Source organism: Lactuca sativa, chromosome 1 (genome assembly GCF_002870075.4).
Source record: "Lactuca sativa cultivar Salinas chromosome 1, Lsat_Salinas_v11, whole genome shotgun sequence".
Lineage (NCBI taxonomy): Eukaryota > Viridiplantae > Streptophyta > Magnoliopsida > Asterales > Asteraceae > Lactuca > Lactuca sativa.
The window spans coordinates 40,234,507-40,306,595 of NC_056623.2; the positions used below are offsets into that span (position 1 = coordinate 40,234,507).

At 35.2% G+C, this 72,089-nt stretch overlaps 1 protein-coding gene, 3 long non-coding RNA genes and 2 pseudogenes across 4 annotated transcripts; 1 reads left to right on the forward strand and 5 right to left on the reverse strand.

Moving 5' to 3' along the window:
- Window positions 1-11,368: 11,368 nt before the first annotated feature.
- On the reverse strand, window positions 11,369-14,093 carry LOC111910642 (receptor-like protein 1; annotated as a pseudogene).
- A 1,585-nt stretch (window positions 14,094-15,678) lies between these two features.
- On the reverse strand, window positions 15,679-20,867 carry LOC111910632 (receptor-like protein 56). Its single transcript, XM_052765467.1, has 9 exons — window positions 20,383-20,867; window positions 19,982-20,144; window positions 19,816-19,922; window positions 19,334-19,489; window positions 18,996-19,070; window positions 18,710-18,868; window positions 18,515-18,610; window positions 18,141-18,284; window positions 15,679-18,004 (listed from the first exon to the last, which is right to left on the reverse strand). Exons 1-9 carry the CDS (start codon window positions 20,822-20,824, stop codon window positions 15,786-15,788), a joined length of 3,561 nt encoding a protein of 1,186 aa, XP_052621427.1. The 5' UTR covers window positions 20,825-20,867; the 3' UTR covers window positions 15,679-15,785.
- A 1,368-nt stretch (window positions 20,868-22,235) lies between these two features.
- On the reverse strand, window positions 22,236-25,742 carry LOC111909839 (uncharacterized). The gene is made up of 4 exons (XR_002856357.3): window positions 25,370-25,742; window positions 22,721-23,071; window positions 22,472-22,627; window positions 22,236-22,399 (listed from the first exon to the last, which is right to left on the reverse strand). It is a non-coding gene; the product is annotated as an uncharacterized LOC111909839 (long non-coding RNA).
- A 4,225-nt stretch (window positions 25,743-29,967) lies between these two features.
- Window positions 29,968-32,456, reverse strand: LOC111910850 (uncharacterized). The gene is made up of 3 exons (XR_002856654.3): window positions 32,138-32,456; window positions 31,553-31,623; window positions 29,968-31,452 (listed from the first exon to the last, which is right to left on the reverse strand). It is a non-coding gene; the product is annotated as an uncharacterized LOC111910850 (long non-coding RNA).
- A 1,914-nt stretch (window positions 32,457-34,370) lies between these two features.
- On the reverse strand, window positions 34,371-39,428 carry LOC111909821 (receptor-like protein 56; annotated as a pseudogene).
- A 22,118-nt stretch (window positions 39,429-61,546) lies between these two features.
- Window positions 61,547-63,184, forward strand: LOC122196878 (uncharacterized). The gene is made up of 2 exons (XR_006189260.2): window positions 61,547-62,537; window positions 62,855-63,184. It is a non-coding gene; the product is annotated as an uncharacterized LOC122196878 (long non-coding RNA).
- The last annotated feature ends 8,905 nt before the right edge of the window (window positions 63,185-72,089 follow it).

Genomic DNA, 72,089 nt, shown 5'->3' on the forward strand with positions numbered 1-72,089 from the left:
CGGATGCACCTTCGGGTAAATCTGGACTCAAACTGAGGAAGTAAGAAAAGTTTTCTAAGAAATAATTTTCTAAAGCGAATAAGAGTTCAAAAGGAAAGCGAGAAAGAGCAGTGTGTACAATCAGCCAGAGCCCGAACGGTGATTTCCCAAAATACCATTACTTTTGTGTAATGAGATATTTATGATGCACTTTATGAGATATTATTGCATGCTAGAGACAGGACTAGAGTGGCCTGATTTGTGATGCCTTAGCCTAGGAATTGCCGTTATACGCGATGTGCTTTTGAGTATGTGATGAGTGAGAATATTTAGTTGGAATCCTTTATGGGATTTGAGTAGAGGAGTAATCTAGGGGAGATACCTAGATGAGTACCGTGGTACTTAGCGAAAGAATAGTTAGAACCTGCGAGGGAAAGAGTTGTAGAGTTCGGTGGTACTTTCGAGGATGAGCAGAGCAAGTGGAGTTATCACCCAGAGTGAGTCCTATGTATTCTTCGATGCTCGAATGTTGCTTGCTTCGTGCTTTGTGGAACTCTCGATGATGGGAGTCAGCTACCAAGCGAATATGACGATATTCAGGAGGTAGATGGCTGACATCATTAGGAGCTCTTCAGCAGTTGATGGCAGAGAAGTGTGGGAATCTAGGAAGAGCCTAGGGAGTAACCTTAGCCAGATGAGTGCGCTGGCAGAATAGAGAATTTCGCTGGGGAGCGAGCACGCGCGACGGAATTGGTAAACGAGAAGGTCAAGCAGCTACTTAGGAGCTCCGGGATAGTCCGTGTGGAAAGTATGGGTAGATGTGGCAGGTAGTATGGGTCCGTACTACTGAAAGCAGAGGACTCATACTTGATACATGGAGTATTCTGAAGGTTCTAATGAGCAGATGGAGGAGTGATGTTATGGTTCAAGTACCATGCATCGGAGCGGATTGAGGAGTGATGTTATGGTTCGAGTACCATACGTCGGAGCAAAGTGAAGAGTGATGTTATGGTTCGAGTACCATGCATCAGAGCGGATTGAGGAGTGATGTTATAGTTCGAGTACCATACGTCGGAGCGAAGTGAGGAGAGATGTTATGGTTCGAGTACCATGCATCGGAGCGGATTGAGGAGTGATGTTATGGTTTGAGTACCATACGTCGGAGTGAAGTGAGGAGTGATGTTATGGTTCGAGTACCATACATCGGAGGAGATGGAGGAGTGATGCTATGGTTCGTGTACCATACACCGGAGCATATTGAGAAGAGATGTCATGGGATGAGTACCAGGGTTCGTAGTGAATGATGCTCGTGGTTCTTCAGCCATGATTGATGAGGTATAGATTGGATGCTATGGGTTTTAGGCCAGTGGGCCATGATTGAGTTCGAAGAGGCATCCCTTGAGAGGGAGGTCGAGAGTCTTTCAGAGTATTTTGGTAAGGAGTCAGAGGGAGGGGAGAATTTCGGTCAGAGTTGAGCAATCAGAGGATGTGTCACCTTCTATGACCTGGGTGGCGCTGTTTATGTTCGTGTGTAAAACTTGAGAAGCATGATGTTTAAGTTTTGGGTTTGGGGGTAAACCCTGCAGGTTATCATTGAGGATGATTTTCCGTCAGAGTATCAGGTAGCATGTGTGCCGCGAAGCAGTAACTTTCCATGAGCGGATAGTCAGTTGCGACTGAGATAGTCGAGGACCACGTTACACATATTTGAGTATAGTAGGGCGTATTGTAGAAGTATCAGTGGGGAGTCCAGTCGAATTTATCAGTGCAGTGGTTTTTCTATCTATATTGGGTATTGAATATGGGAGTGGGTCCCTGTTCTTGGGAAGATGCATGTGATGGAACGTCAGTTGATGAGTTGTGGTGGGGGAGTATGATGATTTCGTGGTCCTGTCTATGAGTCAGTGATATTATTGGTCAGTTGAGTTGTTTGGTTTTGGTTTGGTACGAGACTTGGAACGACTAGAGGCAGTCGTGACGAGAAGTTCTTGAGGATCTCATCTGAGGTTCAGAGTATATGAGATCGATTGATTTCCTTAAAGGGGATTATCGGGTGTTGCGTAGCACTTTCCAAGGGCAGGTGCGTTATTGCTGGTGAAAATAGTTTGTGAGATTGTTGATGTGTCAGATAGTGTTGGTTCGAACCCTAAGTGGGGGAGAACCGGGTGGTTTATTGAGAGAACCAGAGATTTGTGCAAGAGCGGTTAGGGGTTGGATACAGAAACCTGCGACTTGAATTCATGAGATCAGGGTTATTGGTGATCCAGGAAAGGTGCAGGGCGAGATAATGCATGTGGTATATGTCTGAGAGAAGGGTGGGTGTCTCCACGGCGGGTGGTCAGTTGTCAGGAATCTGGTGGTGGCCAGAGTCGTTTCAAGTGGAAGACTCGTAATGATGGTATGGGCAGTTGAGAACTTCTTGGTTGAAATATGGGTGGAGGATTGTTGAGTAACCAACTCCCGGGATGGGATGTGTATTCTTGCTTGGATTTTGAGCAGTAGTGGAAAGGTTTTCGGAGGATCATCAGTGTGTTCTGAAGGGTTAGCACCTTCCTTGTATTCCAATTGAGTGTTTGGATGCACTAAATTGCGCATTAAGTAAAATAGGAAATTATTATGGGATTCAGATGAAATGTATTGTTGTATGTGTATGGTGCTGGGAGTGCGGGAATTAGTGGTAGGGGCATGACATTGTGATGCTCTGTTATGGTGTTCCGTGATTTCTACGTATAGCGTCTCGATTTCGGAGTTATTTAGAGTCTTGGGTTTAAGTCGACGAGTGATGTATCATGTACCTACGGTTCCAATGGGAGCCCTTCGTGTATTGTCATCAAGAGGGACTATTTAAGGAAGTGGATCTCCGCAGAGGTAGGTTCTGTGTTATGGCGGTTGCCGCCAGAGTCTGTAATGCATATCAGGGCAAGTGTGTGTGTAACTATCTATGATTGTCTTCGGTGCAGGAGTAGTGAGCTTAGTGTGGCATTGTAATGAGAATGAGAGTATATGGTAAAGCTACGGGGAGTCGTAATATTCACCAGTCAGAGGGAGTTATGATGCTACGGGGAGCCATAGTACTCACACGTCAGAGAGAGAGAGAGAGTAGTGATGTTACGAGGAGCCGTAGTATTCACCCGTCAGAGCGTGTTGTGATGCTACGGGGAGCCGTAGTACTCACAAGTCAGAGGGAGGGAGTCGTGGTACTACGGGGAGCCGTAGTACTCACTAGTTAGTTGGCGATGTGATACTACGGGGAGCCGTATTATCACTAGTCAGAGGTTGTCGTAATGTTGCAGGAAGCCATAGTGCCCACTAGTTGGCTAGAGATTATGATGATGGAGTGTTCTCCGATGAGTGCATGATGTAGAAAAGTTTTAGGCTTGAGTAGCCCTAGTGTTGAGTTTATGGAGCCAGTGGTTAAACCAGGGCGAGACTGGGGTCTCCGTCTCTGTCAGGAAGGGTCAGCAAGGCGCGCGGGAGAATATGCGCAACAGACGCCAGAGGTTAGAGCTGAGTCGATCTTCGGTTGGATTGTACTTTTATGAGAAAAAGGGAATTTCGTGACTTGCGTGTTTCTGGGCCGTGATAGTAGTCACGGGGAGGAAGTTAGTGAGATATTTTGGATCATGTTATGTGTGACCCTTGGGGGTTCAGCTGTGGGGCCAACAGCTGACCTGGTGATCAGTATCGAAGATGAATATGAGAAATGAGCTAGAGTTTGCCTTAGGTGATGTCTGTGGACACTTCGGAACGAGCGAACGATTCAGACGCTCGAGGATATGCTTCAGGCATGTGTATTAGATTTCGGGGGGGGGGGGGGGGGGGGGGGGAATTGTGGCCTGTAATTGCTCTTGGCAGAGTTTTCCTACAACAACAGCCATCATTAGTGCATCGGTATGCCACCCTTTGTGCTGTTGTAGGGAAGGAGGTATCAGACCCCATTTGCTGGGGAGAGGTAGGGCAACGTGTGATGGGAAGTACAGAGATCGTGCTTCAGACGTCAGAGCAGATATAGCAGGTCATGCAGAGGTTGTTGACCGCTCAGAGTCGCTAGAAGAGTTATGCGAACAGGCGTCGATCCTAGCTTGAGTTCCAAGTTGGCGGCTTTGTGCTCCTGAAGGTCTCTCCTTGGAAAGGAGTGATTCGATTCAGGAAGAGGGGCAAGTTGGGGCCCCGATATATTGGTCAATTCCGGGTGGTCGCGAGGGTAGGCAGGGTAGCCTATCGTTTGGAATTGCCAGTAGAGTTGGGGCAGATTCACGACACTTTCCATGTGTCGCAATTGCGGAAGTGTATAGCTAACGAGTCGGTGGTAGTGCCATTAGAGGACATTCAGGTGGATGCAAGCTTGAACTACGCAGAGAGACCAGTCGCAATTGTGGACCGGAAGGTCAAGGTTCTGAGGAGCAAGGAGGTACCCTTGGTTTTGGCTTAGTGGCAACATCGGAAGGGGTCCAAGATGACTTGGGAACCAGAGCGTGAGATGCGTGAGCAGCATCCGAAGTTATTTGCAGAGCGAGACTTCGAGGGTGAAGTCTAGTTCTAGTGGGGGAGAATTATAACAGCCCTGATTCCCAGGTATTAGTTATTTTGTATCTTGTTGGTGATTTGTGAGGAGACTCGGTGAGTTGGAGCCCAGACTCGCCGAGTATGATCGCGGTTATGGGTGCGGGTTCGCGTCCGGACTCGGCGAGTCCAAAAGTGGACTCAGCGAGTCCACGTTGTTTAATGAAACCCTAATTTCCAGGGTATGAGACTTATTTAAAGCGGCTTATGGCCGTCATTTGCGGCCACCAACCCCAGAAAGAACCCTAAAGAGTCTTTGAGCGTTTTGTGAGAGAGAAGAAGAAGATCCTTGATTATTTGTGGGTGTTTTGCTTATAGAAGAGGACTAAGGCAAGAGGAGACCAAAGAAGGTGCTAATCCAGTGATTTCTGAGCTCAGAGACTTCATTTGAGGTAATCATTCGTTCCTTTCTCAGTCCTTGGTGTAAATCTTAGAGATAGGGTTTCTTTGTGGCCTTTTTGGAATGATCCATGGAGTAAATGCCTCTTCTCGTGTTGATGCTTTAGATCTGGACCCGAAGAGGTCCAGAGACCCTTTTCCCTTAAGCTTTATGAGTGTTAATGGAGGCCATGAGCTTAGAATAGCATTCTAGAGACCATATCTTCAAATAAGGCCTTTGAACCTTTGCATGAGCATCAAGATAGTAACTTTACGTGATGTATGAGCTTGGAAGGACTGGATCTATGAGTTATTGGAACGGATCTGACCTCAGGAGTGAGTTTGAGTTGATGCATGGCATAGACTCGCCGAGTCTGAAGAACAGACTCAACGAGTAGCATGAAGATTATCCATAACCACTCAGCGAGTGGTCTTGCCGAGTTAAGGGGTTGACTCAGTGAGTCAGGGAGAGTCAGAGAGGGTTGACGGGTGGACTGAGTCAAGCTGGAACTCGCCGAGTTGTTCTTGAGACTCGGCGAGTTAAGTTGTGGTGGCCCCGCGACTCATGCTAGGTGGAACCCATCGAGTTAGGAAAACACTCGACGTGTCGAGAGAGGATCCCAGGGAATCAGTGGACACGTGTAGACTCGCCGAGTCACCCTAGTGTACTCGCCGAGTCCGGTTAAAGTTGACTGTTGACCATGTTGACCTTTAGGGTTGAGTTCAGTTGTATTTATGGGTGTATTATCTTGTGTGATTAGGCGGAGGCTAGATCACATTTGTTACGAGGCAGATATTTACCGAGAGACGCGAGGTGAGTCTTCTCACTATACTTTACCTTGAGTAGGTAACTAGAGTTATGTGATAGAGTATTGGTATGCTATGTATGTTATGTGTTGCACTGCATTATTTCTATGTGATTTATGCTATGCATGCCATCAGAGTATAACCTGAGGGTTCACAGAGCTTGGGTGCACGGACCCACAGAGTTATAGCCTTGAGTGGCTAATATGTGTTATATGTGGTATTTTGGGGAACTCACTAAGCTTCGTGCTTACAGTGTTTTGTGTTATGTGTTTCAGGTTTCTCACAGGATCATGGGACGACACCGGCTTGATTGTACACACCAGCGAAAGAGTTATATTTCGAGGATCCTGGTTTATTATGCAAGTGAAAATGGAGTTATGTTTTGTAATTTGATCATGAATGAGATTTTAAGAAAAGTGTTTTTTAAGAATTAAACCATTATATTTAAATGAAAAATTGTTTTGAAATTTACGGCATTACAGAAATATATCAATTGCAATTTAATATCATATTTATGATATTTAATACTTTACATATATAAATATATGAATATTATGTGGTTTTTTAATTTTAAAATTTGAAAAACCTAAGAATTTGACATGTAAATATTATTTATTTCAAAAATATCACAAAATGATAAGTGTTAAAACTCATGAGAGATTGATATGTGGGAAAATGGATCTTCATTTATTATAGATAATGATGATGATGGTGGTAGTTTTTTTTTGTCATGTGTCATCATTTTATGTCTTGTAATTAATATCATGTCACTAGTCAATCTATTGATTTTCATTTTAAATTTTAAAATTTCTCATTTTAATTACATTAAATTAATAACATTAGAATAAAACATAAAAAAAATTATACAAATTACAATAAAATAAATTTTATACAAATTATAGGATGATATAATTTTACGTATTTATTTGAATCAACGATTATAATTTTATATATAACTAATAAAATATATCTTAATTAATAAGTTATTTAAAATAATTAATTAATAGTTTTGAGATTTTATTTGTAATCGTGGTTCTCACGGGTTATAAACTAGTTTATTATATACAAATGCAATAAACTTTGTTTTTTAATTTTGAAAAAATTGTAAAGTTAAATTATATGGTTTTGATCTAATAATATTTTACGATGCAAAAATGGTCCAATTTTAGATATCTTGTGTAATTTTTATCCAAAAATGTAAACTTTAACATTTTGTCTGTTAACTTTTTTAAATCAAAATTTTAATATGCTAGATAATCGATGTATCAAACACAAGTAAAAACCAAGCAAAATAATCCACTAATATCGAAATCCACACATAGTATCAAGGATCATCTATGCTAAACAAAAGTCTGAGGTTATTAACCTATAACAAGAACAAAAAAACAGCTAAAAGCGATATAAACTTTACTAAACATGTTTAGTGAAGTACAACAATTCCTACACTTCAAGTCTCAAATATGTATGACTGCCTTTTATGGAACAACGTTAAACCATGTCAAAGCACAACAATTCCTACACTTCAAGTCTCAAATATGTATCTCGGGTCTAAGAATACAATGATACAACCTTGATCAAAACATCACTCATGAATATGATCCATAAAGTGATTTTGATGAAGGTCTGGTTAAATACTTATTTTACTAATCAAGTACCTACGAAGTTGGTAGCAACTCTTGCTATTCTCATCTCCATGATAATCAACCAGTCCACTCATATTAGTCTTACCTCATAGATGCTCTGTAATGCCCGCAGATTCGGGCTAGTCAATTTAAATATAATAAGCGTAAAAATGATTATAATAGAAGATTATTTAGGATAAATAATATTAACCAAGTTAAATTATATGTCATAAGGATTATGTCCATATAAAGAACGCTAAAATCTGACTTTGTATGAAGAAGTTATGCTTCTTCGAAGTTTCATGATTAAACCGATACGACTCTGCGTATCGTAAAAAGTAAGATTTTAATAAATTACTGTTTAGCCTTAGTGATCTAAATGAAAGTCGTAGTAGTCGTTAAACCGAGAGCATGCAGATAGAGAACGTCTAAATCTGACTTCAATAGAGGAAGTTATGATTTTTCTAAGATTTAACATAACAGTATACAACTCAGAAATCGAATTTTAGATTGATCGATTTTTAGCCGAAACAATCTAAACGAAAATTAAAGATATCACTAATAGGAGTTCAATGATATAAAGACAGTCGAAAACGGACGCCGGATGAGAGAGCTACTCATTTTATACAGGCTTTAACAATCTAAGCCTGTGTGAAATAAATAAAGTCAAAATTAGTTGATGAAGTCTAAATAAAAGTTGTAGATCCCATCGATAGCTGCACATGGATATAAAGAACGTCAAAAACAAAGTCCATATGAAGAAGTTATAAAAATTTGAAGTTTTTAAATTCGTTGCGCGCATGTACGCCTCGTACACATTGTTCTAGAAGCCAGTCATGCCGCCCCAATAGAAAGCCGCCACGTGCTAAGCCCTTAGAGGAGGAGTAGGGACTAAGCCAGTGTGCGGCATGCATGAACCTTTGCACGGTACGCAAGGTCGTTTCTCATCCTATAAACAGTGGCGTAGCCAAGATTTTGTTTTAGGGTATGCCAAATATTATACAAAATATGAACGAGTGGAAAAATTCTTCAAACAATAACCAAATGTAAGCATATATGAATTTTTAACTAAATTGTTTATTTTAAGTTTCACATGATGTCGTCTTACATCATTAAAATAATCTAAAATGGAGTCTAATAAACGTAGACAACAATGTATTCTCTTCTACTAATTTAAAGTTTTGAATGGAATAGGCTATATCACAATCCTAATTCCTTTTATTTAACAAAAATATATATTGTACATACCATATATATGTGACCTTAATTTCGTATGGGTGGACCAAGGTCCACTCTTGCCCTATATTAGCTATACCTCTGCCTATAAATAGCTGATCTGAGTTCATTCATTCCACACACCAATCTTATTCTCTCCCTCCCTCTCTCCCTCCCTCTCTCTCTCTTTCTTTCTCTCTCTCTCTCTCTCTCTCTCTCTATATATATATATATATATATATCACTACATTTTGGTCAGAATTTTCTTAGATTTAGGGTATTTTGGCAAGTTCTGAGGTCCCTAGGAGCCTGATGTCTAGTAGCTATCAGGTCGGAGCTCTACCAGTGCAATTTCCAGGTTTTCACTTAAAAGGTCTATAAGTTAAGCTACACTCCATCGTTTTTAGTGTAACTTATATTTATGGACACAAGTCGTTATTATGAACCTATAAATAAGATTTATCAATAATTCCAAGTTGTTATATTGATTGATCTACTTACGGGAGAGGTGTCTAGAATAGTCACGTTAGCTTGGTTGTTGGATTTCAGAAAAGCTATTATGTTGAAACGGTGCTGTCTCCCAACTATCCTGTCTGGCTGATCCTTACTTGATAGATCTTAATATAGACATTAGGATTAGTGAGTGATCTAGACTATAATTATTATGATCACCGGGATTACGAAACTAGACTAAAATTTAGTACTTTATGTATCTAGGTCTTTTCAAAGTACGAAGCGAAGCGTTGCCGAAACCGTCTGTCACTTTTATCAAGTGAGGGCATAGTCCATTTCATGAACATGATTTTAATACAAGTATTAATTAAAGTATTAAATATATGTTAAAGTGTTTATATGTGAGCTATATTCTTATTGTTTGGAATATGTGTTAAGAACATATTTGATAATATATGATATGTGAACCAAGTATGGTTCTATATACGTTAAGATAAACATATTATTGCATGATAATAATAATAATATAAGTATTAGGAGTAGAGCATCATACTCTTACCAAAGATAAAATAAGACTAACATAAACTACCTAAGTTAATATTAAGTAGTATCTCCTTAAGAATACGTGTGAGATATACACGAAGAGTAGAGCTCTGACATTCGTCCCTGGTCTGAGAGTATGGATTAGGTATAGTCATGTGTCACTGGTCCGAGAGTATGGATTAGGCATAATCATTTGTTCCTTGTCGAAGAGCATGGATTAGATATAGTCTCTCGTCCCTAGTTCTAGAGTATAGATTGGGCATAGTCATTTGCCACTGATCCGAGAGCATGGATTAAACATAGTCCTTCAATCCTGATCCAGGAATATGGATTAGTTGAAACCATTCATTTTTGAATTCGAGAGTATGGATTATGTTGTTGTATAGGACAAAATGTATGGATTGACATGATAAGGTAGATTGCTTATATGAGAGATATTTATATATTGCGAATTTGATATATATATATATATATATATATATATATATATATATATATATATATATCCCTATGTACTCACTAGGTTTCCCATCTGACATACTCAGTTTATTTGAATCACAGCTTATTAAATAAAGATACTCAGATAATGAGGTATGAGGGATTCAAGGAGATGTAGACCTTTAGTATATTGAGACATTGTAAGTCTCCGTTTATGATTATGTTTCTGTATTGACGATGACATCTCGAATTTTATAAGTAAAATACATTTCTTTGATAATATTATTATCATGTTTTGTGACAAATTCTGCATTATTAATCTTTTAAAAATAATACTCTGATTTAATAAGCGTTAGAAAATCAGTCTTTTCTGGCCGTAAAAATAAAGATGTGTGTCTATCATATTATAGGTAATACACCTGAATTGACACAAGTACTATTACATTTTAGGATAAGATGTCTAATTTGTTTTTTATGTGCTAAATGATTCATAACATGCTTTAAGTTGCCTAAATTGCAATTTTAGATTTAAGATCTGCTTTTGATCTAGGATTAGGAAATTTTATATGTCCAGGTTTCTAAACATTTAATTAAGGTATTAGAACGACATAACTTTTTGGAGTAATAAGAAGGATTACCCATCTAAACATTTCCTATCTATATTCTCGTCTCGATACACTGAACATTTGCTTTGGTATACAAGTCATCATGGGGAGAAGTCATAGTGGATTAGGAAATGGTAATGGAAATCAACAACCTAAGCCTCCTGTAATTTCAATTTTTAACCTGAAAATTTTTTAAATCCTAAAACTACAGCTAACAAATTTCATCAAAAGTAACTTAAGATTTATAAGTTGTCTTCATATTACAGCAACCTGTTGCAAAAAGTAGAATACTAATTTGTCGAAAGTTATTATAAACAAAAACTTGAATACAAATTACCAATCTTAACTTAATTTTATAGGCACTTGGTTTCTAATTGTTATAGTTATGTATATGTATCTTAAATATTTTCCGACTCATGGAAATAAAACCAAGTTAAAGCTATAAACCTATTGTAGAACTATGGATGGGCAGTGACATCTTCACTAATTCTCTCAAAGATAGTGGATTCAAAAAAATATAAGAGAAACCCGGTGTTTATGCAATTATATCTCAAGGTTGAGGGAGGATGTATCATCCAAAATGCAGAAAATATGTTGTCTAAGTTACTGGAAATTGGCAGACTATACAAAATGGAGCAGAAACATAACACAAAATCCATGTGCACAATGAAGCATAAATAAAACAGGAAAATCATATGCACAATAGAAACATAACTGAAAGTGAAGAAGGAACAGGTATGAAAGGAGATTTGCATAAAGGAGGTCCTACACGTACTTATGAATGGTCGGGGAAGGCTTCCTCACTAGAACAAAAAGGAAGTAATAACATGTAAACATACAGTCTTCAACCAAGTCTAGCCACCATTTGCGCCAATAAGGATTGACGTAAAGAAGCGCAACAAAGCCCAACAAAAACACAGCATACGTCGAACCAGAACTTCTATAGAAAAATGTCATGTCGATATCATACTATTTCTTATTGTCTTCTTCATCATCTGATGGATTGGTCACATGTGAATTAGTAGTTGTGCATTCCTTCCCCAGTGGAGGTCCACAAAGAAGTGGATTCCCTTCATAGCTTGCCAGTGTAAAAGTACCAAACTGTGCTTTCATATCTGGGAGTCTGCCTGAGAGATTGTTGTGAGAAACATTGAAAGTAGATAGAGATGTAAGCTTAATGAGGTGTGATGGAACTTTTCCGGTCAAACCATTAGAAGAAAGGTCCAAGCTCTCTATTTTTGCAAGATTTGAGAAGCTCACAGTCCAGTCAGCTGATTGTGAGACAGGTTTAAAGCACGAAGTTGGGTTAAGAATCCGAGTTCTTGTAGGATTTCACCTATAAGTTTGTTACAGGAAAAATCCAATCCTGCCATGTAATCAAGGATGTCACCCTTGTAGTTGAGAAAAAGCCTTTTTGTTGTGTATTGAACTTCATCTTCTGTTTCCAATGCCATGTAATCAATGCCGACCGTATATTGTGACAATAGATTACCCCCATAGCTGTAAGAGGAATCAAGGGAATACCAGCTTATCACACCTTTTAGGAAAGCAAGGTGAGTTGGGCTAGTAATATTTTGAAGGCAGCTAGGTACTGAACCAGAAAGTGAGTTACCAGATAAGTCTAACAAACTCACTTTACTTAATTGACACAACTGCTTCGGGATGGAATCACTCAAGTTGTTTTTTCTTAAAAGAAGAATCCTTAAAGTGGATAGTTCACCAAGAAATTCCGGAATCCTGCCTGACAAGGAGTTGTCGCCAATGTCCAAAGTCAAAACCCGAGTCAAATTACGAAAGGATTTGGGTATTGATCCAATGAATTCGTTGGAACCCAAAAGAAGATGCTCCATGTCTTGCAAATTCAAACAGGACGGGATGGGTCCGGAGAAAGAATTATGGGAGATATCAAGAAATGAAAATGGAGCTGCTCCACAAGGAAACCTGCCTTCAAAACTATTATTTCTCACAAGATGTTCAGACAACATACTCATGTTGCTTATCCAATCAGGGATCATACCTGTGAACAAGTTATTGCTAATATCCAGAACTCTCAGATATTCATGAGTTTCCTTGCTGCTATTAATTCCAATCTTCCCTGTGAAATGGTTGCTATCTAAGTAAACGGAATGGAGGTTACCCAGGTTTACTAAGTTTCCTGAGAGTACCTCGCCGTGCAATTTGTTGTTTGATAGTTTTAAGAAATCCAACTGAGAGACATTTGTAAACTACCCCTTTGGTACTTCTCCTGATAACTCATTGTCAGATAGACCCAATATCCATAATTGACTCAATTCACCAATTGAGGATGAGATAACACCACTTAAACTATTCATGGACAAATTCAAATACCGTATGTTAGGAAAGAACTTTGGTATATCATCAGGAATAGTACCTATCATTCCATTTCCATACATGTCCAACCACTTCATATTGGCATTCCTATACAGTGGCATACCGCCAAACAAGTTGTTCCTTAGAACAAGACGTTCCAGATACATGTTGTTTTTAACCAACCAATTTGGGAAGTGTCCTTCCAACGAGTTTCTAGACATGTCTACTTGCCGTAAATTGTGCTGTTGAAGTAGAAATCCGGGAGGCATTTTCATATTACAATTAGATAGCTCAAGAATTTCCAACTGGAACATTGGAATCCAGCCTACAGGCTCTTCTGTTTCCACCTCAAATTTGTCATTGTCACTTCTGAATCGAATGGATTGAAGCTTTATATGATTGGATAAGGAGCTGAAGGAGAATGAACCTTCAAACAAGTTATGACTAAAATCAATGTACTCAAGAGATGTAAGATTAGCAACGAGTGATAACGGAAGTATTCCCCTGAATCGATTTAAAGAAATATCCAAAAACTTAAGAGATGACAGATTTTTCAAACACTGAGGCAGAGTTCCATGGAGCATGTTGTTACTAAGGTCTAACTCATGGAGGTTCTTCAACTCACACAACCCTGTGAAACGAGAAAAAAAATGTTCTGCCTAAGCCATGAAACTGAAAAGGTAATTAAGTTACAAAAGATTAACCTTCAAGAAATATATAATATGGCTTGCATTTGCATGTTCATACGGCTTCAAAAAGACTAATCATCGAGGAAAGGTAAGGTTACAAAATAATCACAACAGTGCAATGTGCATCATGCTTTAGATAACTTACCATGATCTAATAATGAGCCATCAAGATTATTTTCAGAAAATGAGAGAGCTCTTAGGGAAGATAATGCCTGTATTGCTAATGGGATGCTGCCAACAAAACTGTTCCAACTCAAATCTAAGACCTCCAGATGCTGGAAAGATGCAAAAGCTGGATGACAACAAATTAAAAGAGGGTTACTAAATGAAAACCCTGAAGATGGATATGTTACAAGTCATTTATGATTGCAATAATAATTATGTTAATTAAGTAACAACGAAACAACTTTACCTTCAATTGGTATTGTTCCATTGAAACCATTACTGCTCAAGAGGAGGACTTCCAAATTAGACAAATTAAGAAATTATGAGAGAGAGAGAGAGAGAGAGAGAGAGAGAGAGTTTGATAAAAACAATTAGCATAAACTGAAATGAATAAATAATATTTGTATTTAATTTCTTTTAAGATAAACATGCCTTGGACAGGAAAGGAACTTTCCATTATTTAAGAAGATGAAAGATGAAGAATCTTGAGGGATGGGAGGACAGCTAGACATGATATGATGCTCTTGTTGAAACTGATACCAGAAAGATCTAAACTCTTTAGCCTTTTCAATCTCGATAGGGTCTTACAATTTCTTTGATAAATGTATATGTAGATACATGAAGTAAAGGAAATACCTACGTAATTATGAATTGTAGCTGCATTTCAAGAGGTTGGAGGCTTGACCTTGATACAGCCATGATAGGATTAGAATACACAACTTTATAGTAGTGTCAAGTTGTATTTTGCTAGAAAGTTCAATAAACTAGTATGTATTTTATCTTCAGGTATTCAGTTGGGTTGAAGGGTTCAATTCTTAGAACACCCTGATTCTCGAGTATTTGAAATGTGTAAGATACTAAGATGAGAACTTAGTCATTTCGAGATTTTCCTTTATGTACTGCTTTGATTTGTTTAGATTAATGTTATGTTACTTTGTGGGTTAAACTAAAATGAAAGAGGATTGTTGGTGATTTTAGTGTAACCATGCATATTGTATAGTTGGAACTAACATGTGAGTTAAAAAGTTTATAATTTTTACTCTATATTATATGTTTGGAGAGTGTGGAGTGCATACATATATAAGATTGTATTATAAGTTGGTACGACAAAATGGTAGGGGTCAAGGGGGTCGTAGCAGGTCCAAGGGGTAGAGCCTCTGTCTTTGGAAATTTGAATTAGTATCATAGTGAAATATCTGAATTCTAGTGGGTGATTATGGTAAAATTGGCAAATCTCGTCAGTTTTGAAAACCATTGATTATGTCATTAATTTTGGGATTTACTTAACTAATTTAGAAGACAGAAACTCTAATTGTCATGTACAAATACGACTCTTCTCTTTGAGCCGGACATACCCTTTTCTCAGCTCTTCTTCTTCTCTAACGAACTCATAAATCTTCTTGCAATTTGGCTTACATTGCCAAGATTCGTAAGTATCTTTTAGGATTATCCTAGACCTCATTTTTGATAACCCGAGCATATGGTAGAAATATCACTTCAGAAAGCGAACCTACGCTATGCATTGGGAATCCGGTTCTCCACTATAAACCCTAGCGTATTTCAGATTTAACATGCTTTTCTTTTATATCCATATCATTAAATACAGTGTACGTACCAACCAAAGTCCAAAAAGATAGGCATCTTTGGTTGGAGACCTTCGGACACAAATCTCAATTTATCTGAAATACAATACTTACTAGTGAGTTATTAAAACATTAGCCTATTCTATGTGTCATATGTGCGGACAATGTAGTAATAGATTGTGTAGAGTATCTTCTTTGTTACGTGTAGAGTCTCTTGTTTGTTGCACAAACACACAGAAACATATGTTATGTAGCAATAGATGGCTTGTAAGCAGAACCAACATTGCAATTTGCATATACTCTCAAAATTACTAGCCTATTTATACCATCATCCATATATCAAAACAAACACCAATAAATACATACAAAAGCAAGTTTGAGTATATTCTATTTGACATTAACGTTAAGGAGTACCTATTTGTGAAAGGGTGTGGCAAGCTTGCTTACTAATTTATGAAAGAAGTAATAACATGTGAACATACAATCTTCAACCCAGTCCAACCACCTTCTACGCCAGTGAGGATTGATGTAAAGAAGTGCAAAAAATCCAAATAATACCACAATACATGTGGAACTAGAACTTCCATAGAAAGATGTCATGTTGATATCATACCATTTGTCATTGTCTTCTTCAACTGATGGATGGGTCACCTGTGAATTAGTCGTGCATTTCTTCTCTAGTGGCGGTCCACAAAGAAGTGGATTCCCTTCATAGCTTGCCTCTGTGAATGTACCAAATTGTGATTTCATTTCTGGGAGTCTGCCTGATAGATTGTTGTGAGAAACATTGAAAATAGACAGAGAAGTCAGCTTAATAAGTTCTGATGGAAGTTTTCCAGTCAAACCATTTGAAGAAAGGTCCAAGCTCTCTATATTTGCAAGATTTGAAAAGTTTACTGGAATAGGTCCAATCAGCTGATTGTGAGACAGGTTCAAAGCACGAATCTGTGTTAACAACCCCAATTCTTCTGGAATTTCACTTGTAAGTTTGTTACATGATAGATCCAATCCCGACATGATATCAAGAATGTCACCTTTGTAGGGGAGAGAGAGACTTTTTGTTGTAAACCGAACTTCGTCTTGTGTTTCAAACATCCAATTGAGCCTTTGGGGATAAAACATCTTATTTAGAACACTACTGTGAGTATAAAATGACATAATACTGTAAGTCATAAGGCTTTTTTCTATGAAAGCGAGGTGGACAGGACCAGTAATATTTTGTAGGCAGCTAGGTATTGAACCAAAGAGTGAGTTATAAGATACATCTATCAAGCTTGCATTACTTAATTTGCACAACTGCTTCGGAATCACACCACTAAAGTTATTTTTTCTCAAAAGAAGAATCCTTAATTTGGATAGTTCTCCAAGAAATTCGGGAATCATGCCTGATAAGTTATTGTTGCCTATGTCCAAAGTCAAAACATTAGTCAAATTGCGGAAGGCATTAGGCACCGATCCTGTGAATCTATTAGAACCCAAATGAAGATGCTCCATATATTGCAAATCTAAGCAAGATGGGATGGGCCCAGAGAAAGAATTTTGTGAGATATCCAGAAACGAGAATTGAGCTGTTCCACATGGAAAGCTGCCTTCTAAACTATTATTTCTTGCCAGGAGTTCGCACCTGACATCAACTCCTCTCATGTTGCTAATCCAAGCAGGGATCATGCCAGTAAAAAAGTTATTGCTAATATCCAGAACACTCAGACCTTCATAAATTTCCGTGCTCTTAGTTCCAATTTCCCCTGTGAAATTATTGCTATCTAAGTGAATTCTACGGAAGTTACCCAAGCGTAAGTTTCCTGATAGTACCTGACCATGCAATTTGTTCCTTGATAATTTTAATATACTTATCTGAGAGTGGTTTGTAAGGAATTCCTTTGGGACTTCTCCTGATAACTCATTGTCAGATAAATCCATTATCAATAATTCACTCAAATTACATATTGAAGACGGGATAACACCACTTAAGGCATTCCTAGACAGATTTAAAACAGATATGTAAGGAAGGAACTTTTGCATTTCTTCCGGAATAGTACCATTCATGTGATTTTCAGAGATATCCAAACCGTTCATATTAGAATTCGTAAGTAATGGCATAAGAATAATACCACCAAAGGAGTTGTTCCTTAGATTAAGAATTTGTAGATTCACATTATTATCAATCAACCAATTTGGAAACTGTCCCTCCAAGGAGTTGTGAGATACGTCTACCAATATTAACTCTCGTTGGTGAAGTAGAAACCTAGGAACAACTTGTCCTTTACGCCTGTTCACATTGCAATTGGATAGCGCTAAAATTTTCAACTGGAACATTGGAATCCAACCAATAGGCTCTTCTGTTTCCACCTCAAATTTGTTGTTGTCGCTGCTAAATACAACTACCTCAAGCTTTGTATGATTGGAGAACGAGCTGAACGAGAATGAACCTTCAAATTTGTTATGACTAAAATCAACGTACTCAAGAGACGTGAGATTAGCAATGAGTGATGGCAGAAGTTTGCCTGTGAATTGATTTGAAGAAATATCCAACAACTTAAGAGATGATAGACTACTGAAACATTGAGGCAGACTTCCATCGAACATGTTGTCACTAAGATCCAACTCACGGAGGTTCTTCAATTCACAGAAGCCTGCCAAAAGGGAAAAAATGTGGTTCAAGTTGTCACTTACATTGTTAGAAAGATTAACTACGCAGGAAAGGTAATGTTGACCATTCCATTAAAACAGTGTATTTATACTTTTGTTTTAAACAATCCAAACACTTACCATCTGGTAATGAGCCGTTGAGCTTATTGTTAGCGAATGAGACAACTCTTAGGGAAGATAATGCCTGTATTGCTGATGGGATGATCCCAACAAAATTGTTCTCCCTCAAATCTAAGACCTCCAGATTGTGTAAAGATGTGAAAGCTAGATGAAAGCAAGAGAAGGTTACATATCTAGGTTACTAAACAAAATACCTGAAAAGAATTTGTTACAAATCATGTATCATTGACTATTGAAGCTAGATAAGCGGTTGGGGCCACCTGCCCATGTGTTTAAGCGTTCATCATTCTGATGAGTTTAATAAGTACTTCACCAATTTTCTTAAAGAAATTATAATGTTGAAAATTAAGGAATGATAAAAGAAAAGGCACAACCTTCCATTGGTAGTGTTCCACGGAAACCATTAGTTTTCAGGAACAGGGCTTCCAAAGTAGGCAACATATCGAATTCTGAATTAGCTGGATAAGAAAATGTGTCAAACAATTAAATAAAGTGATTTGAGAACAAATTGAAATTAAAAAGTACCAACTAATGAAGATAAAAAAACAATTATTTTAAGATAAACATGCCTTGGAAGGGAAAGGAACTTCCCCATAGGAAAGAAACTGAAAGATCAAGGATCTTCAGGGATGGGAGGGAACTTAGGCAGGATATGATGCTCTTGTTGAAATTGTTAGAGGGAAGAACTATACTCTCCAGCCTTTTCAATCTTGATAATTGCTTACAAGCTGTAAAAAAGGGGGAATTCGATCTTAGAGAAATCATGGTCTTATATAATTAAAGTTTGCAGTTGCCAAATAATTTTAGCATTGATCAACTTTCAAATAGGCTAGGAGAAGCTAATTCTTTGTTTACCTTCGATATTTGGTATTCCTTTCAGCCCAGTAAAACTCAAATCCAACTTCTCGAGGTTAGTCAGATGAGCTAGTTCTGTCATATTGAAAAAAAAAACATATATCATGTATTATGAAGACTATTTTTGGATACCCATTTTGATCGGAGCTAGTTTCATGCAATTTTGCATTAGTCTCTTTTCATCATCATCAGTAGGTAGCCTGTAGCCTTGTTTAAAGTGCAAAGATGTTTTAAGATTTCACATTACAATGAGGTGCAAATAAAATTAAGTCTATTATGTTCATCATTTTGCGAGGAACAAACTTATTTTAAGTAATCGGTTGTGAAAGCATGCATACCTTGAGCTGGAAATGATCGAGATAGTGCGATACCATGAAGATCTAGGGTTTTAAGTGATGGAATGAAACGTAAAGATGTAATAAGGCTGTCATTGAAGTTATTGCCCCCAAGGTTCAAAATCTCTAACTTATTCAATATTGAAACCCTCTCAGAACCTGCAATAACGATTCAATGATTCCATATTACATTGAGGTGTAGTTTGGTGGAAAAAAATTATTTAAATACATATCTATATCCATTCAATATTGTCAATAAACATAATTCATAAAGAATTCTTGGAAGTTGGCTTGTTAGTTGACTAATTCCACCATGGAGATGGAATACTCCACTTCACAAAAAATAATTATATAGCATACCAATTGATATTGATTGTATATATGGTATTTTGGTAGAGTACTATCTTTATCCTAAAAATAAATCTTCATTGCAATTTTCTTTGTCCTAAAAAAAGGGTAATATTTTCAACTCCTGTATTCATTACCTTGTATTTGGAATGTACCACTAAAGTGGCAGCCAGTTAGATCCAACATCTCCAAGTTTTCTAAAGCTGCAAATTCTGCAATATACGTAAAAAAAGGGTGCAAACTTCTTCAGAACTTTGTATCACGTATGATAAGTAAAATGAGCAAATGGTAACACTATAAAACTTTCCATTAGTAGGGAAGTATCCCCCCAAGTCGGTTGTGCTAAGATCCAAAATTTTGAGTGAAGTGAGTGCACCCAATGATGGAATGATGCCATTGTCAATATCAAAATTCCTGCTGAGGTCTAGTATCTCTAGCTTTTTCAAACTTTTCAACTTTCCAAGTTCTGCAATAGAGAAAAGTTTAATTTACCACTATCATATTCTTTCGATATTTATAAGGTAAATTTTGAGCATGTTTACAAAAGTAATTACCAACCACTCAGTAAGTATAACCATCTTTGGGTTCAAGAACTAATCGGATGATCGTGTGTGTTCATAAATTGAGCTGATTTACTTGGAATTGGTCAACTATTGAATATTAATTTCAAAATTATACTTAAAGATTAAAACATACAGTGATACCTGTTTTCATGATCGCACCATCAAGATAATTATTTGACAAATTGAGACTTGTTAGCTCTTCAAAATGAAGAAAGAGGGAAACATTCAATGGCCAATATCCCCTGAACCCATAGCTTACATGTTGGTTTGATATTTCATTCACGTTACACAAAGAAAGCTCTGTGACATGGCCTGTGGTTGTGTTGCACTTGACCCTCTCCCAATCACAACACTCGCTGCCATTGCCATAATCAATCCATGTGGGGAGAAGATGTTCTGGATTTGAATCATATGAGTTAATAAAAGAGGATTTGATGTCCAGCAAGGCTCTTCTCTCCTCTTCTATGCAACCTCCTTGTGTAGGTCGGAATATTAAAATAGCAATCATCATCATTAACAACCACCAAATACTCGAAGCCCAACGCTCAATTTTAGTAGCTACAGTGCTCATACTCAAATTCATGGCTTACTGAAGGTGTAAATAATGCTTAATTTCTGCTCTTTAATGATATTCGTCTCAGAAATTGCCAGCACTTCTCTATTCTTTTGTTGTCTTCAAAAGAATCATCATTTTATCTTTGATAATATTTTAATTTAATTTGACTTTTTTGCCAATTAGCAATTTACTAATTAACAGTGACAAGTGACAACTTTTTTTTTTATTATCAACAAATATCCTTTATTGTGTCACTTTTTTGGCATTTACATATTTAGTAACAAATAAAAAAAACAAAAAGCTATATATTAAATCAAACATTTCTTACTTACAAGACAAATGGAGCGATTATATGTTACGTACTTTGTCTTGTTTAAGGAAAAGATGCCTTGTGAAGAAACATTATTCAATGGTGTTAAAATTTTGTATTTATAGATATCTGCAGACGTTTGTAATCTTTTTTGGACTCATTTAGGTGTAGAGGTCTATTATGACTTGTTCTCCTTCGCTAGTTTCTTGTTGGTATTCAATAAAAGTCTCTTTTGTTCGGGTATTTAATTGAAAACCCATCCTGATGGTTAGGATTTATTGTGAATAACATATTGATGTTTGCATTTTTTTTTTTTTATTGTTTTATCATGCATTTTTACTCTTCATTTATTTTTACGGCTATTCTAATGGCTTTTATCACTTAACCACTAGCTTATACCACTTTAATAACAACAATTATCCAATATTAACCGGCTAAATTGAACAGTATGTATATGTGCTATGATGCGTACATTCCTACAAACTGTGTACGCTTTTGAGGACAAGAGCCAAAAACAAAAGACTCTTGGAACAACAATTGACCCAAAAGTCATTAACTGCTAATAATAAATGGGAAATGATAACAATCTCGTGAATTATGTATATCTAAATATTTAATATGATTATATAAATTGTGTCACGAGACAATTAGGCTTTTACGAAGAAATCATTATTTCAGAAAGACAAATATTCGATTAAACATTAATAAATAAATCGATTGACACTTCCGCAATTCACACTACTACAAAAAAGAGCATTACCGACTGCCAAAACCGTCGGTAATCCGTCACTAATGCTCTTTACAGACGGAATTGTAGCACACCAAAACTCGTCGGACTATTCTTGTTGCTAATTGTTTGTAACGGATTTCCAACGGCTATGGCTAATTTTTAGTAACGGATTTTTCCGTTGGAAATGGTAACGGATCACCAACAAAATTTATTTTGCAACGGATTACCGACGGAATTTGTTTGCAACGGATTACCGAAGGAAAAATTTACTAACGGATTACCAACAAAATCTGAAATAACTTACTAACGGATTACCAATGGAATCCCGAAATGACTACAATTTTTTTTGTAACAGATTAGCAACGGATTTTGGCATTACAAAAAAATTTACAAATTAATGAAGAAATTAAAATCTATATTTTAAAACAAACAAATATAAAAGTAAATCCATAAATTTCAATCATTTCACATACATTAAACCTATAAGTTTCAATCCATAGTCAAATATTGTCAACAACCGATAGAGACTTCCTTCTTGATTAGCAGCTCGTGGATTCCACACCTATCATTGAGAGATGTTAGCTAGAGAGATATTTGTATATTGTCAAATACCATATATGCCCTCAAATTTTACCTTTTATCTTCCGGTGAATTGCTTCAAAAGATCATTCATTTTTTCAAAAAGACAGCTTTCCATGTCCTCTCATAACTTCACCTCACTATCAAAATTGGCTTCTATTTCCTCCCGTTTCTTCACTTCTCGTTCCAACATGTTCTCTAATTCATTTATCTAAAATATGGTCCAACAAACATATAATTAGTATAAAATAGAGAAGGAAATAGCAACATACTTTACTATTTTTATCATAATATAGACACATACCTTCTTTTGAGATAAGGCATAATCATGGGATGATGAGCTCACACTCATAAGGTGTCCCCAACACGACGTTTCCCGGATCTGATGATCCTACCCCGTAAACTCGCCCCTTCTTTCTCCCGCCAACACAATGCTCCCATATTTCAACATCACCCAACGGATGTTGACTAGGGTCGGGGCCATATTTCTCACACATTGCCTTCTCATATTTGTCCTATAATTTACCAAAACATAAAAAGGATAAAGATAACTTACAAATATGGTCCAAGACTTCTCATTAACCCAGTGCTCAGGTTGGCTCCCAATCAACTCTCCAGATGCCAACTTCATCTTTGCACTCTTTTCTAGGTGAGTCTGCTTAAATTTTTTGAGTAATACAGGGTGAAGAAATTTATAATAAGAATCATTAAGAAACAACGAAATAGCGACGAAAAATGCTTATTTTTTTTTTCTTGGACTATATCCGAAAAAAACGATATTTTACAGGGACCAAAAGTGTAAATTAGGTCCTTTTGAGTAATACAGGGTGAAGAAATAACATCTTTGTTTCCTTATGTTCGTATTATACAACATATTGTTCTTTTTGAATTTTAACAAGACTAAATGCAGTCAAATACAATACTAACTGTTGGGACAACTAATTGCAATTAGTGTTTGTCCCACTTATACTAAGTCTAATATTATTATGTTTAAGAACACTGTTTAGAATCATAACAACACCAAATCAACAAGATTGCATTTTAAAAGTGAAACCAGAATCATACATGACTTCAACGTTCTTGAAGGAAAACATGAAGTGATAGGGGCAAAATGATCATCTTCATTATCTTAACAGATGAGATGATGACTTAAAGACTCTGAAGTTAAACTATTAATTAGACGATATCCATATGAATCAAAGGACAAAAACGTAATTTCCTTAAAAAATGAGTTGGATTATATTGTCAAGTGTCATCTGGATATTTATTTATAATAAAGGAAAGAAAGTTTGTAATTGGTTTTTGATTTCTTGAAGTATGTTACTATACAAATTCACACATTGATGATTTTTGGTTTCCTAATCTTATTCTATGCATTTGATTTTTTTTTCTTTTGAGTTGGTAATGACAAAAATTTAGTATAGTTTTTCTGGTTCAATGGTTATTTAGCCAATTGTATACTAGGAATTCATTTTTTTTTTCAAGTCAAAAGCAGCTTTCTTTACAGATTTTGTAAATGATCAGTAATTGTCTTCATGTTTTCAATTTCTAATATTGTCTAATAAAAAACAGTAACATTGCTACAGTTAAGTAGGATGTTATAATAAACAAATAAATGAAAGTAGATTACTATTTCCCGTATTTAGCAAAACAGGTGGACAGGATTTTATTATATATGGTATTTCAAGTATAAAACCATCTTATATCTGATTAGGTGATGGCTTCAAAGCCTTTAACTTCTAAAAATAGTTCAAAGTCAAGTCACTAGCATTGTCTCATTATGAAGGATTAAACTATTAGTATTTAGTAGAAACAAATACCAAATAAGGAGACCAACAAAGAGATGAAGGAACTTTTGGTACAGGAGAACCTACAACATGATGGTAAGATTCAACTACAGGTCTACAACAATAAATAGATAGATTTGTTGGTTATTTGCATCATGGAAATTATAGTAGAGGGCATTATCAACATTGACTTTCAGGTGCATATTAGTCAATATGTTAATGGCATATTTCCTCTCAGAATGTGAGACCAAAAGTGATCATGCTTAAGATGATCATATACAGGGCCGGTCCAGACGGTGGGCAACCCGGGCGACCGCCCAGGGCCCACGTCTCCAGGGGGCCCAAAAATTTTAGGCTATATAGTTTGTATATATAAAAAAAAATATTACCTAAATAACTTTTAGTGCTTAAAGTTGGTTCAAACTCAAATTAGCTTAAAAGATAAACAATTTGGCTTACTTGTTATTGCCAATTGAACGTTTTTATAGTGAAGAATAAATGACTGTTTTTTTTTTTGGAATATTTATTATATTTGCCGTTAAGGGGCCCCTTTTTTTCTTCTCGCTCTGGGCCCCATATACGTTTGGACCGGCCCTGATCATATAGTCATAACTCATAAGTCGTTTGCATTCCAAACCTCTTTCAAAGCTTTAGAAAACTAAACATGTTCTCATAATTGAACATTTAATTGAAACTAAATATTTATCCTATCTTTTTAAGGCACTTTTGTATGACCATTATACCCCCTCCAGCAGAAAGGAACACATGTCATCTAACTATGCAATCCCATTTTCACATTGTGAAAACAGGGGACCTACAAAGTTGAGAACACGAGTTTATTTTACTGCACTTAACTAAGCATCAGGTCCCTCACCTAATTTCCTTTGGGTATTAAGCCCCACAATTCTTAAGACTTAATAAGACTCCACTATCATAATTTTGGCCTCTGAAAGTTGGATGAAGAATTTATAGGTTTCTCATATAAGTTCACAACGTAACAATTTTGTTAGGTTTGTTTATCTTTAATTGAATAAACTAACATAAATGATCAAACAGTGACAAAAATACTAAGGGCATAACAATTTGTGATATATAAAATGTGAATCATCTTAATCATGTAATAGAAAAAATAAGTTAGGGTTTTTTTTTTTTTTTTTTTTTTTTACCAAAACTTGAGTGAAAAAAATATGAAATCGGATTCAATGGTAAGGTCCACTAGCTACAGCAACAACTTCGACGATGGTGGCGGCAAGAGACTGAGGCGATGCTGGTTGTCGTTGATGGGTTGTAGGTCGGACAGGCAGTAGGACGGAGAAGTATGTTGCGTCGATGACTTTGGAGGAGCTGGAGGGCTTTGCTTCCGACGGCGATGGCGGAGGCAGTCGCCGGTTGGTTGCAGATCGGAGATACTGGGAAGAGCTAGAAATCGCAGATTGGGGGAAGAGAAGAAGGAAAGTGAGACTAGGGCAACGCGTGTTCTTATTTTTAGTTCAGATAACATATTTACGAAAGTGCCCCAAGTATTTAAAAAATAAAAAAAAAAAAGAAAATCGAATTTCACTAACGGATTTCTGACGAAACTTCAAATTTGTTGATTTCCGTCGGTAAACCGTCATTACACTGTTACGGATTACAGACCAATTTCATTATGTCGCAAAAGTGTTGCTATATCCTAATAATTCATCTGACAGAAATCCGTTGCTTTTTCCGACATATTTTTCCGTCGCTAAAATTCCATTGCTATTACTCTGTTTTCTAGTAGTGTCACCGGTAATTCGCAAACTGGATTAAGAAAGTTCTCGATTTGATGTTGAATCGTTGCTCTTGGTGCTAGGATTCTCACCAAAGGTGAAGGTTTATTGGTCTACAATCTACGATGGTGTTTTTTTTCTGGAAAAAAGCTCTTCTTGAACTCTTTTGCCGGTGAGCGGAAAGATATTTGAGGAAAATATTGTTTGTTTTTTCAGAAGACTAAAGACAGAAAAATGTCTTTTTGATCTTTTTTTCAAAATACAAAAAAATAGTTTTTAATTTTGGAAGACGTTTTCTAAGTTCTAACCCTAATATAATATTATTTTTCCACCATAATCATTCTCATCGCTATCATTGTGACTGTTACCGTTGTCGTACCACCACCACCACCTCTACCAGCACCACCACCCCCATACCCACCATACTTTACTATCATCTAGGAATCAATATGATTAATGGGTGGTGTACATCTAGTTTGTTTGCTTAGTATCATTCACAATCAATGTGGTTTAGTAATATTTATGTAGATGTAAATTTTAAAAAACAAACAGTCTTTTTTTTACGAATACCAAAAACATGTAAAAAGACTTTTGGTCCACACATGGAAAAAGACCGAAGACACTTTACCTCCTCAAAAACAAATACCATCTAACTCTCTTAACCGTTTTTATTGAACTTGTATAACTTATTTGTAGATTTGGAATAGATTACGAATTGACGACAAATAAAGTGATTTATTAATAAAATTTAATGCTTTTGTTGATTAATAGTTTGTTTACATCGGTTTAGATCTGTTATATGTTTATGTATAGTCTAGTTTTAATGATGGAATTGATAATTTATACTATGTTTTATGTTTACAGAAAAGCATGGCATTTATGAAGGGAGAACTTAGCCACCATAACTTATGTGTTATAGATTCAACCATTGGAGTATGTACTTTTGTAAATCTCTGGATTCTTGATGTTTTAATAACTGTCCGTTTCTGTTTTTGCATCAACGCATCTTAGGATTGTAAATTGATGATTTATAAACAATGACTGATGTTCTCCAACTGGAAATTGGCAGATTATACAAAGGCAGATAATGAAGCAGAAACATAAAGTAAAAGCTACACACACAACACATAATGTTGCAGTTAATAGTTATAGTAGTTTGGGTAGTTGATTGACATAATTTATGTGAAACAATTGTCAAATTCACTTATAGAAAGAGAATACCTTTCATCTCAATTTTCAGAAGTTGCGCCTTCAATTTGTATTCTCCGGAAGACGTGTGGTCTAGAATTCCATTAGACTATTCTAAATGTCTCTTGCGTGTTGACAATGTAGCAATAGATGGTCTAGAATTTCTTCTTTGTTGTAGCACACCCACACATGACATCATAAATGTAGCATATATCACTTGTAAGTAGCGACACTTTCAACTTTGCAACCTATTGAAAATCAAATTCTTTTGCAAAAATGAGATATAGAAACTCACAAGGGTAATTGATATGATAGGTAATTTGATCTGGCCAGTATGCCCTAAGATTTTCTACTGGCGATCATTGAAAACACAAGGGCATATAACATACTGAAACAATCTCCTTTCCTGGTGCCATTTACAAGCAGAGTCAAATTATTCACAGTAATAATATATTAGAAGATGCTTTTAACAAGTTGAGCACATTACTAGACGAGGATCTTCGCTGATCAGTTGGTTGGGTCTCCTGTTGCAATTGTGTTAGGTAAATGGGTCTGAACATGTCTTAATTGGAGATAATGTTTTGTTAGGGGAATTGATATGATATGATGAAAAAGTTAATATATTAAATTTATTTAGCATTGGAATGATTATTTGTATCTGGCATACTATATATTCTGACTTCTTTTCTTTCCATTTTATAATTAAGGTTTGAGTTACTTTATATTAAGTTGTAGTGTGGTTTTTAGGTTATATGTTAAGATTTTGAAAAATTTTACTAACTATTTTTGCTAATATAAAGTGTGTGTGTGCGTGTGTTTGTGTTTGTGTTTGTGTGTGTGTGTATATATATATATATATATATATATATATATATATATATATATATATATATATATATATATCACTACTTTGTTTTAATTTTTAGTTTGAATTCTCATTATATTTTGGATTAATTAACCGATCATTTTGTAAAATTTGTATTTCTTTTGTACATGTTCTAGCTCCGGTCACCACAAGGCACTTGATATGCACAGAAGTGGACAGGAATACTACATAAATCAATCGGTAGTGTTCATTTTCTATGCAAAACCTATACTAAGAATTCCAGCCACACCATTTCCTATCTTGGAGAGAAGGTAACATGGGAACAACAATCACTCTGATGCTGATTGAATAAACTTCCAAATTCTTCACTTTTCAACAAATTGTAAAGTTTCTGTTTGCTTTTAGTAAACCAAATATATCAATTAATTTTTAAAGAATTTTATTAAAAATATTGTAGAAAGCTATTTAATGTTGTTCGGGAAAATGCTACTGTAGCACAACGAAGTTCGGCGAATTTACTCAAGTTTTTATGATATGGCGTACAGTTCACATCAATCTTAACAGTGGAACCTGGATTTGATCTCCTAATCTCTTTTGCATATAACCACAACTTTGCATAGAGGTCAACAAGGGTACAATTTATTAGTTGCAAAGCATATTTCTTAGTTCAACTACATTGACCAATACTTAAATGAATACCAAACTTCTGACACGGCTAATCTTAGATTTCTAACACTCATCTTTTGTCTAAGTAAAAACTCTCTTGTATAATAACTTTGTATCCAAGCATAAGTGACCATTGAGCCTGACTTGTAGTTCCTTGCAAAGTTGTAATATGGCTTTAAAAACTTGATTCAGAAGCTTTTTTCATCACTCATCCAAGATGCCCACAACTTGAATGTGCACTCACATTACAACACTTAATTAACAATCTTTTTCTATTATTTTTCTCAAAGCAAAGCTAGTACCCATTGGCAACAGCATAATTGCATAGCATAGATTTTAATTGAGCTGGATCTTGGAATCTCATACCAAGTATTGGGCACTGTTTGTTCCATGGCATTTACTCATTAAAACCTGAATGTTCTTGATTCACAACAACTGCTTCACCCTCATCATCTTCATCATCTCTATTGTTATCATTTGCCTCCTCTTCACTACATAATTTACTCAAAAACTCATCACCCTTTGTTTTGTTCATAGTGACTATATCCTCATTAAAGTCCACATCCATATCTCTAAGGTTATTAATTTCCTCTTCATTTTCCCCATCATCAATGCATAAATCATCATCTTCTTCTTTTATCTCAGAAACCACCTCTATTCCTTCACCCACATGGTTCCCATAGAGGGAAATTATACCATCGGTTCCATAATCATCAAAAATGAAACCAATATAGTCTCTATAATTAACAATACCAGTTATCCCGGACAATAAGGGCTTACCTAGTTCACAACCACAGTAGTATAACTTCTTTATACTTTCTTGCATTGCCCGTTAGAGAAAGATGACACACTCATAGTATATCATTCCAAAAAAAATTGTAATCATTGAATGTGAATTTGATACCATGATTATACAAGAAAAGATTTCAAAGAAAAACACCTCTACAATAAAGGATACAATCCATCAGGATTTGTTATCAAGGTTGACATTATCGAATGATTGGTTGCTCCCTGACTTCAATCGAAGAACACAAGTTTGAATCCTAGGTTTTTTTCATTGTTTGAACCCCTAGCTTTTTTTCGTTGTTTGAACCCTGGCTTTTTTTTTTTTTTTTGTTCTTGGTCACTTAGAGATGAGAAAAAATGAAGACGAGTGTAGTTTTGTGTGATTTAATGTGATGTGTTTGACTTCATTTACTTATGTGGATTTAACAAGGTTAATATCTAACTTATTGTAATGCCACATCAGGAATACAACTGGTTGTCGTGCATAACGGTTTAATTAGACGGTAATTGGTTACTTTAAGGACTAATTATGCAAAAAAAAAAAAAAAAAAAAAAAAAAAAAAAAACCTTGAGTAATCGTTAAGTTTCATCACCAAAATCTTCAATATTTCATAATCCTTGAGTTTCATCACCAAAATCTTCAATATTGCATAATCCTTGAGTTTCATCACCAAAATATTCAATATTGCATAATCCTTGAGTAACCAATCAGACAGTAAGTGGTTACTTTGATGAACACCCCCTACTTAGATAATCCTTTAGTTTCATCACCAAAATCTTCAATATTGTATTCATCGCAGAATTATCAATCTTTCTAGAGTGTTTAATGAGAGGAAACTATGTGCCGCCTTGAATTGATCATTACAATCACATATTCTTAAAATCCCTCAAGTTTTATTGTTTCGGCTTTTTGGGTTTAATGATTTCCATTACCAAATTAAGATATACTTTGGTTGTCCCTTCCTCAAATATAGTTTCCTCTTTCTTATCTCATCTAATCCTCTAGTCCGTCTACTTCTTGTAAGGAAAGGATGATACTCAATTCACGTTTGTTGCACCTATGACCCACTTGAGGCAAAGTACATGATAGAAACAGAAGTATGCAAAGAATGAAAGAATTATTTTGCAAAACTACAAATACTAGTTATAGAACAAATTCATATAATTACAAAAAGAGTTTTACAGAATATATACAGAGTAATTACATATTATATCAATAATCACCTTATTTTCTAATAAATTTCCAAGTATTTTGGTTTATTTTCTTCCTTTCATGGTTATAGTCATCAACTTTAGCAATAGAAGAAGTGTTGGATAATTGTATGCACTTGAAGCCAAAAACCAAAACAAAGAGTATTTGATTCTATCATTCTAACAATTAAGGCCATCTAGAAACAACACAATTGTTGAGCAAAAGAAAGAGAGTGCTTGTGTTCTTACACTTATGAAGAAGTAACAATACCCTGACAGTCAAATATAGAAGGCCTTCTAAACAATTTAATGAAAAAATATATAAATTAGAATTCAACAAGACTTGACCAGAACTAACAAGCAAAGTAAGATTATATATAATACTTCCTTGTCCTGGGACAAGATTAGACCGGATAAGTTTTCTAGGGCTATTTCTCATCATGAGCATGTGGAGGGTATTTTAAGGGGTAAATACAATAGAGTATACATAGTTATGTGTTAAATGAGGTTATGCACTTTCTTTGTTGCCACCATACGAACTACATATTATGCAATAACCAATGATGATGTCCACAAGATTCAAATGTTTATTGCATAAAACAATAGGAAACTGGATATTAGAAAAAGAAATTATAAGATAGAAGCTTTTGTTACCTGGGGACATACTCTGCGGACATTGTTGGAGGCAAAGGAGAGATTTCAGCAGTGGGACTTGATTCATCAGATGGAGGAGGAGAGGACTGGGAAGGGGGCGCCAGAAATGTGATGTTCTCCCCATATATCAGAACAATTTATTTACCAAAATCCAATCTTTTCATCTTCACGATCCTACACAACAAACCTATTGGAGACAATGATGAGTGCAGTGAATTTATCAAAACATTACTCACTGATAAATAACAATAAAGATGAATCAATGATGATGAAGAGTGTGAAAATACCTCCTAAAGAGTAGTCACATCCTTTCCATTCTGAAAATTTCCCAGGAATATGATCCAATACCCCTCAAGTGCTTCACATATCAAAAGAACAGACACAGGAAAAGCATAGCAATAAGTTTCAGTCAGAGCTATCTTGAACACGGTTATCAAATGACTAGGTGTATTAAATGCTATCCTGAACAAATAGTTCTCTGAGATTTTAGGTTTTACTGTAGTACCTACGATCATGACTCAACTAAAGTACCTACGATCAAAAGTTAACAACTGTTATCTACTCAGGTCAAGCCTAAAGTACTTCACTACCTCGACAACAATTGACAAGATATCTATGTGCACGATATACTTATTAAAACTCAAGTTTGTTCTTCTAGACTGAACAATGATTATCAGACATAACACATAAAATAAAAATGATAATATAATGTAAAGTACTGGTAAGAGAAAGCTTTTGGAAAAATCATATAAGAAGTTAAGGAAGCATCAGTTGTTAAAACCGTATCAACACCATACAAAAATGCTCCTCCTACCAACATACGTTCGAAAACAATAAGCAATGTCTAGAATCAAGTCGAATGTTTAACATACCGGTAACAGAAATTTCTGAGTTCCTCGACGGGGATTTCCTTCCCTGAATCCCGATTTTCCTCATTAGAAAACGGTAGGTCGCTTTATGAGTATAAATCCCTAATAGGTCTCTGTCGTAACACAAAGGAACTCGGGCGGTTGATAGTCGTGCAAGATAGTCGGCCCTAGGTGGTGACCCGGTGGTGGTGAGGTTCTGATGGCGTTGTATGAGAGGAATTTTCACGAAATGAAATTAGAGGTGGCGTACGTTATGGTGAGGTGGTTTCTGTTTCAAAAGACGGGCAGGGGAATATGACGCCCTATTTTTCATAACTTTTCAAACTCGAAAACCCCTGCTGATTTTGGGATCGTACACTTCTAGTTTTATTTTATTTCGAGTAAACTATAGTTTTGATCCTATGGTTTGATCAAATTCATATTTTGATCCTCATCGAAAAAAATTGATAGGTTGTATTATTGTGGTTTCAAATAAATTGAAATTTTAGTTTTTTTTTTCTATATAAAAAAGACTATTGTAAACTTTATGATTTATTTTTTCTTTTACTTTTTACTATTTACTTTTTAATAATATAAAAACAATAAGACTGATTCATCCTATTCCGCCCCAACTCCCAACTCCCATCCCCACCGCACCCAACCCCACTCACCCTCTTCTTGTCGTCCTCCCTTTCCCAACTCTCAGCGCGAGTTTAGCAAAAGAAAAGAAGAGAAGAGAAAAGAAAGCCATGAGAGAAAAAAAGAGAAATGAAAGGAAAACAAAATTTTCTTTTGTGTTCCCGAGTTGGAGAGAAGTAGAAGGAAAATAAATCATTTTGTTCTTTCTTTCCAAATCCTCCCAAATCAGAAGGAAAGTTAGGAAGGAAAATGATTCTCTCATTTCCTTCCACTTCTCTTCTTTAATGAAACTCGGGAACACCAATTTCTTGTATTTTCTTCTCATTTCCACTCATCTCCTTTCCTTTCTCTCGTTAAGTTGAACTGGGGAACGGGGTGTAGATGCACCCAACCCTTCCCCAAACCATTTCCATCTCCAACAAGACACCACCACCGCCCACTCCACCAACATAAACTACTCTTCTCTCCCCTCTATTCTCTACGCTACTCCTGGCGCCACTCCACATCATATAACGAGCTTAGATAACGATCTTTTTGTTTGGTGATAAAGAAACAACCTTATTTAGTTTGGTGGCTAACAAAAACTAGATGTTGGATTACAAAGGTTAATTAGGTCATGTAAGGGAATCAAATCACCCATTTCTCATTTCAAAGCGTTGAAAATGATCAAAGAATTGAATGAACCAGTTGGTATCATTTAACACCAGTGAAGTCACCCAATCTTTGTTTCAAAGGTACAAACATGGAACCTTAACCCCAGTGTGGATCAATTAGGGATTGCAATTGTCGCTACACATAAAAATGTTTGTTCATATGCCAATGTGGTTCTTTTTGTGATTGTCTTCATATATTGACTTTTGTTATCTATTAGAGAATTACTTGTAAGCAAATTGTATATAGATATAAAAGAAAACGGATAGTAAAGAGCTTATACGTAGGAAGGGTTATTCTTTAAGAATCATTGAATTTAATTTTTTAGCTAACTAACAACCGAGAGGTAGGACACCAATCGGTCATTGTCATTGTAATAGTTGAGAGTCTTTAGTAGGATATGTGATGGGAGACAAAATGTGGTGTGATATGGTGGGATGGAATGGGCAACAGTAAGCAGAGAGATGGTGGGAGAGTTGGTGGTAGCTGGTGATGGCTGTAGTGTCAGCAATGAGTAAATGATGGAAATGGTAAGAAGAAGAAAGACAAGGGAGAAATGGGGTGGTGTTGGGATTTTGTTATTTTCAAATTATTAAAATTTAAATTGATTAAAAGTTAGAAATGCCTAAAAGAAAAACAGAAAATATATTAAAATGGACCGCTGTATAATTTCTTTAAACCATAGGGTCCATTTCTTGTAGTGTCTAGGAACATTGACAACTTTAACCATCGCAAGTGACTGAAAGGCGTCTTATATACAATAACGAGATTCAAAATCTACCTGACTAGCTGTAAAGTAATGATAGGTGACTAGAACGACTCTGCAATGTTGAGTGATAATGGGGGAGTTTGATTGTCTCTAGACCTGATTGCTGCTGCTACTACTACTAAGCAATATATGGTCCCCGCTCCGAAGAGCGGGTGTGGGTCAATGGGACAGATATTCCCTTCTTATTGAATCATAAAGGAAGTAAAACTGACAATCTTCTTATACATTATCATTCATATATCAAAATAGAGCAAAGACAGACATAAATATATACGGAATGTATACAATCACACTTCTCAGGCAGGTCCTATTTATGGAAGGGTACAGAGAGCTTGTGTATTGAATCATAAAGGAGGTAATAACATGTTAACAAACAATCTTCAACCCAATCTAGCCACCTTCTACGCCATTGAGGATTGGTGTAAAGAAGTCCAGCAAATCCCAATAAGAACACAACACATGTTGAACTAGAACTTCCATAGAAGCATGACATATCGATATCATACCATTTCTCATTGTCTTCTTCTTCATCTGATTGATTGGTCACCTGTGAATTAGTAGTTGTGCATTTCTTCACGAGTGGTGGTCCACAAAGAAGTGGATTCCCTTCATAGCTTGCCTCTGTGAAGGTACCAAACTGTGATTTCATTTCTGGGAGTCTTCCTGATAGATTGTTTTGAGAAACATTGAAAACAGATAAAGAAGTAAGCTTAATCAGTTCTGATGGAACGCTGCCAGTTAAACCATTTGAAGAAAGGTCCAAGCTCTCTATCTTTGCAAGATTTGAGAAGGTCACTGGAATTGGTCCAGTCAGCTGATTGTGTGACAGGTTCAAAGCACGAATCTGTGTTAACAACCCCAATTCTTCTGGAATTTCACCTGTTAGTTTGTTACACGATAGATCCAATCCCGACATGATATCAAGGGCATCACCCTTGTATGGGAGAGAGAGGCTTTTTGTAGTAAACTGAACTTCATCTTGTATTTCAAACATATGATTGTGGTCCTCTGTATAAAATGTTTTATCTAGAACACTCCTATAATTATACAACATATGACTAGGGTATACCCTAACACTTTGTTTCATAAAAGCAAGGTCACTTGGGCCTGTAATATTTTGTAGGCAACTTGGTATTGAACCAGAAAGGGAGTTGTCGGATAAATCTATTAAACTCACATTGCTTAATTGGCACAGCTGCTTTGGAATAGAGCCACTAAAGTTGTTTTTTCTCAAAAGAAGAATCCTTAAATTGGTTAGTTCGCCAAGAAATTTAGGAATCCTCCCTGACAAGTTGTTGTCGCCTATGTCCAAAGTCAAAACGTTAGTCAAATTGCGAAAGTAATTGGGTATTGATCCTGTGAATCTGTTGGAACCCAAATGAAGATGCTCCATATGTTGTAAATCTAAGCAGGATGGGATGGGCCCAGAGAAAGAATTATGTGAAATATCAAGAAATGAGAATGGAGCTGCTCCACAAGGAAACTGGCCTTCAAATGTATTATTTCTCATCACAAGTTGAGACAGCCTACTCATGTTGCTTATCCAAACAGGGATCATACCTTCAAACAAGTTATTGCTAATATCTAGAACAGTCAGAAGTTCAAGCAATATTTCCTTACTCCTAAGTCCAAATTTCCCTGTGAAACGGTTGTTATCTAAGTGAACCCTTTCCATGTTACCCAAACTTAAGTTTCCTGAGAGTACCTGACCATGAAATTTGTTATTTGATAGTTTTAATACCCTCAACTGAGAGAGGTTTGTAAACAATCCCTTTGGTACTTCTCCTGATAACTCGTTATGAGATAAATCCAGTACCCCTAATATGCTCAGATCACCAACCGAAGATGGGATAGCACCACTTAAAGCATTCCTCGACAAATTTAAATAATATAAGTTCGGAAAGATTTTGTGTATATCCTCAGGAATAATACCTATCATGTGATTTCCAGAAATATCCAACCCTTGCATATTAGCATTTCTATACAGCAGCATACTGCCAAAAGAGTTGTTCCTTAGATTAAGAACATTCAGATTCGTATTATTTTTTATCAACCAATCTGGAAACTGACCCTTCAAGGAGTTATCAGACATGTCTACTACACGCAACTTGTGCTGGTGAAGTAAAAACCCAGGAACAACACGTCCTTTATGCCTATTTATATTGCAATTAGATAGCTCAAGAACTTCCAATTGGAACAATGGAATCCAACCGATAGGCTCTTCTGTTTCAACCTCAAATTTGTCATTGTCACTTCTAAATCCAACTACCTCAAGCTTTGTAAGATTGAAGAATGAGCTAAGCAAGAATGAACCTTCAAATTTGTTATGACTAAAATCAATGTACTTGAGAGATGTGAGATTAGCAATGAGTGATGGCACAAGTTTCCCTGTGAATCGATTTGAAGAGATATCCAACAACTTAAGACTAGATAAATTGTTGAAACATTGAGGCAGAATTCCATCGAGCATGTTGTGACTAAGATCCATCTCATGGAGGTTATTCAACTCACACAACCCTGCCAAAGAGAAAAAAAAATGTAGTTCACCCTGTAATAATTACAATGAATTGCACTTGCATGGCCATATGGCATTAGAAAGATTAACCACGTGAAATTTAATGTTAGAAAAGGCATGAACCATGGTCTGGTATGGTTAAGATAACTTACCATGGTCTGGTAGTGAGCCATTGAGTTGATTGTAAGCAAATGAGACAACTCTCAGGAAAGATAATGCATGTATTGTTGATGGGATACTCCCAACAAACTTGTTGTGACTCAAATCTAAGACCTCCAGATGGTGGGAAGATGCAAAAGCTGGATGACAACAAGAGAGGGTTACATATGTAGGTTACTAAACGAAAACCACGAAAAAGAACTTGTTACAAGTCATGTACTTCTATAGTTGAAGCTGGACAAGCTCTTGCCACAAGCCCACATGTTTAGTCTTTCATCTTTTTGATGAGTTGGTATTTGGTAGGTACTTGACAATTTATCTTAACTTATATACCAATATATAATAATTTGTAAATGAGGATGATCGAAGAAAAGGCACACCTTCCATTTGTAGTGTCCCACTGAAACCATTACCTCTGAAAAGGAGGACTTTCATATCAGACAGATTATGAATTTCTGTTAGATGAAGAGACGTGTCAAACAATTCGATAAAACAATTAGCAAAATATGGAAACTGATAAATGATAAGCAAGATGAATTCTAGTATTTTAGTGTCTTTAATGATGAGTCTTTTAAGATAAACATGCCTTTGACTGGAAAGGGGCCTCCCAATGAAGAAGAATATGAAAGATTAAGAATCTTGAGGGATGGGAGGGCACTTAGGCATGATATGATGCTCTTGTTGAGAGTGTTTTCTGAAAGAGCTAGACTCTCCAGCCTTTTCAATCTCGATAAGCTTTTACAAGCTGTAAACAAAATGGTATTCTTAGATAAACCATGGTTTTATAAAGTTTGTAGTTATTGGATTGAGAACTTAATTAGGATTTTTAGAATGGTTAAGGTGAAGCTAATTAATCTTCCTTTACCTTGGATATTTGGTGTGCCGTTGACCCCGCTATCACTTAAATCTAGCTCTTTTAAGTTAGTCAGATGTGATAATTCTGTCATATAGGGAATATATATATATATATATATATATATATATATATATATATATATATATATATATATATATATATATATATATATATATATATATATCATGTATTGTATATATGCATGCTGATTTCAGATGTACATTTTTGCAAAATGCATAGGTGAAGGGATTAAGAGAGGACCAATCTCCTTGTTATGTTAAACGATCAAGTCTCATGAGAGCTATTTTAATATGTACATTTTTAAGCTAGTTTGATGCAAATTTTCATTAGTCATCATCATCACCACATAGCCTTATATCGCACAAAGCATAGTCAGTCAACTGTATTCGCATAGGGCCATCCTTTATCTTGTTCTGTTATGATTATGCCCATAATGATACTGTTATAATAGGACTAAACATATAAACCACCTAACTAAATGCAAGGAAGTTGAAAGAGAATGAAAACAACAGAAAACTTGCCATTAGCAGGAAAACATCCGTTCATGCTAGTCCTGCCAAGATCTAAACTTATGAGTGAAGTGAGTCCACTCAATGATGGAAGGATGTCACTGTTAATATCAGAATTCCAACTGAGGTCTAGTATTTCTAACATCTTCAAACTCGAGAGCCTTTCAAGTTCTGCAAATTACAAAAAGTTTAAACACGGGTATCTTGTTCTTTCAACATTTAAAAAGTAACTTTTACACTGTTAATTAAGTAAGCACTCGAAGAAAAAAGCAAGAAATCGACACAAAGAATTTATCTTGTTCTTTCAACATTTATGTGTTTCAAGTCATACATGGGAAGCACTAGCTACGAATAATTATAACTGAAAAAAACCCTAGCAACTACAGCTATAGGTCAAGGAGGCTCTCCAAACACTTCAAACCGGGTCGGGTCATAAATCCATTGGGACCCCCAAATTCTTAGTCAGGATATATACATCCCACCTAAATCCTACATATAAGTCCAGGGCTTTTCTTTGTCAACTAAATAATACCCGACCACTCACGTAACCATAAAGCAGCTTTTATAGTACCAAAATTAGGTGGATGGTGTTTTCATGAATACAAATTTACAAGTATGTTTTGGTCAAACACGTAATACTAATTTCAAAATAATACTCAACAATTACGGACCTGTTTTCATGATTCCGCCATCAAGATGATTACTTGACAAATCGAGACTTGTTAGCTCTTCAAAATGAAGAAAGAGGGAAACATTCAATGGCCAAACCTTTTCATCCATGTAACGTCCATCTTCGTATGAAAAGCCATTCAAATAGAACAAAGAAAGCTCCGTGACATGGCCTGTGGTTGTGTTGCACTTGACTCTCTCCCAATCGCAACAATCGCTGCCACTGCCATATTCAATCCAAGTGGAGAGAATATCTTCTCTTTTTGAATCATATAAGTTGATAAGGGAGAACTTGATGTCCAGTAATGCCCTTCTCTCCACATCTATGCAACCTCCTTGCGTTGATCGTCGGAACATCAAAATAGCAAGCGTAATAAACAACCACCAGTTACTCCAAGGCAAATACTCCATATTAGTAGTTGTGGCACTCTTATGACGTCTTTTAAGAGACAGACAAATAATGCTTAACATAAAGCCACTACATATTTGGTTAGACTAGAGATATATAATGGGGCATACAAAATTCACTCACGGAGCCTCTTTCAGTTTTTTGTTGATTAATAGAGATATTTATAAGTTTCTATCTTATTTTTTTAAATTTATTCTTGTTTGTGTACATGTATAACTAGAAATCGATAAGACGTCAAAAAATGTCATTAAATAATGTATTCAAACAACACATTAAAATAAAATAATTAAAACATAAAAATAAATTAAATGTCAAAAAAACAACATTATATTCGAAAAAACATCAACTTAATAAAAACCAACACAGATAATAAGATTATGTTAAATAATTAAAATAAAAAATAAAATAAAATAAAAATTATATTACATCTTACTTTAAGATAAAGAATATATATATATATATATATATATATATATATATATATATATATATATATATTGCAACACACGGATCCCGAGGTAATTCGAATTTCCAATTTTTAAGCATTTTAAGGTTGCCACAGTGTGGGGAAAGGCACCACGACGTGGCACTTCGAGGAAACTGTGGGTTCATTTTGGGCAGCACGGCATAGCAGTATGTTGCCACAGCGTGGCAGCTGGCAAATGATCAAAACCATATTTTCGAGTTTTGCTTTCTATTTAAAAGAATGAGTAGGCTAGGGTTTGCTCATCCTCAGCCTCCATCAGCCTCTCTTGAGAATTGTGAAACCCTAATCTTCCCCTCCTTTGTTTCACCTTGTTTTGGGCGTTCCTTTGAAGCCATTGAAAGAAGAAGAAGAATAAGAAGATGGGAGTTAAGTTCTAGCAAGCAACTCTTACCATTTACCTTGAGCACTTTCCTGGACTCTTGTAAGTCATCAAAATCGAATCTTTATGCTTTATATGGCTAGATCTAGCTATTTTGCCCCTAAATCTTCATGTTCTTAATTATTGGGTGGTGAGATCTCATAAAGTTTGCAACTTTATAAATCTCCATGCCATTTAAGGCATTTGGTGCATTGGATCTGAATTATTGGGGAGTTTTGATGCCATGCATGGCTCCTTGGGTCAAAAGAAAATGACTTAATCTATTAAGTTGTGAGATCTCATAAAGTTGGAAACTTTACTCACTTGGACCTTAGAATGGACCAGATATGAGCTTTGGAAGCCTTAGGATCAAAGAAAACGACTTAATCTATTAAGTTGTTGGGAGCCCAATGCCTACATCGTGGCGACTGGGCTAAGACTCATTTTTTTGTCATTTAGTGGCTACGACATGGCGACCAGCTGGAGTTGACTTTGACCAAGTTTGACTTTAGGTCATCTTGGGTACTTTGAGTAGTAGATTGAAGCTTGAGTCGCTATTATTGTATGCGTGATCAATATAGGCAATGTTCAGAGCGATGATTTGTTCAACTATCATTTCAGACTGTGAGGTGAGTTTTCCTCACTATACTTGTGGGTCAAAGGCACCAATGTCGAGCCACTGGATTATGTATCTTAGAATATTGGATTAAGGTCATGTTGGTAATATGATAGATTGGTAGATCTATATGATTACATGTGTATACTGAGTATGTTTTAGACGGGTATATTTGTATGATTACCAGTACTTTTTGGTTATTAATTGTTATTGTATATGTCGACATGTTATGGTTTATTGGGTTGAGGCAGTCTTGCTTTGTGTTGAAGACCAAGATATCTGGGGCGGTCCGGATAAACTAAAGGCCCGAAAGGCGGTCCAGTCAGGCCGAAGGCCCGGAGAGCGGTCTAGATAGGTTGTAGGCCCTGTGAAGCGGTCCAGTCAGGATGAAGGCTCATATATACATGTTGTTATCTGTATGTTTATATGTGGTACTTTGGAGGAACTTGTTATATTTGGTGTCTAACCCCATAACTATAACTGGGATGTACTTGACCCGATTGTAGCATGGTCATTTTTGGGTTGCCTTTACCAGTGCAATTTGATAGGATGGATTTTGAGAATAAGGTTATTTATGGTTTATCAATATATTACAAGTATAATATATTAATATGAAATCATATTATTTAATTGGTATTGATCAAGAATTAATTTGGAATTAATTTTGTGGTTAAAAGAGACTAATTAAATGTATGGGGATTGATTATGTAAATCAATGATTCTTGTAGTGTGGGCCAATGATCCATGGTTATTTAGGATGGGCTAAACCAATGAGATAATCCATGGATAGTCCATGGAGGTTAACCCATGGATCCTAAGTATATGAAAGGTCATTAGGGTTTACAAAGTGTAACCCTAGCATTTGTCACACTATAAATAGAGTCCCCAAGAGCCAAAATCGGTTGCCCCATCATTCCAAGAGAGTGATACACGATTTTGAGTTTGCTAACCTATTCTCTTAATCCTCCTCTTACATATGGTGTTTGTGAACCAATAGAGGCATCACACTTGAGGTGCTAAAGCTTTCAAAGGTCCAAAACTCTACCCTACTGAAGAGGTAAACATCCAAACTAATTTTATATTGTATAGCTTCAATTGTAAGCTAGCTAGGGAGAATGCTTTGAAAAAAAATTGAAAATGCATGTATAATTAGAGAAAACATAGATCCAAAGCATTTAGGGTTGTATGTGCACCATAGGAGTGTTATAGTGCTCAAAACCCAATAGTGGTATCAGAGCCTAGGATTGTTTTCGATTATATTTGATGCTTACTACTTTTTCAAAGCTAAAAAAGTCGAAATTTTGGCCTCTGACTGGTGAACTCGCCGAGTCCATGAACAGACTCGACGAGTGTAACATCCCGAAATATCAAGAGTAGAGTGGAAGGGCTAAAAGAGTAAATTGGGAAAGAGTGACTCGGCGAGTCCATGGATGCACTCGGCGAGTAGAGTCGTGATTTGGTCGCGTGTTAAGTAGCCGACTCGGCGAGTCAATGAGGTGGACTCGGCGAGTAGGCGCTGAGTGGAGAAAACCCTAATTCTCGAGGTTGAGCCCTATATAAAGAACATTATGTTTTCCTCACAGCCTCTTTATCCCCCTTGAGTTCCAAAAACCCTAAAATCGTGGAGAAGCACCATTGTTGAGCAAATTAGAGCTTGGAGAGGTGGTTGTTGAAGAGATTCTAAAGAAGAAGAGGCTTGGATCAAAGGGCTTTGCAAGGATTCGGGATAATCTTCTCTTGGAGCTTCCTTTTGAGGTATCTTTCCATTGTTTGAGCTGCTATTGTCTAGATTCTTCATTTTGGGGGTGTTGAGATCTTATCTTTTGGTGTTTTGGTGTTTAGAGATTAGATCTGAGGTTGCTAGCTCAGGGTCGTGCTTATCAGCTTGTGGCAGAGGAGGTCAGATCAGTGCCGGATGCAGCTGCGTGTATGTTTCTTTCTTGATATCTTGTTATCTTGTGATATTGTGGTGTATTGTTTATGAGCTGGTATTTTGTTTGGTTTTCGATGTGGTATTCGTCGTTTTGCGGGTTGTGGTTTTGGTTATGGGTTATTGTTTTGGGAATTCCGTTGGTTATCATTCATGAGGGTTATTAGTGGAAACCCGGCATTGGGTTGCAGGTTGGGTAGCATCTGCTTTCTGAGGAGTGGTTGGTGCAGATTGAGTTTCTTTCAAGCAGGTTGATCGGTGTTGATGTGAGATCTCGTTGAGGTTGTTTATGCTTGTGAGAAGCGGTCCGCATGTAAGTGTTTTCTTTGTGCGAGAGTTGTTCTGGGAGGTCGGTGATGGTGACCGGTGGTTGATAGTTAGTGCCCAAGTGGGGGAGAATTGGAGAATTCTCCGGGAGATCGATGAGTAGTTGAAAGTGCTTAGCTGTTGGGATTCAGCTAGTGTTCTGTCAGCCCAGAGTATAGGCTGATAGGAGTAAGTTTCGGGCATGCGGGGCGGGATACAGACCTAGGGAATTTGATTGAGAAGGGCTTGGGAGCAGGCCGAGATCGAGTATGTATGATGGAGTTAGAGTTCGGAACCCCTTGAGGGCTAGAACGGTATGCATGGGAGGACTTCCGGGGGGGATAGCTCGGAATGTTGAATGCTAGTTGGGCGGTCCGGATAGACTGAAGGCCGGAAGGCGTACCAGTCAGGCCGAAGGCTCAGAGAATGGTCCAGCCAAACTGAAGGCAATGAGAGCGGTCCAGATTGGCTGAAGGTTCTGAGAGTGGTCCAGATGGACTGAAGGCCTGGTGAGGCGGTCCAGTCATGCTGAAGACTCTGCAGGTATTGTTGGATCAGTTTGAGGTTATGGATTGTGTATGATGCAGTGTGATTGCATTAAAAGGTCTGGACCCGGGTAGTGATCTTGATTAGTGGAGATAGTGCAGGGGCTTGAGAGTCCCTGCGATGAGAGTCAGAGTATGTGTGTTGGATGGATAGCGGATACACTAAAAAAAAGGGTGGTGTAGCATTGGGCGAGCACCGTGGCACTTGTTGGAGTGGCAATATGGCCAAGTGGATTCCTTGGAAAAGGAAGTGAGAGAGGTGTGTAACTCCGAGAGGGAGTGCAAGTTCACGGGAGTGAAAGCGGCAGAGCAAAGTTATGATTAGAGTAATTCAAGTATGGTTTTTAAGCAGCGTGTTTGCGGCAGTGGATTAGAAGCTCATCCGGTTTGGGATGTCTGCTGAGGTTGCAGAGGAATTCCGCAGATATAGAGCCAAGAGATTCGGAAGGGATGCAGGGAGAGAGTCTTGGGCTCTCAGTGTGAGCCTGATCAGGGTATTGGATATGTATTAGTGGTTCATCCTGGGGGATGTTGGAGGATATCATCAGTGTATCAGGTTTTCCCAACCCGAGGGTGCTGGAGAAAGTTCAGCATGTGTATGTGATTGCAAGAGGAGAACTCGTGGGAGTTGCTCTGAGATTGAGAATGGGTCTTTCCGTCGTCACGGAATGGATAGAGTGGGATTCGGATCGGGGATCCGATGGTTCATGGATTTCTAGCCCTTATGGGTTGAGTGATTGTTGGGATTTGGGGCAGTGATGCTTCATGGGTAATTCTCGGTTGTCGAGTGTGATTATCAGAGGGTACAGCCGGTGCCCGGCTCGAGACGGTGGTCAGGACACCGTAAGGAAAGAGAAAGTGTGTTTGAGCATCGATGGGTATGCCTTGAGGGATTTGGCCCGGTTAAGGCCAGGTGGCGCGTTGTGGGAGTATCTTTGGGGTTGAATTGCTGTAGACTTCGAGGACGAAGCCTAATTTAAGTGGGGGAGAATTGTAACATCCCGAAATATCAAGAGTAGAGTGGAAGGGCTAAAAGAGTAAATTGGGAAAGAGTGACTCGGCGAGTCCATGGACGGACTTGGCGAGTAGAGTCGCGATTTGGTCGTGTGTTAAGTAGCCGACTCGGCGAGTCAATGAGGTGGACTCGGCGAGTAGGCGCTGAGTGGAGAAAACCCTAATTCTCGGGGTTGAGCCCTATATAAAGAACATTATGTTTTCCTCCCAGCCTCTTTATCCCCCTTGAGTTCCAGAAACCCTAAAATCGTGGAGAAGCACCATTGTTGAGCAAATTAGAGCTTGGAGAGGTGGTTGTTGAAGAGATTCTAAAGAAGAAGAGGCTTGGATCAAAGGGCTTTGCAAGGATTCGGGATAATCTTCTCTTGGAGCTTCCTTTTGAGGTATCTTTCCATTGTTTGAGCTGCTATTGTCTAGATTCTTCATTTTGGGGGTGTTGAGATCTTATCTTTTGGTGTTTTGGTGTTTAGAGATTAGATCTGAGGTTGCTACCTCAGATCTTGAATGGAAAGGAATTGGAATGCATGAAAGTCCCTGTGTTGAGTGTCGGATGAAGCTATCATGTCCCAAACCTTAGCCCTAATGTGCAAAATGCATAGATCTCTTTGGATTCACGTAAAGTTTGCCACTTTACGTGATGGATGAGTTGTAGGAGGCTAGATCTATGTTTTGGAGCATTTGCATGGCCTGGAATGCTTCTGAATGGATTCAGACCGGTGGTACTCGGCGAGTCACATGGGTGTACTCGACGAGTTGCTTGAAGATGAGCTGGAACTCGACGAGTTGGAAGAACAGCTCGGCGAGTTGGATGAAGATGGCCTGGAACTCGGTGAGTTGTATGAACAACTCGGCGAGTAGGTTGAAGATAGCCTTAGACTCAGCGAGTCTGTTCTTGGACTCGGCGAGTCTTGTCGAAGAGTTCCAATATTTTCTGGTTGAGTCGAGAATCGGCGAGTCAAGGGATGACTCGGTGAGTTGTGGGCGAGTGGACTCAGAGTTGTTGAACTCGACGAGTCTCGGGGTGACTCGGCGAGTTAGGTCGCGGATTGAGGGAAGTTCTGAGTATGGGGACTCGGCGAGTCATCGGGTTGACTCAGCGAGTAGAGTTAGTCAGGGGTTGACTTTGACCTTGTCTTTGACCAAGGGTTGACCAGTGGTTTCCAGGGGCATTTTGGTAATTGTTGATTATTGTTTTGAGTTCAGTGCATTGGTGGTTGTCCAGTGGTGGAGATCGTATCTGTGATCGGAGCAGCTTTGGGTTATCTGTTCAGTCGGCAGTTTCGAGGTGAGTTATCCTCACTATATCAACAGGGTCTAAGGCACCAAGGCCGGCCCTTATCGGATTGAGATCCGGGTAGTTGTTATGTTGTTACTGCTTTGATATGTTTGCATCCTGTGAGCTAGGATGGTTTATGTTAGAGACCGGATTGAGATCAGTATCCTGAGAGATAGGGAGATGCTATGCTAGTGACCTGTTAGGTCGGTATCCTGGTTAGGATGGTGGTATGTTATGTGATTTGTTTGATCTGCTTGTTGACTGTGAATTGCTATATGATTGTATGTATATGTGCACATGGTTGTTGGACTAGAGTTGGGTTGAGGCGGGTCCTGCTATGTGCTGTAGGCCAAGATACCCAGGGCGGACTGGTTGTCCCGAAGGCCCAGCGAGCGGTCCGAATAGGCTGTAGGCCCCGAAAGGGCGGACCAGACGTGTCGAAGGCTCGGAGAGTGGACCAGATAGACTGAAGGCCCGGTGCGGGCAGGCCAGTCATATTGTAGACTAAGAGAGTGGACCAGGTGGATTGAAGGCCCGGGAGCGGGTGGACCAATCACACTGCAGACTCGATGTATGTGGATAGACTCAGAGGGTGGACCAGGTGGACTGTAGGCCGGTGCGGCGGACCAGTCACACAGTAGACCCGAAGTGCATGGCTGTTCTGTGATCGGATATGTTATGGCATGTTATGCGTGTATGGTATTTGTGGTTAGTATTTTGGGGATATCTCACTAAGTTTTCGGGCTTATAGTTGTGGTTTCATGTTTTTCAGGTTCTTCAAGAGACTGTGGCAAGGCAAAGGCGTGATCGTACCGCTCCTCGTGATTTCGTAGTATTGTGATTCTGGAAACACGGTAAATGTTTTGTATTGAAAACCTTTTTGTAAAGATTTAATGGAATCGAGATGTTTTTGAAAAATTTAAAATTGGTTGTATTTTTCGGTCGTTACAACGAGTCCACTCAGTAACAGAGTAACTCACCGAGTCCAGTTCATGCACTCGACGAGTTGAAGGCTCTGTTTGCAGAATTTCGAGTTTCTTGTCCTGGTTTGGACTGGGAACACTACCACAAACTATTTTGGATCATTGTAAATGTTTTTTTATGATATAGTAGTGTTTGTACTCATCCAAACACAAGATAATTGTCAAAGTTTTAAAATAATTGTTGTTTTTATATGATAAACAAAATTGCTTTCCAATTGTTGACTTGAAATTATCTTGTTTATGAGTTTAGTTAGATCTTGAATTATGTTATAATTTTAGTTGTTAGGAAATTGATCTAAATGAATTTTAATGACCTCCATAACTTGCTCATGTTATGGAAAATGAAAAGTCTCATACATTAAAATGGCATGAAACTCATATGTTATGAAAATGAAAGGACAATTGTCAAATATTAAGATAAAAGGTTAATTATTTGTATTATTTGATATGAATTGCCTTGCTACATGAGTTAGATTAGATCAATAGAATATTATATGATAATTTTTCCTTGTTAGAATTGATTTAAATGTTCTTTAATGAGTTCCATAACTTGTCCTCAAGTTATGGAACATGAAAAGTGTTTTCATAAATGTTTTTAATGAACTCCATAACTTGTCCTCAAGTTATGGATTATCAATAGTCTTTTCATAAAACACACATTAAACCCATAAGTTATGGATATGAAGAGCTTTGACAAGTTTCAAAACTTGCCCTCAAGTTTTGGAATTTATAAAGTCTCACTTTTGAAATATTTATTTAAATTCCAAACCTTAGAATTTTAAAAGTTATAATTCAACCCTTATACTTTATAATATTATAAGTTTATTAATATATATATATATATATATATATATATATATATATATATATATACAGAGAGAGAGAGAGGGAGAGAGAGAGAGAATTTTAGTTTCATATATAAACCTTAATTATTGTATGAATGTATGGCTAATTCTGAACCAATCATTTGATATGGATAATTTTGGAATTTGGCTAATTAAATTAATTATTCTATAATATTAAATCCCTATAATTTTGGTAACTAGTTACAATTTGAAGCCTATAATTATAGCGTCCAGGTAACTACACTAAGAACCCTAGAATTTGACCAAATCATTCAAAGACAACACGTCAGGTGTGTATTTCCTACATGCTTATGATATATCCTTATTAGTGTCCTTTCTTTTCCCCTTTTTGATTCGATTCATCTAAACTCTAAAATAGTCGAAACATAACCTTACAGCTCCATTTTTCCTTTTCTTAAATCGTTGATCAAGGGTTTTTCCTCCCATCCCTTCGTGAATCGGGCACTTGATAATCGTAGCTAAGAAACCCTTTGCCTCTTCATTATTCACCTTCACGATGGTTGGCAATAGATCCATGCACAGGTTCAACTCCTTCTTCTTCTTTTTCTCTACGCAGTTCGAAATCAAGAAAAATTTGACAATAACCACTCATCCTCTTATGTCTAAATCACAACCACCCTTCTCTTAAAACCAATCATAACTTATTCTCTCTATTGAAATGAAATTATAGGTCGCTTCTCGAAATTATGATTTTTGGTGGTCGCTTCAGATCAGGATGATTATAAGTGTTGGGGTGTATTTATTGTTCTCATAAAGGGTAGTCATTGGCTTGGTTACATGGGATGCAATTTCATACTTTTCAATTTGGGTGTATTCTTTCTCATGTGGTCTTAACAGGTGGGTTTTCTTTTGGTGTTTATCTTTATTGTAACCAGATTCTTTTAGATGTATTTGCTTTCAATTCATCTACAAGCAGTTATTCTTAGTTACAAAGAAGTGTGCTTAGAGTAAACAGGAGTGGCATCATCCCTTTGTAGGTTCAATTTAGAATATGTTGGTGTGTTTTGGTATAATCTATTTTGCAGCCAAGGGTTTCGATGGATCTAAGTATTATTTTCCGACTCTAATGGAAGATCTAGCATATAATGTTGTCACAAAGTCCAATTAAAGTTCGAGCATCTAACCTAATCTATTCAGTTGCTACTGAACTCTCTCTTAATGCATTCGAATTTTGAAGACCATGATATAAGCAAGTACTAAAAGTTTAGGTTCACGATATAGTGTTTGCTGCCAAAAATTTGGCTGCCAGAATGCTCTATAAATATATCACATGTTTAGTTCTGGTTCAAGTTGTGATGTTGCTGTTTGGAAGAATAACCAAACCTAATTTTTGCCTAAAGTCTTGTTGTTGATCAACTGTGTTTATAGGTGGTGTTGCTGTTATTCTTTTTTTCCCTGTCATTTTGGTATTCTTTTGTTTAGAAATCAAACCTATTTATCTTAAATTTCTTTCCTTTGTTATGTACATTGTATGTGGGATTTATTTAATTTTTAATTTCTTGTTATTCAAAAAAGGCTTTTACCATAAAGAAGGAAAAGACTATTCAGAGAGGAGAACACTGTAATCAATTGGGGAAGAAAAGACAAATTTTATATTTTCCAAAATCTTTAAGAATGTTTTTTGCTGTAAAAGAAGTTAAAATATTCCTCAAGAATATCTATTATTATTTTAGCATGGATTATAATGTATTGATTTTTTAGTTTAATTTTGTTGTTTTTACCAATCAATGCATTATTCTTCTAGAATGTATAGAATGTATTAGACTCTCAAAATAAAAACACACATGTCTAGGACTAACTATGTATTGTTTTTCTCATAAAAGTAGTAGTTCAGAAACATTTATTAATCAATGCATTCTTAAAGAATTAACCTTGATTCTTAAAGAATGAATTGTAATTCTTCAAGAATGGTTTACGATAATGTCATTCTTAACATTCTCGTCAACAAGCATGAAGCTTTAACTAAAAAAGTTGATTCTTAACCATTCTCAAAATAAAAAATGCATATTAACTAGAAAGTCAATTCTTAATCATTTTCAAAACCGATATCTAATATTCTTTAAGAATATTTCTAATAACCGGTGAATTTAAACTTTTTAGGAACTGAACTAGTTTAATTTTCAAAATTGGTTTTTGGGTATTTAAATGTTTGATTTTTTATTAAATGATTTGACTCATTTACCTAAAATTTAGTTAATTTAATTTCTCTCTCTTAATAATATGATATATTTACCCTTATAATTAATAAAGTGTAATTGTACATTAACTACAAGTCCATGTTAATAACATGTAACCTATGATCATATTCTTTCATTTTTTTTCAAATCCAATGGCCAAAATGTGGTTACACGTTCACACAATACTTATGATTCACATTTGATTCAAGCCTATATATATATATATATATATATATATATATATATATATATATATATATATATATATATAAGACTAGTCAGTCTTACCGTTAGTAGGCCTCATTCACGAAGTCAATCTATAAGGGGGGTATAATGTTATTGCCTATAAAATGGTGGTTTAATGGTTGTCCACTTTCACCCACCGCTTCCTTGACTGGTGAATAGTCGTTAGCCGAACGGGTAGGATAGGGCATTAATTATCCCTCATTAAAAGTATAATGATAAATATAAAGTAACTAAACTTTTATTAAATTCTCAATCTTAGTTACATTAGGAAAAATGTGAAAATGGTGCTAATCCATGATATTACACTTTTGCACCTTGTTAAGTTGTTAGTGGAGCATGTGTGGTTAACTGGAACACTAATTTGGAGCTGACAATGTGTGGCAAAGGGTAGCTTGGTGTTAATCATAGATCAATGGAGCGTGTGTGGTTAACAGGCACATTGATTAGGTGATCTGTAACATTGGGTGTACCAAGTTAAGTTGTATGGTTATTCACACCTTGTTTGTGATCCTTGGCATCCCAGTCACAAACTTGAATGACACAATTGATATTTAAACATGCCATTGAAAAGTTCAATGAATCTCAAAGGATTTAGGAATTTCAAATCCAATTAAAACATAATAATCTATTTCGTTTTTCATGGTGGAAATTGGTAAATCGTCATTTACCTACCTTCAAATATTTTACAATTGGATTACGACATCCCTCTTCGTAATGGTAAAATATGGTGTTGGGTCCTAGCCTTAATATTTCGTTTTGGGTGTTATATTAAGGACTTAAATCAACTAACTTGAATTTCTCCCTTTATAGATGTCTAGGTCAGACAACTATGGTCTTCCCGAATCTGTTGGAAAAGGCTTTCCACATGAAGATGATATTCCACAATATCATACTTCACTTCCTCCACCCCCTCCAATTATTATCCCTAACCCACAAGTTCAAAGACTTGAAAATTTCAAGGTCACTCAAGCCCTATTTGCTAGCAAATACCTAGATGGAAGGTATATGTGTGCATATGTCTTGGAGAGAAAGTTACACATTGATAGGCTGGGAATGTTAGGAGTCATTGTGTCGAGGAAGTTGGCTGTTGACTTGGTTCTTCAGTCACTTCCCGAGTCATATAGTCAGTTTGTTAAAGACTACGATATGACAAACCTCGATATGTCCCTCATCGATCTTACACATTTTCTAATGGTTGTTGAATCAGTAATGATTTGGTGCATTGGTAATGCAAATTTGATTGGACGATCTACTTCCCAAACTTCCATGGATATTTACAATGGAAACATTGGAAGTCCAGTAAGATTTCTCGTTCCAAGGGAAAAGGAAAGGCTAAGTATGAGATTGTCCCGTGTACCATTCCTAAAGAGTCCATATGTTTCTATTTCCAAGAGAAGGGGCATTGGTTGCGAAGCTTCCCTAACTACATGAGAGTTCTAAGAGCTGGTAAAGTCAAAAAGTTTGACTCTCCTTCAGGTAAGTCCACTATCTAACTCTATTTAGTTCCTAATGGTAGATTCTTAATACATGATGTAATAAGATTATATTTTGATGTTTTGTAGGATCAAAGAAGCTTAAAGGAAAAGCATGTTGAATCTGATCGCGAAGAGATGGATTTCAATCGCATGGTTCGATGATCAGATTTTTTAGCTGCTTAAGAGTTATGATAGATTGCTTAAAAATTTGTAATAACATAGTTTTCATATGTAATTGCATTGTAAGGAAAAGTTTTTCCGCATTTTATAAATAAATAAAATTTTTGATTTTATCTTATCTTATATCTCCTTACAATGGCATTTGTGGAAAATTTATGTTTGTATTTTTAGCAATATGGATTTGATTCTTTCATTTGTGGTAGTTTCTAAATTTACCAAATAAGGAAAGATTCTCGTCACCCAAGTTTCAGTTGGATAGAAACTCGGAATCATGCAACTTGTATTGTATGATGAATGAGAATCTTCATCTTTGGTAAATTAAGACTAATTCCTTGTTCACATGTATATGTGAATCATGTGAAGGACTAGGGGATCGGGTACACTTGGTTGTGCACTGGTTAGGTCCACCACAAAGAACAATAAGAGTATTCGTCATGATTTACTAAAGTTCAGTAAATATGGTTTCGCTTACAAGTTTAGGTATAATTCTGAATCATTGAAAAAGTTTCAATGTACAGCCGGACGAATAAGAAGAATCAAATTAGGCAGAAAGATAAAAGTTTCTCCAATTTGAAAAGATGGGAGAGTACTTGAGTATCGTGTTTTATGATCATCTTAATGATTATGAAAACCATATCACAATTTGATCATCTAAGGACACCTTAGTGCATTTGTTTGGCTAATAAGAGGAATTAGGAATTGTTGAAATGGTTAAATCAATTAAGATGATTCATACTCCGTTCCAAAATCAAATCTTAGAGTCATACTCCAAGATTATACATTGAGTGACATATCAGCAAATGTAGAGTTAAATGTTTTTCTACTCTTGTGCATTTGAAATCAGTGATTTGTAATGTTTTGTATAAAACAAAGATCAACTAAGACCGATTGTCAAAAGTGTTTGTCTTGATAAGAAATCGCACTAACTCTTGAATACTTGTTTGTGAAGTAATGTTTCTTGATAGAGAGAAACTTATATATCAAGAGGTCAGTGGGAGTCTTAAAGATCTTGAAAATTTTTAAGAACTAATCAAGAGTCAACCTATTGTTAATCACTAGCACACGACTTGAGGTTTGTAACCTATCGTGTTGACATGTTCTCATTTTTGTGCCCATTCCAGTTGATTGACTATGCATGTGAGTTCTATGAGTTCTCAGTTGTCTGCATTACAACCTAGAAGCAATGGTAGGCCTTGGTGCTGCCAAGTGGCATGGAATTAACATTGAACAAGTTTAGTTCATATGAGTTTGGATTTTTCGCTAACCTTGTCTTGCAATTATGGTTTTGACAAATTCACATGGATAGGAACACATACACCATAAAAAATCTAAGTGTCATAAGGTTTCTCTCCGATTCATGAAAATGATTGTGAGAAAATGCTTTCACTAAGTAGATTTTAAATAATTAGCAATTGTGACATTTGCATTCTCAAATTCGATTATGACTACGACATCCCTGTTCATAGTTCGAATTGTGAGAAATGCAAAAAGGTATAAACATTTGAGACTTATTGATGTAAGTTCTAAAATTGGTTAGACACGCATATGAGCTTTCTAATAAAAGGTGTGTGAGCTTAGATAAAGGCTTATGAAGCATCTCATGTCAGAAATCTGAACTTTGGTAAGGAAGTCAATAAAGTATTAATTTCTAAAAGTCTAGCTGCTTTCTGGATTTATGTCACAGCTAGTGGGAGCATAAATGTTATCCAAGTAACAAATAATTGTCATGCTAGTGGGAGCATAATTATTATGGTAAGTGTTGCAAGTTAGCAATGTTAATTATAGAAAACAAAGTTTTCAATTTCCAAAGTTGCAGGGATGAAAAGTTGTTTTGCTATAATTAAGGGAGATGAACTTATACTTCATGTCAATTCTAAAAGTTTAGATTGATATTTTAATCAAATTTAGTCAAGGATATATATATATATATATATATATATATATATATATATATATATATATATATATATGAATATTATTATGTTGAAAAGATTCGACATAAGAAAATTCTATATATGGAAATGTTATAGCAAGAGACTGGTAAAGTATCAGGTCTTTATGTAAGACATTATGAATTGTATCCCATATGCTTCGGGTATAGGATCAATTGCATATACTATAATATCCATGTGTTCTAATTTTCCAAATGCCTAGGGCATTAAGAGGGAAAAAGGAATAGAACCGAGTATGATTAAAGTAGTTAAACAACTGTTAAGGACAATCTAAGGTTCACCAAGGATTGGTCACTTAAGGTAAGTTGGAAGTATAATAATGAATGGACCATATTGACATTATTATGAATAGACAAGATTCTATTAACAATGAGTTGTCATATGGCAAATATGGAAATGTTTCCATATTGGGAGTTGAATATTAAGAATCTATGTGTAGGTTAGAAACTTTTATGAAAGAAGGATGTTCAAAGGAATGTGCTTTGAATATGAGACTTCGGATCTATGGAATTGTCTTATAACAATCTCGAATGGAAAGTTTTGTAATTGACAAAGTCTTTGTAACTTGTGTACTTAATCATTACAAAAGGATCACTGCATATAAGTCTAGAATCTAACACATTTCAGTAAGTGGAAGAACCTGGTATTCTTACACTTACGATAAGGATTTGGAATTGTGAAATGAGTATCATTGGAAATGTTTACAATTGATCTATTTCACAAAGTAAGGACCATAGGTAAACATAGTATGCATGCTTGGAGCATGGGGTAATTATTGTTTTAATTCAAGTATTAGTTAATAAATCGAAACAATACACAATGAATAGTGAGTAATCAATATGGTGATTAAATAAAAGGTGTTTTATTTACACTCACAAGTTTTGGGGCCATATAGGATTGGTATTATTCTTGTGTTTCACTTTGCATGTTTTGACTTCCAAAATAATAAGATTTATTAAAACTTTCCACAGTCGAAAATACGTTCGAAGTAAGTATGAAAGAAGACTGTCATGAATTGGTTTGTAGATTGTCTAAGGCGTTAGGCATAACAACAGTTTGCTACACCATTCATGAGTACTTCTGAAATAAGATTTGAGTATTGGATCAACCCACGCTCACTTGAGTCACTTCATGGAATTTATCACGAGTGAATGTGAGACGATACTATCATATAAGTCTTCAAACCTAGATATATGAGTTGTTGACTATGAATTAGTTGTGCATTGATGATACAAAAACTCATCAGTAACTTGATGTTCTAAAACGTATCATTGTGCATGATTTAATTAGTAGTTACTACAAGCATATAATTTCGAAGTTTATCTGTTCCCTTTTATCCTAAGAGGATTAAAAGTGATATCCTGGGCCCCTTGATGATTCTGTTTTGACTTATGTGTCGAGCCCGATCAGAACTAAATTGATGTGTTCAATTATGTTCTATATCAGACGAATCAGAAATTGGGAAACAAACTGTTAGACAATAAGTATGACATTGTTCCATGTATTTGTCCAGATGATATCTTGAGAACATAGGATTATATGATCCCTTATCTAAAGGATGCGTCACTGACTGGGTCAGAGTTGACAGCGGCTTTTGAAAGCTTATGATTGCTAACTTGGATCCTAGAGTTACATTGGCAGTTATAGTTATTAGACTTATCCAAGTGGGAGACTGTTGGATTTGGTGTCTAAGCCTATAACTATAACTGGGATGTACTTGACCCGATTGTAGCATGATCCTTTTTGGGTTGCCTTCACCAGTGCAATTTGATAGGATAGATTTTGAGAATAAGGTTATTTATGGTTTATTAATATATTACAAGTATAATATATTAATATAAAATCATATTATTTAATTCGTATTGATCAAGAAGTAATTTGGAATTAATTTGTGGTCAAAAGAGACTAATTAAATGTATGGGGATTGATTATGTAAATCAATGATTCTTGTAGTGTGACCAATGATCCATGGTTATTTAGGATGGGCTAAACCAATGAGATAATCCACGGATAGTCAATGGAGGTTAACATATGGAGCCTAAGTATATGAAAGGTCAATAGGGTTTACAGAGTGTAATCCTAGCATTTTTCACACTATAAATAGAGTCCCCTAGAGCCAAAATCAGTTTCCCCATCATTCCAAGAGAGTGATACACGATTTTGAGCTTGCTAACCTATTCTCTCAAGTCTCCTCTTGCATATGGTGTTTGTGAACCAATAGAGACATCACACTTGAGGTGCTAAAGCTTTCAAAGGTCAAGAACTCTACCCTACTCAAGAGATAAACACCCAAACTAAGTTTATATTGTATAGCATCAATTGTATGCTAGCTAGGGAGAATGCTTTGAAAAAATTGAAAATGCATGTATAATTAGAGAAAACATAGATCCAAAGCATTTAGGGTTGCATGTGCAACATAGGAGTTTTATAGTGCTCAAAACCCAACAAAACTCACTAAACTTTGGCTTACAATTTGATTGGTATGGTTTCAGGGACTTCAAAGGATATGGGCAAGGCGAAGGCTTGATCGTGCACATCCTATAGATTTTATGAAACTTGATTTTGGGATACTCTGATTTATGATTTTGACATTTGGGAGCTATATTTTGTAAACATTTATGGTTTGTGGTTTGGTTTTGAAAATGAAAAATTTACCTTGATTTTTGGGACATTACAAGTTGGTATCAAAGCCCTGGTATGAGCGAATTGGATGAGCATTCGTGTGAATCCAGACTCAAACTAAGGATCTATAAAAGTTTTCAAAAGCTTTTTTTAAATTGTTTCCAAAATGGTTTTCAAGGGTAACAAAAGAAGGATGAGAGGTGTATAATCAGCTGGAGCAAGAAAGTATACCCCACGATACCCACATTGTTATTTACTTATGATGATTATGATAGAGCTGCATGTTGGTTGATAGGCTAAGTATCTTCAAGAATTATATGATAGAATTGTCTGATGTATGCCTGGTAGCCTAGGAGAACTTCTTGTGTGATGTATTAAATTGACATCATTACTGTAGTTTGTTAGTGTGTGCATCATAGTTGTACATAACTAAGATTTTATATCCTGAGAATGTTTGATTTAGCCTTATTTCCTATTACTTGTATGGTTGTGGGCTTAGGGTGGAATCAAGTATTTGACTTTCTATGGAATCCAATGTTATGTATGATTAGCATGCAAGAGCAGCAGTAGGTTTGGTAGAAGTTTCATGAGTGAGTGTGGGTGTAGCAGGCCAGTTGAGGGATGATTAGCCACTCTCGAGATAGTGAGAATAGGATGTATGAATATACTAGTTGCTAGGTTTGTTTTCGGGTAGTTTGTGATGATCCATTGAGACAAATACGGTTAGGTGTGGAAGGTAGTATATGCCTGTACTACTAAAAGCACGGGACCCGTACGCGTAGCAAAGAAGTCACAAACCCCAAATGGTATAGTCTCTGTGATAGTTGTAATAGTATAAATTCTAGAATTTCTGATATATTTTGGTTCATTTTCAGTTTGGTGTTCATGAAAGGATCTAGTTCAAAAGTTGGTGGCCCAAAGAGGCCATGATTGAAAAATGATGATATCCATGAGTTGATCGCTACTAAGGTGGTTGCTACTGTCCGAGGTGCATCCCCGAGGTCTTTGGGTCTATCAAGATCGCGATGATTGAGTTGTTCGATGAGCGGTACGTCATTGTGTCTGAGGTTGTTGCTGCTGCAGCTATCACAACTGTTGCTTCTGCAGGGGTTCAGGGGAGAGGATCATCCCAGTATCGGGACTTCAGCAACATGAATCCCCCTGAGTTCGAAGGTTTCAGGGACCCGATTATGGGTATGAGATGGATTTCAGATGTGGAGGGCTATTTCTTTACATGTTCCTGTTCAGAGGACTGGAAGGTCAGGTGCGCCTTGATCCTTCTTCGACTGGGCACGAAGGACTGGTGGAACCTATTTACTAGTTCCTATACTCCTAAATAGAGGGATACTGTTACTTGGGGACAGTTCTATGAGATGTTTCACACTATGTATGTTCCCCTGGTGGAGAGGGAGATGTTAGCTCAAGAGTATATGTTTTGAGGTAGACGAAGAAGTCGGTGACGGAGATCACCAAGATGTTTACAAAGAGGGCTTTTTTGCCCAGAGTATGCTACTATGGAGTAGGCCCCAATGACGCGATACTTAAGCATGCTCAAGACTAGTATCTGACAGTTTGTGTCTACCTAATGTTAAAAAACACCCTCTATGGGCTTCAGGTTGTCGCGGGGAGGCGGGAGATTAAGATTGAGACCCAGAGGACAGAGGAGAGGCAGGCTCTGGTCTAGACACGCTCTACAACAAAGCGGTCTTGCTTTATGCTGAAGGCCAAGATACCTAGGGAGTCCGGATAAACTGAAGGCCTTAGAGGCGGTCCAGTTAGACCTAAGACCCGGAGAGCGGTACGGAGAGACTGTAGGCCTTGTGAAGCTGTCCAGTCAAGCTGAAGGCTCATATATGCATGATGTTATCTATATGTTTGTGTGTGGTACTTTAGAGGAACTCAGTAATCATTGGCTTACAGTTTGATTGTTATGGTTTCAGGTACTTCAGAGGATAGGGGAAAAGAGAAGGCTTGATCGTGCACATCCTTTGGATTTTATGAGACTTGATTTAAGGATACTCTGATTTTTGATTTTGACATTAGGGAACTATGTTTTGTAAACATTTATGGTTTGTGGTTTGGTTTTGAAAATGAGAATTTTACCTTCATATTTGAGACGATATATATATATATATATATATATATATATATATATATATATATATGTATGTATGTATGTATGTATGTATGTATGTATATATATATATATAGAGAGAGAGAGAGAGTTAGGTTCAAATGTTTTCAATAAGTATTGTGTGCACATATGGACCAATCAGAATTTAGCGCAAATTAAATTTTTAAATAAATCAATGACGGTAAATTAGTAATATTGCATGTATATTAAATAAATTCCAAAATTAAAATCAAATCAAATCCCTATAAAATTGCAATCAATTTCTAAACCATACAAAAACCACCATAACAAAAAAGTAATTGACGTGTTCTTTCCCACAGCAGCTGCCAAACACCAAATCACAACCACCAACGTCTATTTCTTCATCGGAGACAACCGCATCTCCCTGTAATATTGACCATTATCTCCAACAACCCCTGCACCCCAGTGCCACTGTCATATCTTCGTGCAATACCAACCATTATCTTCTTTATTTACCATGAGCACCTCCTAATTCGACCAAAACAAACGCTTTGTCTATATCAAGGTTCTTATTCTTTTTTTTTCTATCTTAAATTCCTTAACTTCTTTTGCCCTACATCCATTCTTTCATAACTCACAATCACATTCTTCACCATTACTGTCGATTTTACTGGTTTTGTTGGCCATAAAATCTCAACGGTTGTTGCTACAGGTTGTTCTTATTTATTTGTAAGTAATTGTTAAAATTTTGAAGTTTTTGAAACTTTTAAAGTTTCGTTTGTTTAGTAATGTCAGGTCAACATGTCTATCGTCCTTAGCACATGGCTTTAAAACAAGAATATATATTTATTAAAAGTAATGCAATATATGTCATAAAGAAATTCATCATAAGGGTATGTATAGTCCATCAAAATGAAACTCAATCATAAAGTTGGACCATTAATTGAATATATCTTAGTTAAAACTTAAATCGTCAAATTTCCAACTATATTATTTGATATTGATCAGATAAATGACTCAAAGTGCTTAATACGTGTTTATGATTCTTTTAAACACATTGCATTTGAAAACATCCCTTCTTCGGTGGCTTTTTAATTAATTTGTTGCTATTAATTAGAATTTTGGCTTTTGTCTATAATTTGTGTGGTGGTTTGTTATTAAGAATTATGAATTTCATTTTTCGCAGTGAAGGAATCAAAAATATGCCTCATTTTATATGTGTAAGTTTATGATAGATTGATGTCTACCAGGTGTTTGTTAAAATGTTAAAATGTTTATGAACTTCATTATTTGTATGTGTCTAGTTTCAGGACTACTCAGAAGGAGGCAAGGTTTCTTGGAACAACAATGGTGGATGAAAATTAAAAGATAATTTCAAGACAATTAAGATTCACTATACCAATATGTCAAAATATAATAGGAGGTACAGGCTACAAAAGCATAACACAAGAATGAGTCTTGCTGTATGGTTTGGTTTTGCTGGGGCTCCTTTGTGATTCTTGTTGTCCAAAATGGTTTTCAAGGTGGTTGACCTTTTTACCACTTGTGTTTTTTTTTGTGTTGCTGGTTCTTTGGCTTGTGTGCAATTGTTTGTTGCTGCTTAGTGGTAGTGTGGTTGGTTTTTCCTGGAGTTGTGGTATTGTTTTTGCTGTTGGTTCCTTTTACGCTTTATGTTTGTATTGAGCTTCTCTTTTGTTGGTGGTTTTTCTTTTACACAAAAGCATTTGATAATGCACATAATTTGTTCGATAGAATGCATAAGAGATGTTTCAAGCCAAATTCCCGGTAATTTACTAATTCTTAGTATGATACCATTAGTGTTTGTTTTTTACTTTTTCTCTATTGAAATGTATAAAAAAACCCAATTGGTGTTGTTTTTTAGAAGAAATTAGTCTATTATGATGTGAAAGTTGAGTATGAGGTGTGAATGGATTTGTGTGTATTCTGTCAGAATTTATTTATATAAATCTATTTTTTAGAATGTTTGTATTCTAGTAGAATGTATGTTATGTATTCTGCCAAAATTTATAAAACAAATCTTATCAACAATATTATTTTATAATGGATTAGTGTTATGTTAGATTTAATGGTTTTTTTCTTTCTAGGTTTTGAAGAGTTTGTCATTCATGTGGAAAAGAAAGAAAATATGGAGAACAAGAGTGTCTTATAGTAGAATGTATTCTGCCAAAATGTATAAAATGAATCTTAGCAATATTATTCTTTCAGAATGAATTAGTGTTTTTTGCTGGATTTTGATGTTTTTATTGCATTTGTGATAGGAATGACTTGAAGACCTTATATGAATGATGTGAAGAATGAATCAAAGATTGATCATACTCACAATTTAAGAATGTTGTTGTTTTTTAAGAATTACAGTTGTTATTCTTTCAGAATATTGTTATTATTCAAGAATGCTCTTTTTGTATCACAATCATAGAATATAATTATTTGATATATTATTAGTTCAAAAATCGATGTTGTATATTGTTTCATAATGTATTTATTCATGTTTTCTTCTTATTTATGTATTCTTAAAGGATGTCATAAATTGTTATTCTAACATAATGTCATTCTAACATAATTTAATTCTAATAGAATCGCATTCTGACACAATAAAATAAGTTATAATCGGATATGATTACAAATTAAATTAGAATTGAAATTAAATTAATTTATAAAAAAATCAGAATTATCCCTTCAAATTCGAAAATTTCCTTTTTTAAATATAGTTAATTGTCTAAAATACCCTTTTAATTAAATTTGAGTGATATTATGATACATGATATTCCATTGTAATATCATAGACCCTAAAAATCATAGTCATTCATTATTTTCATCTATTGGTTTAGAATTCTCCTTACATGCACACAATAGTTACTTAAAACAAAATAACCTAACCATATATATATATACATATATATATATATATATATATGTGTGTGTGTGTGTGTGTGTGTGTGTGTGTGTTAAAATGTTTCTAACAACTATTGTGTGTACATAAGAACCAATTAGAAATTAGGAATAATTAAATTATTTATTGAATAATAAAAGGGTATAATAATAATCTTGACTACATTTAATTATGATAAAAATAACTTCCTTATTTACTCTCCTGTATTCATGGTAAGGAAATTACTCCTAAAAACCTAGTTGTGTGGTCGTCGTACAAATACATACAGAAACCTCATAAAGAAGTTGATCTTCTTCTTCCTCACAAAGAAAACGATTCTTCTCTGCGTGTGTGTCACTAGCAACAACAAGAAAATCGAGTTCGTGTTCTGTTTTTTTTCTTGAATCGAAGTGCTGAAAAGAATTACCAAGAAAAGGGCTATCTTTCTTCTCTGCGTTTCAGGTTTTTCCTCCACCTCCAATGTCTCCCTCTTCCACCTCCAACGCCACCCTCTTCCACCTCTAGTGTTTTGAACTCGAATTCGGATGATTTCAAAAACCCTAAAGAAACAACTCTAACCATCTCTTCTGTATTGTGATTCTCTATATTTTTTTTACCCCTTTCTGATTTGCGAGTTCAAATTTCAAAGAGACAAAGACATTGGTGGTGACCCTTCTGCCCATGACATCGCCACTCTTTTAGCAGGTATAAAATACAACCTATCCTTCTTCCCTGAGTTCCAATTAATGGTCCATTTGTGAACCTTAGTATCAGCGATGCTTTTGTTTGGCATCTCTAATATGGTGAGTAGATGTTTATTTTTTAGGACCTTTTTTCTATCTTGATGCATCTTCAAGATTAATATTGGTCAATATTTCATAATTTTTTTATTATTCTTGGCTCCACCTAATGCAATTTTAGTTTTATCTGTCAATTTCTTTTAATATTCATCTTTTTTTGCATGATTTCTACTTGTAACCCTCTTATGTATTTCTTATTTCTGGTACCTTGTGTTGAATGTCTGGTGAGGATTCAATAAAGAAAAGAAAACAGTACATCCTTACGTCACCCCCCTTATATGACAAACTCTCATCTTTCACTTCCCCTAATGCTTTGTCGCTTTTCTCAACACCACACCACTAGATTTTTACTTCAGGAAATAACGTTCATAATGATGCCATCGTAACCCCTATGGAAACATAAATTAAGGTAATACTTTTTTCCTCTTTTTCTTATTCTCAGTTTATGATCAGCATGCTTGAAATAGTACTGTGGTGAAATTCGTTTCTGAAATTGAATTCATGTTTCTAACATTGAAATATTCCTGGAAGGTAGTTGTGGTTTTCATTTGTTTATTTTTTCATCTACATATTATAAAAGGCAAAATTGCAAAATTACATGATATTGTGGTAAGGAAATTTGTTTGACATTACTTAGGACTTCCGTTATGATGCTTCATCTTTTTTTTACTTATGTTCATGTTTGAAAAAGTAAGCAAGCGATTCTTATAGTTGTTGTTTATGTAGTTTTGATTATCAGAGCCTTATTGGGGAATGCTTATCAGGTGGCCAAAATTTTGTTTGAACTCATGTCATCAAGTCAGATATGGCAGAAGAAGTTCCCGCTATGTCTATTTCATTGAAACAGAGAGATATCGAGGCAAAACAAGGTATACATGCACCTTAATCAAGTGTATACCAATTTAATTATGATCTTAGGGGCTGTTTGGCAAGATCTGGATTTTTAAGGTTTAAATTTCTAAGAGGGTCTGAATTTTTAAGATCTGAATTTTTAAATGTTGTTTGGTTGGAACCTCTGAATTGTTGTGTTGAATGATAAAAATGACCATTTTACCATTTATATCATTTCTTTCAATTACAACATCATACCTTTGAAAAAATTAGATTTCCTCAAACTAGGATGCTACAAATGAACATCATACATGTGAAATATATTTTTTCATCAAAGTAGGATGCTAAATACAAACATTACACCCATGTAAACAATGTACCCATCAATGATTCAATCACATCCTGTGTGTTTATACATAACTTTCATATTAACAGCAAAATGATGGATGGATATCAACACTGAAGTTACCTAATATCAATAAAGCCGTCATTTTAGTCTTCCCAAAGCTCTGGCAACGGATATCTGCCATTAGCCTTGCAATCTTCTCATCTTCTTCATCCACCATTTATGTTAATTAAGTTCTTCATACATACCTTGAAATCATCTCTATAAAAATGATTGATTACAGATGCTTAAAACAGTTGGAAGGACGTAAGTACACATTCAAACTATAAATCAATAACCAACTTGGAAGCTTACCTGCGATCGTGAGAACCCAGTGCTACAAATTGATTAAAAAAGGAGGAAGTGTGATTTGGGGTGGGTGCCGATTGGATTCTGGGAACAGGAAAGAACTAAACGCAAAAAGGGGAGGCATCAATTTCGTACCTGAACAATAGAGGAGATCAGAAGACGCATGGTGGAGACTAGCATTGTCGAGGGTGGCGCTGTCGGAGCTAGGCGTCGGAGGTCTGACCTTGGTGGTGTGAGTCGACTGATATTAGAACGTGGGGTCGACAATGTGAGGCGGTGATGTCGACGATGGGGGCGGCGATGCAGTCTGGGGTCGACGATGCGAGGAGGTGTTGGAGGGTAGCGACGGCCGGAAAAGGGGTTGTGACTGGCGTCGGAAGTAGAGACGATTGTGGGAGGCGAGGAAGAGATGAACGAGTGTCGCGGGGCACGAGGATAAGTGCGTCTTTTTTTAGATGCCCTTTTAGATCTTACCAAATCAGATGCATTTTTAATTTTCAAATCGTTTTTTAAGAGCTAAACAAACAATCTGAATCTTTAAGATTCAGACATAGCCTCTTTTAAGAGGCATTAAATGGTAAACCAACAACTCCTTAGAGGCTTAGACACCTTAATCCAACAATTACATTCATATAATAAACCCTGGTACTAATTTTCCAAAAGAAAATTATTTTAAAGGTTCTATATAAAAATCTAGTTTTTATATAAGTTGACCCAGTTCAATTTTAAATTTAATAACTAGTATTTAGTTTGAGTTTGAACGCTTTAGAACTTTTTATATCTTTAGTAAAACTTCCTTTTTTGCTTATATATTTGAATTTTTTATAAGTTACAAAAAGCAACATTTAAAACCTATAATTGAGGATTTTAAAATTTGCCGTTATTAACGTTTTTATAAAATCTGTTTTTATTTTAACACAATAACTAGTTATATATTACGCTTATATTTTAAATTTTGAAATCCAAACTCTATGTGATGTTTATTTTGTTCAAAAGTAGTTTGAGTTTGTGAAAAGCTAATTTTATCAATCACACAAAATATTTCCAAAGATAAAAAATGCATGCATGCATAAACCAACAATCTAATAACATTTTTGTAAACCAACACAAAAATGTCAAGTCTATTCTTAAAGGGACAATAAGGGACCAAAATCTTTTAGTGATGTTATTGTTGAAGCTCTCACTTGAGAAGACATCTAATGCTTGCAAAAAAGTTGAAAACTTCTTGAAAGGAAATATTTCAGGAAGATGTAACACTTTCAGAAAAGGTTGCATTAGGACCAACAACCTTTGTGGAATTTACCAACATCACACTTTCAACAACATTTTTTAGAAAGGTTACACTTGTCCCTGCACACTAAAAGGTTGGGAAAATCCCTTTTTGACCTTTAAAAATGGCTCCATCTTCATTTTCGTTATGTTTTTATACAAAGTAAATTATTTCTAAAACTAATCTATTTCTCATAAAAATAAACAAAGAAACTAACTATTTATTTATTACATAACATATGAATAAATAAATTATTACAACCATTTTTAACAAATCAACAAACATAACAACACAATGGTCCATGGCTAATTTATTTACATCATACATATAAGTATATACATAAAAACAACCTTTGTTTTTTAAGACAACTTTAAATAAAAAATATGCATGGAAACTTTTGTCACATAAAATAACAATGATAAAGTTGTCATAGAAAATATATATGAACTCATTTTCTTACAAAAACAAGTTATCCATATTTTCCAAAACTAAGATTTCCAAAAATCATAAAATCTAGCCAAACTTGCAAGGATAGATCTAATACCAATTTTTGGATTTTTATTCAAAATTTGTTTCAAAAACACAAGATTTAGCAACGGGAGACTTTGATATTTTGAACAACATAAAAGTAGTTTATAATCAATCATGGATCTTCTTGCAAAGTTTGGAAAGAAAAACAACAACCAAATAGGAAGAAGAAGAAGACAACATTTGTAGACTTTGAATCCTCAAGGGGAGGTTAGGAAGTTGTTGAAGAAGTTATGAACCTTTGAGACACCAATAATTGATCAACTTGACTTGAAGATGCTAGTCTTTCTAAGAAAACTCTTAAGCTTAAAGATAAAACCAAGTTTTATCTTCAAGAGACCGAAATGTGCAAGTAACTAAACTCTTCAAGCTTTGTAAGAGAATGAGAGAGAGAGAGAGAGAGAGAGAGAGAAAGAGTAGATTTTCGACAATTGCATCCAAGAGTGAAGAACGAAATGCAAGTCCCATGTCTTTATGAATAAAGTGAAGATATTAACCATTAAGTCTAAGCACTTTAAGCAAACATTATTATTATGTCCATGCGTGCACTCTAACCTTCAAACAAATGAAAAAGCCATTCTCCCTGTCCATAGACTAGCTACGTTTTTTAGGAAGAAAAGATAGTCAACATTTTTACAAATCTTACAACTACTTTATAAATTATAAACTTTAACCTTTTGGCAAAAGACAAAATGATTTATCTAGTCCAAAATGTTGTGCATGACATGTTAATTCATACCATATGAAATAATGTGTTACTTGTCGTTGAAAAATTATTATTTCCTTGATTTAATGTTTTCCAATTAATTCTAAGAGTTTATTGAATATTTATTAAAATCAGTTTTTAGTAAATAATCAATTGTATCAAGTTGTTAGTGTGACCCTTATGATCATATGTTAATTAGCAATATCATTTTAATATGAATATTGAGCATACAAGATCTTTTAGTTAATCAGTTGCTCAAATGATTCGTCAGGTAAGGTGATTCTTCTTGATGATCGTTGAATTAGGATTTGTGAGAATCGGTTAGACGGGTTATGTACGAGTAGACAATCTTATAAATATATATGTTCTTTTAATTATCTATATTGTCTGGTAACGGTTGTTTGGCATGATTATTATATATGGTTATTTATCATTAAAATATTATAGGGTTGAAAACGTTATATGTCTCACCAAGTTTTCCAACATGACTCACTCAGTTTATATGCATCACATGTAGCAGTACTAAGGTCGTTAGAAAGTGAATAGGATGTCAAAAGTGAAATAAGAGACAAGCTTGCAATAGTATTCATGATCATATGTCTTTACGATGTAGCATATGTTGGATATTAATTATGACATTCGTAGTATTTTGATATTTTGAAACAATCTTGTTATCTCAAAAATATTTTATTTAACTGAGATTTTTTGCAACAAAGACACCTGATATTTTAAAGTGTAAAGAAAAATTTTTAACTGGTTATGAAAATAGGAGATGTCACATAATGTATCAATGGTAAACTTATATTTAAGAAGTTTCTTACTGCTTGTTAATACTGATATGAAAAGCACACAAAACGAGTATAGGTTTTGAGAAGAAAGATAATAAATGTGATTAATTTTAGGATCCTTTCATAACCATATTTTTACCCTTCCCTTTGACCTTATGTTTGTCGGTAACAAATTTGTGAGGAAATGAGTTTGTGTGTGTGCCCCCATATTAGGTGTCCGCATAGGTGCATGATATAAGAATAAGCCAATAAAATGATCATCAAGTGAACAATCAGATCCATGCGATATCTTCCTAAAAGAGCTACTTGGGGAAACTTGTTTAAGCATCAAAGGGTGACAACGAAAACTAGATTGTGGAGTCTTGGTTCTGTTTTTTCCTATTGTTAAACCGGAAAGAACCAGTGGAGCGGGTTGGACCTTTCCACGAGGCATGTGATCAGATTAGGGGCAGTGTGGTATATCCAATTTATGTCAAAAGGGTTTTTGACCTTTAATGGAAATTTGGTCAACTTGCTTTTCTTTTATATAAACTAGAAAGATTAGCCCTGCTACGCGGGGGCCAGAAGCTTTCAATATTGTTTCCGAATCGATAAATATGACAGACGTAGAAAGTGCAAGGATGAAAAGTCCGGACTTTGCCTCGAACCTCTTTTTTCATGTTTTTATGAAAAAATGTAAAAGTTTTGACTGCAAGGATCAGAAATTTCAAAACGATTAAAGAATTAAAGGGGTAGGAATTAGCAAATTTTTAAAAAGATATCAAAATTGTCAAACCGTTAAAGTTTTGTGGTCAAACTTTAAATATTAAAAGGTTCCTAAAAAGTGTAAAAATATTGATTGCAAGGACCAAAAATATCAAAATAGATAAAGAATGAGGAGCAAAGTGCAGGAACCATTTCTGCCAAAAAATATTCAGTTTACTATTCCTAAGTTTCATATCTTTAATATATATATATATATATATATATATATATATATATATATATATATATATATATATATATATATATATATTAAAACGATTGTAAAATATGAAGCCTAATTAAAAGATTTTAAAATACGTTTAAAAAAATAATTTGGACACAGAGATATTTTTAAACTTATTTTTCCTACCCATCATTCTATCACCTTTAGATAATGATAAATGTAATAAAACTTTATTAATTTTAATAAATATGACAATTATCATAATACTAAATGTGTACGAAGATGATAGAAGAAAAAAATATGAGGATATTTAATTTTTCTATTTAAATTTAAGGCCCGATAAATATAATATTTTAAAGTTTTACATGGATATATACAAAATTATCTTGATAAATTAATATCTCAATATAATGCTAAAAAAAATTTAATATTTATTTACAGGTGTTAAATATCCTTTGTTAATAATGTCTTAAGGATACTCTTTTTAAAATATTTTAGATTTATTGATATTTTTTACTATCTTTTTGTAAAAAAAATTATATATTCTTTCATTAAGGTATCACTTGATGTATGGTGTGACTTGTGAGAAGAGAAATGTCTAAATGGAAAAATAATGTAAGGTTAGACATGAAAATTTTGATTTTTTTCGAATACATAACCAAATGGTATGAATAAATAAAACAGTAATAGCGGATATAATTATGTAAACAGTCTAGGGTGGTATCAATTATGGAAACAGTATTTCATATGTAGGCTCAGTTTCATTTATGAATATAGTCTTTTTACCTTTGGATTGATGTCTCACATTTCATCATAAAACATCAATGGACCGGTTTAACGAAACCAGTTTGTCATCTTCTCCATCAAACTTGTTTTACTGCAAACAATTGTAGGAAGATGGAACTTTTGTTGTGTTTGTTAAATTATGTTAATGGACATTACCCAAGGCTCGGGTATCTTTGGTAATTAGGAGGCAAGCAAGGACGGAGAGGCAATATAATATCCGTATGGCATGTAGCGGCCAGGCAGCCACCAATACCGACTGACGTACGTGACTTGACTTGACTCTTCCTCAACTGGTTTGATCTGACCTCTCACTCCTTCACTGGATTCACCTCTCACACTTCCCATCCTTTTAACATTTACTTCCTTACAACAACTATTAATGAAAACTCACGTGTCAGGATTTTCAATTTTGATTTATTTATTAACAAACAATTCCATAATTTTTTTCTTTTTTATCAAAGTGCATTTTATTACTTAGACATTTTTACTGGAAGGTAATATAATATTTTTTAAATATTGTATAATTTGTATTTTTAATCATGTTTAATATTTTGGTTTATATTTAGAATTCCACAATAGATATAAACAAATAGTGGCCCATCAATAATTCAATATATCCGAGTTTGTCACGTCTATTGAAAATAGATATAAACCCGTTAAGTAACCAATCTGACATATCCATCTTGTTATCTCAATTACAACTTACAACCCAGTTTTAGAATGAGTTTTATTGGTATTGTCGGGGTTAGTTGACAGGTGATTTTTCTCTTATTTATTTTTTTAAACATATATTTCGTATGTAGTTTTTCAGTTTATAATGTCATATACTCATATTTTATTTGAATACATTTTAAAGTTAAGCATAATAATTTTTTAAATGAAAAGAAGATTCTTTGATGCAAGGTGTCCTATTGTTATATATATATATATATATATATATATATATATATATATATATATATATATATATATATATATATATATATATATATATATATATATATATATATATATATATATATATATATATATATATTAGACTAATTTGGAATATAACATAATAAAAAATGAACAGTTTAGGTTTATGGACGAGACGAGACGAACAGTTGGTTAAAAGGATATAAAATGGAGGAAAGCAAATAGTGAAGGAAAAAATGTTATATATAAGTAAGGAAATTTTTTATATATGGCAATAACTCTTCAATTTAATTTTTAAATATAATATTTATTATTTATAAACTGTTAAGATTATTGTATTTCCCAAATCCTTATTTTTAATATTTTCATATTTTATAATAATTTAAAATTCTTATTCTTTTATAACAACTATTATATTTCTCTTATATATTTATTTTAAAATATCATTTGTATTATTTATAAATTTCAAAATATCATATTTATCCGTCTAATGATTCTAATCAAATCCATTCATAAGTTTCAAAATATAATATTTATCCAAATAATTATTTTAATCAAAATTAGTAAGTTAAAAAAATACAAAATTAAATAGTTAATTCCTATTGAAACAATTTTGCACTTTCGTCAAACTATTTTCATCATTGAATACTGAAAGAAGTCAAGTTCAAAATCTTTCTTTATTCTCAATGTTACACCACATGGTAATTGAACCAAATTTTTTTAATTCTATGTGCAGAAAATGCTTTTATTCTAACAAATTTGAATATAATTAAACATTGTTATGAACATTTTATGTAGAAATAATATGTTTTTTTTTTCTCGAACCCACTTCTTTTAATAAAACAACCAAACCAAAGTGTGTGTATTCATTAATAAAGAAAACAATACAAAACGCATTCAAGTATTCAACTGATATTGTATTTCGAAGATTAATAGATTAACCAATGCGTATGTATTCATTAATAAGGAAAACCATACAATAAAACATCCAACATACATTTGTATTTCACGACCTTTTCTCATGGACCCCGACACTCCTAAGCTACTACGAGATTTTGTATTCTTTACAAGTGTCCTAGAGTAAATAAAAATATTATTATCATTGTATTATTTACAAGTGTCCTAGAGTAAATAAAAATATTATTATCATTGTATACGTATTGATATCTATTTATGAAATAAAACAAAGTAAATTGAAATTGGTTAACCTTTTAGAGGTGAATATTTCATTTGGGTCAAAACCTTGAGACGAAGGATTATTGCATGAATTTTCACGAGTCCATACTCACCATATCACACATATTTGTGCCCTTCATTATACTTACCTTCATATCACACATAAAAATATTATTATCATTGTATTTTTTTTTTTGGTCATAGCTTCTATAAACTTCATATTCACTCAAGCTATACATGTAAAAAAAATTGTTGAGACATACATGTATCGTCCAAGTTTAAAATAAATATACATATGTAATTGAAATATAATATAACATACTTACCTTAGAGATGTTATTGAGACGATTCTTAGCAACATGAATCAATACATCGTTCCATTTTTCACCAACATTGTTTTCTTATCAAATAGTTTCGTAATCTTTTCTCTAATTACAACAAGGAGATCAAGCACATGATGATAATGCAATGCATATGACCAAAAAGCATTGTTGTAAAAATCTCAATTAGGTCTCGATTAATCTCAGATTAATCCCTAGGCTCTACTCGACCGATTAGAGAGCGCCTAGCGATTAATCCATGCATACACAATGATTGAAACAGTAGAACTCAATGAAATTTTAACACTTTGAAGAATTTATATCTTAATAAAAACTATTTGAGGTATGATTAGTGTCGTATTTATCATATTAATCTATTTTGTTATGATATTAGTGGCATTTGCGAACTTTTATATGATATTAGTCATATATAATTTTTTAAAATCTAACAAATTAGCAATTAATAGTCCCCGATTAATCTCCGCCTAGCCGATTAATCCCTTAACCTCAGTCCACCTACTAGCTAACATCGAACGATTTTTACAACCTTGCCAAAAAGTAAAATGTTTTTGAAATATTATTAGTGTTGCAATCACATTTGGAAGATGTATCAAACTTGCTTCTATTCCATGGTTTTTATGGTTGATACATCTTCACTTATATCCATAAGTCCATTAATAACATGACATGCTCATTATGATGGTAGGTTTTTCAGCACCTCATGGTTTCTTGTTGAAAAATTCTATTGCAAAATTGTTTCTTGAAGTTGCTATATAAGTGACGTATACATTCTTTATGCTTAATATTAGGATAAACATGCATCATGGCTATTCTAATCCTTGTCGCATAGATAACAAGACCATTTAGCGTCTCAGTTGTTTTTTTTAAGTGACTTAAGAAACCATGTTCATGATTGTGTATTCTCTGATTCAAACACACAGTAAAGATAAAATTGTTATTGTTAATACCAGTTGTGACTAGCTACTAGTAAACAATTGAACTTTTCTTTTAAATGA

Bases quoted from the DNA above. Each gene is read 5' to 3' on its own strand.
- LOC111910632 (XM_052765467.1), bottom strand. From the start codon at position 20,824: ATGAATTTGAGTATGAGCACTGTAGCTACTAAAATTGAGCGTTGGGCT. The intron at 20,145-20,382 runs GTATCACTGTAT...TCTCTATTGCAG, and splicing joins TGGTGCGATCATGAAAACAG to AACTTGGAAAGTTGAAAAGT. The intron at 18,005-18,140 runs GTAAGTGTTTGG...CCCTTTTGGCAG, and splicing joins CAACGGCTCATTACCAGATG to GCTTCTGTGAATTGAAGAAC.